The following is a 66,053-nucleotide window of genomic DNA, read 5'->3' on the forward strand; positions in this document are numbered from 1 at the left end:
GCAGGGAAGCAAACACTGATCTTACCGAGTCTAGACGACCCCCAGAGCCATAGACGACCACCGGGAAAAGAATATAAGAAAGTGAAGGGCTCAAGGAAGTCAACAGATTCAACCGGTTTCACCCGTTCGGAGCATATGAGTGGATAGGCCGAAACCGCACCCCCAATGACCAGCTCGCCTCCACCACCACCAGAGAAAGCCCTAACTCTAGCTCCGCTGCCGTCCTCAAAGCGAGAAAGACACCAAGGTGGGAAAACCGGTGGTTCAGATCCGAGTCAACCTTCAAAGCGAGATCACACCGTATCGTTGGAAAACCTCTACCACCACGCCTGAAGAACCGAAGCAGCTTAACACCGATATAGATCAACAGAGCCAAAAACGGGAAGCTTGGAGGATCACGACCTGGATCTGCCCCCACAAAGCCTAGCCACAAAGCTAAGAACCGCTATAGCCTCCGGAAACCATTGCACAACCTTTGATGTCTCATGACTCAATACTCAAACCTGAAAAGCATTGAAAATGGATTTGTAAATGAAGTTTAGAGAAAAATTAGCAAAAGTAAAATAAAAAGAGGGCTCCTCGCAGGAACCTGAGGTGAAACCGGCGCCGAAGAGGCAAGGAGAGTTGGTGTTGATGCCTTCAAGAATTGGAGTTGTTAGTTTGGACCAAAATCTTTCTAAATTAAACTGGAAAACATTGGATCGGTCCGGTATTCGGTAGTTTGGTTTTAATTTTTTTTCACCGAAACTAACCAAAAGTTTTTAGTTTTGATTATATTTCGGTTAAAAATTCGGTACGTGATACCACTCAAATTATCCTAAGGAGTGTTACTCTCATCAAAAGAGGTTCAGATGTAGTATTTAGGGATCGAATCCACAAGGAGCTAGGGAACAATTAAATCTAGTGTTTATTAATTATAAAGGTTGTAAATGTTTAAATGAAATAGCAATAGTAATAAGCGAGTAAATAATAAATGTAACTTGGTTGGAAATGATATTAGATGCAGGGCCACTATTCAGGTGTTGGAGATTATAATACCTATAGATGCCTAACTGTTGCATGCATGATATATTAGAGCTCATTCGCTTAACTCAGTGATCAGCTGTCGCATGTACCACTGGTTAACAGACTAGATCTCGTGTCTCACCGGTTAGTATGCAGACAACAAGAGAGTGTCGATCGATAGTCTATTAAGACGTCGACCGATACACCTTTGCCAACATCGATCGATTGTCAGTTGAGGACATCGATCGACGGGTTCTAGCCAGGCCTATGCGCGAGTATGAAAATGCTCTACTAAGATTCTAAATTGGCGGTTAGCCCTCTCTAGCAATCCTAATATGATAGATAGATGTCAGGATGGGATAACAAGGGTGCTTGAATATGCAATCCTATGATCAAGTTCTAGTTAGCTAGGCTAAAACAAGCAATGAATACAAATCTATCATGAATATCACAACAAGGCAGATCTATAGTTTGGGGCTAATCCCACAAACCTATCTGAACCCTAGATCTAACAGTTGAACTACTCAGACATAGCAAAGCAATTCATATCAATAGAAAAATAGAAACTCATAGAATAGATGAAAAAGAAATAGAAACAAGGAGTTCCAATCACAAGTGATCTTCTCTCCCAAATGAAACTTGTAACAAAACTAGGTCTAGAAAAAGCTCTGTTTTTTTTGCCGTCAAAAACTTAGGCAATATATATTATACTAGGTTAAAAACTCGTCAGAGCATTTTGGTAATTTGGCTTGGCCTTGGTTTTTAAGTCTGCTGAATCCAAAATGTCGCGTCTGGTGTCTCGACATCGATCGATGGTACTTGTGTACATCGATCGATATTAAGCTTCATCTGTCGAGGTATTTCCTGATATCGATCGTCAACACTGATGCGCATCGATCGATTATTCTTCCTCTCGTGACCTCTAAGTGGTCATCTCACGACCTCTAAGTGGTCATCTCGGGTGAAATGTCCTTTAAGCTCCAAAATGCTCCAAAATCATAGCTTTACTCCGAAATGCACCTGAACCTGAAAACATACCTAGAAGAATAGAAAACATAGATATATATATAGTAAAATACTTATATACCATCGATAAAAATGGGTCAAATCCAAGGTATATCAGTACGACTTGGGTAATTTCACGTAATTTTACCGAAATTAATAGATTACCGAACTGAACTAAACAGAAAACCAAAAAAATTCATAAATCTGTCGAATCGAAAGGAGCTTCTAACCAAAATTTGGGTTTGGCGGGATTGGTTCGGTTCAACATCCCATGCCTAACTTAAATGGTAATATAGTTAATACTAAATGTTTTTATCAAAATTAATACTAAATGCTTTAATAATATAAATAATTAATACTAAATGTTTTGAAGTTAGTGAATTTAAATATTGTAAAATTGTCATAAGATGCAAATTTTACTAAACTCATTAATTTTTATTACTTATAATTTTGATATGATATATAGTTACATAAAAAAATTCCAAATTAGTTAACTTTTAAAGTCGTCTAATAATCAAATACAAATCTAATAAGTACTACAAATATATAATAAGTAGCTATAAATACATGTGATAGTTAAAAACAATTAATTACATGATAAACATGTAAACTATAGCATTATGTTGTTTAAAAAAATCATATAAACATTTTGAAAGATGGTTGATGTACATATATTTTCCACTAATGATATAAAATAAAATTTCTACATATATAAATGTGAAAAAAACATCCGCGCAACCGCGCGGATCAAAATCTAGTTAAGAATTAAACTAGAAAACTTTAGTAGCAATGTAACAAACTAGGTGTTTTGCCCGTGATGCGGGCTTAAACATTTTCATAAATTTTTGAAAAGTTCTTTGTACAATATATTTATTATACTAAAATAAATCTTAAAATAACTCAATATTCTATTTTTGATTATGTAATTTATGTTTTTTTAAAACTTTTTACTAAAATACTTTTTTAGATAACAATACAATATATATATATATATAGAAATTATCTTTTTAAAATTATATTTTAAGATTTTGGATAATTCAATATTCTATTTTTAACTATATAATTAAGAATTTTATTTGATTAATATTTAGTTATATAATTATGTTTTTAACTTTTCACTAAAAGAATTTTTCAGATAACAATACAATATATATAGAAATTATCTCTTTTTAAAATTATATTTTCATATTTTGGATAATTCTTATTATTATTAATTTTAATCAATTATCTAATCAAATAAATTAAAATTTTGCTTTTATTTTTTAATTTATTTATACATTTTATTCATGAAGGATATAAACGATATTAACCACTCTAACTGTTAACGCGAGAGATGTCGATTCCAAAAATCTATTTCGCATAGATAACATAAATTTTATTTGATTATTTAAAAATAAGGTCGTAGTGGAAGAAAAGGTTTATTCGGATGCAAAAATTCAGCAGTGCGGTCAAGATTTATAAAATTGATCACTTTGTCGCATGCATCTTTAATAAAAAAAAATATGAAAAAAACTCCACCAAATCTCTACTATTACAAATTTAAAAAAAATGGAATGTTAAATGGAAGGCATGAAACATTAGGCGTAGGGCGCTCATTTATAGAGTCCGTAACTTTTAGAAAAGAACCTTTAAAATATACATCTTCGGTTTTGCGAAGAATTTTACTTTAATAAGTTAATACATATTAAAAATAATATAAATACATTTATTTTCTTATTAATTATATATCAATAATACTTTAATAAATAAAATTTATAATTAATATTAATTTTATAATAAATATAAATATAATTAAAATTATAAAATGATACTTTCTGTATAATAATAAAAAAAATATTTAAATGATGCTATAGTGAAAAAGATGGGTATTTTTTACGTTTTCAATTTAAAATAAAATAATAAAATAAATATATTTATATAAATATATTAAAAATATTAATATTATAAAACTGTTTTGATTTGCTATTGATTTTTTAAAAATAAATTATTATATCAGTATTTCATGATTATTTGGGATCTTTTAACTTAATAATTATATTAAGCTTGTTCATTGGATAGTTTTGTTTTGTTTTTTTTTTGAAAATTGGTCATTGGATAGTTTTAAAAAAAAGTTTAGTCATTGGAACTTGTGAGTGACACCCCCAATAATCTATACAAGTTGGTGAAATAAAATTATATTTAATTTTTTTAGGTTGTCAATTTCCCTAACCTAATAATATGTTAATGCCTAGTAAACGTACTGTCCACCTAACTTTGTTTGGTGTGTATCGGTAAAGAAAAAGTGACACGGGAAACCGATAAACCAAGTTTCCCAAGAGAAAAGTACAAAGGCCAAATCAGACAGAGCCGATCTAACCGGTAATAAAATTCGCCCTTTTTCCAGACCCGTTTAAAGTGACGTTTCGTTCCGTTTCGGTCAATATATAAGCAGCTTCTGCACTCAACATCCTCTTTTTTTCCCTTCTTGCCTTTTTCCAAGTCTCCTATAAATCTCCCATCTTCTCCAATTTCACGGTGAGGCTTCGTGGAGAATAATCAAACTTACTCGCCCCTCTGACGACTTTTTCAGTTTATTATTCCCCGCCGGAGGTCCGATTCCTTTGTCCCTCACAAACAAACTCACTTTGTTTTTCTTTTAATCTGCTTGTGTTCTTTGTTTTTTTTTTTTTCATTTCGATTCCGTTATGTAGATTTAGATCTTGATGTTTAATACTTTCTAGAGCAAGGACGACTGATCTTGAAAATGTGTCTGTTATTGGATCTTGATCTATATTTTTTTTTTCATTTTACGATTTGGATAGAGCAGCAAGAAGAACAGCTTCTCTCATAAGAACAAAGTCTTAAGTTGGAGATTTGAGAATATTTGTTTCATTTGACTATATTTGTTTTATTTTTGTTTGATACTTATTGAAAATATTTTGTTTGTTTACGGATTGAGATTTGAGAATGTATACTGGACAAGTTAATTTCGCGTGTCTCAACGACACTAGATGTCTTGTTTTTTTTTTCCGTTAAAACAGCGTTTACATAAGATTCGAGTCAAATAATGATATATTTACAGTATCTTTATACTAATCTCGTTATTATTTTTTGGTCTTGAATCTTGATTTAGATCTTGGTCAATTTATATTAAAGACTCATTGAATCGATTTAAACCGAGATGGAGCCACTTGGACTAAGAGCTGTTGGTTCACACTGCTCTCTATCGGAGATGGACGATCTTGATCTGACTCGAGCGTTGGACAAACCGAGGTTGAAGATCGAACGGAAGAGATCTTTTGATGAGAGGTCAATGAGTGAACTATCGGCTGGTTACGGTAGACACGACGGTTTGCACGATTCTCCAAGAGGCAGGTCGGTGCTCGACACCCCTCTCTCTTCTGCTAGAAACTGCTTTGAGCCTCATCCGATGATGGCTGAGGCCTGGGAGGCCCTAAGGAGGTCAATGGTATTCTTCCGTGGTCATCCTGTTGGTACTCTCGCAGCTGTCGACAATACGACCGACGAGGTCTTAAACTACGACCAGGTAACAATCACGCTTTGTTTGTCTGGCTCATAGCTCTATATCAGGTTCCAACTTATGTATTGTTGAATGTTATATGTTCTGTTTCTGCTAGGTGTTTGTGCGTGATTTTGTGCCGAGTGCACTGGCGTTTCTGATGAACGGAGAATCGGACATAGTGAAACACTTCTTGCTCAAGACACTTCAGCTTCAAGACTCTGAGAAGCGTGTGGACCGGTTCAAGTTAGGGAAAGGTGTTATGCCTGCAAGCTTCAAGGTGCGTCACGATCCTGTCCGAGAAATGGACCACCTCGTTGCAGATTTTGGTGAAACCGCCATCGGAAGAGTGGCCCCTGTTGACTCAGGGTTCTGGTGGATTATTCTTCTCCGTGCTTACACCAAGTCTACAGGAGATTTGACTCTCTCGGAGACACCCGAGTGTCAAAAGGGAATTAAACTGATCCTCTCTTTGTGCTTAGCTGAAGGGTTCGACACGTTCCCTACGCTTCTTTGTGCGGATGGATGTTCCATGATTGATCGAAGAATGGTAAATTAATGGACATCCTTGATTAAGCTTGTACACACATTATTATATATATAAATATACTAATGTTTTATTTTTCTTTGTAAATATAAGGGTGTTTATGGGTATCCAATTGAGATCCAAGCGTTGTTCTACATGGCTCTGAGATGTGCCTTGTCGATGCTAAAGCCTGACGGAGATGGCAGAGAGTGCATTGAGCAGATCACTAAGCGACTTCACGCTTTAAGCTTCCATATGCGCAATTACTTCTGGCTTGATTACCAGCAGCTCAATGACATTTACAGGTATGTACTGTTTTTCTTTAGATAATATATAAACTAGAAAACAAAAAAAAAAAAATACTTACATATTTTATTTTTTATTTGAAGGTACAAGACTGAGGAATACTCACACACCGCGGTGAACAAGTTCAATGTAATGCCGGACTCCATACCAGATTGGGTTTTTGACTTCATGCCTCTCCGGGGAGGCTACTTTGTGGGCAATGTAGGACCTGCCCATATGGACTTCCGGTGGTTTGCACTCGGAAACTGCGTCTCCATACTCTCGTCCTTGGCAACTCCTGATCAGTCCATGGCCATTATGGACCTTCTTGAGCACAGGTGGGCTGAGCTTGTAGGCGAGATGCCGCTCAAGATTTGTTATCCTTGCCTCGAGGGCCACGAGTGGCGCATCATCACTGGCTGTGACCCCAAGAACACTCGGTGGAGCTACCACAACGGAGGTTCTTGGCCAGGTCTGTTTTCGTTCCCTTTAAACTGATTGCATTAAAAGTTGAAAAGCTGGATGGTCTGAATAATTTAATGTTACTGACAATGCATATCAAACAATCGATTTAATTCCGACTTTTTATTTTGTCTGTTGCAACGTGCAGTTTTGCTGTGGCAGCTAACAGCAGCGTGCATCAAAACTGGAAGACCGCAGATCGCAAGACGTGCGGTTGACCTCATAGAATCGCGTCTTCACAGAGACTGTTGGCCAGAGTATTACGACGGCAAGCTCGGGAGGTACGTGGGAAAGCAGGCTAGGAAGTATCAGACCTGGTCAATAGCTGGTTACTTAGTGGCTAAAATGTTGCTAGAAGATCCTTCACACATCGGTATGATATCTCTCGAAGAAGACAAACTCATGAAACCAGTTATCAAGCGATCTGCGTCTTGGCCGCAACTTTGAATAACCGATCTCGGTTTTCGATCTCTTCTGTATTTCCTACGGTATTATTTTTGGTTCACTTTTTTGGTTGTTGTATAATAATGTCATTGAAAACTTCTGCCGGAGAAGGGTCAAAAACTTTATCGATTACTTATTTCTTGCTTTGCGAGTTAGAAGAGAAAGTTGGGAAAAGCTCATTTGCCGTTTTTTTTATCGATGTTACAATTAGGACTAATCATAATATCTCGACCCGAAATCTAAACCGGTCGAGATTCAGAAAATCATAAGTTGAACTATCAATACAATACTAAAAGGAGAATATAAGCCATGGGGAGGGTGTCCACATGAGATTAAAAAATCAGCCAATCAGAGGACTCTTTTTCGACATGTCAGCAAGGCTCTGGTAATGTTGGGCTTGCGTTTTTTTAGCCCAAATGTTGAATCTGAATGGCCACTCAGACATTAATTAATCTAAGATCAAACGAAAGGGCATGTGTTTGAATCGGAGAGAGAGAGGAGTACGGTTCGAGTTCTTGGATTTGTTGAGGATTGTGTCTGTGGTAACTTTTTTTCCGAGGAGGTTTATTATCGTCGGCATCTTGATCTTCGCCGGAGATACCTTAGATGTTATCACTTCCAGATCTGCTCTCATGATCCTCTTCACGGCTTCTTTTGTTCGTCGCTTCCCTTCGAAATTATTATCGTTATTGTTGTTCCTCATGGACGCTTCTCCACGGTTCGTTCCTCCTCCTCCTCTCTCTGGTTGCTCCTGTTTGTCTGAATGAAAATAAATAAATTAGGTTTTTTTATTGTTCTATATTTATTCTAGATCGTGAACTGCTCAATCACATGAAAACAAAGAGGATGAGGGAGAAGAAACCCAGAAAAAATAATGGAGGAGAGAGAAGGAGAACGAAAGCTGATTTTCTTTTCCTAATTTTTCTATCTTCTTGGCTCTTCGTTCTCAGTCTCTCTTCCATTTCCGTTTGCTCTTCCTCTTCTTTGTTTCCGATATGAGTTATTCAATGACCTCAACTGAGTTTTCCTTTTCTGTGTCCCTAGGTTTTCCTAGACGACCACCGTCTCTTGAAAGTCCAGCTGGTAACACCTCTGAGCGACTTCAATTGATACAGTTACCGCTGTAAATCATTGCACTGAATCGGAGCTCTCGCTACTTAGTCTTCAATTCTATATCAACGTGTGTGGTGTGGAGCCCGGCGGAGCTGCTTCAAAACGGCTGAAGCTTTGGAAGCATGCACAGATCTGGTTTCTTCCTCTTCACGATTTTGCTAGAGGACGGTGAGGACGAAGTGGTGGTTTTTAGATCTGTTTCGAGCGGAAGCGGTGGAGGTCGTGATGAGGGCGAGTCAAGATTGGCCAGTGGAGATTGCTTGCCCCGGCGAGATCCACAGCTCCAGCAAGGTCCACAGAGAAATCAGAAACAGAACTAAAGCTGATACAAAAAAACATTCGTTATGACAACAGTGATGATAATGAAGTTATGGGATCCACATTCGTCTTTTACTCGAGCATCCTCTTTGAGAAACGCCAAATGAAAGACTGTGAAAGGTATGTCTTGGCTTTGTCATCTAGGCATTTAGTGTTAGTTTATTTTGTGATAACGAGATTTTTTGTTAGGATCATCTATACAATGTACACACATGTTGGTGACTAAGTTTGCAACATCTTAGAAACAATGAAATAGCCGGTGAGGAGATTCGTTTCTGAAAATTTGATTCTCACTTGATGTATGTTCCCTATGATTATAGATAAATAAGCGACATTAATGAGCTCTCAAGTATCTTATAGATTTCCAGTGGAAAAAGGTTCAAGAACCAAAAGAGTTCACACTTGAGCTGTTCTTTGAGGCTTATTGCACTGAAGAACAATGAGATTGCCGGTTTGGAGGTTCGTTATTAGGATATGTTTTTAAAGAAAATGTTACTCTCTTTCTAGATGGATTTCCAATGATTATACTAAATATAAGCAAGATGAATGAGCTCGCAAGTATCTCAAAGATATCAAATTGAATAGGTTTAAAGAACCAAAAAGATTCACGTTTGATCTTTTCTTTGATTAGAACCCTTACTACCATAACACTGTCTTCACCAAGACATCTCACATGATTGATAAAGATAAGCTTATCCTCAAGATGGCCATTGGGTATGATCTTTTCCTCTTACGATGTATTTATTGTTTTTATTTCTTGAGGCCAAGTGTTATTGATCCATGCCTATTGTATCTTATATGATATATATAAAAAACCGATTGACTACTTATAAAACAGGTCCAGGAGTAACAAGAGAAGCTGGAGTATGATGAAAGGAAGCCAAAAGGAGAGGAGAGATTCATCACGAGTGTGTTGTATATATACCCTATGTGTCTCAGTTTTTTCACCAGACCAATAGTGTAAGAATTTATTGTCACTCGTGATGATGGCCAATAGATAAAAGAAAATAATGACCTCTCCAACAAGAGGTCGTATTTTTTTTTTCACTCGTGATATAAATATAAAGTTTTGGCCTTTTGGTGCGGTAGTTTGCTTAAGAGTAGTTTGGTTTTCGTCTAATTTTTCATTTATAACAGGTTCTCATAAATCTGTTTGGAGGACAATAGCATTTCGTAGGTTTGGCCAATTTCAACTAAACTTTTTCTCTATAATAAAATGATTCAGTTTGGAATGAAAACCTTTTAGTTATCTGCTTATCTAAATCACGTTACCCATTTTTCTACTTAATAATCTTGCAAGAGAATTATTTTTGGTCAAACTAATGAAAAAGATATTTATATCAAACCAAGATTGCATACTATATAAATTAAGTTAGACTGGTAAATTTGATTATGCAAAAAAATTAGTTACAAAACCTACATAATCAAGAATAAAAAATATTTAGATCAAAATATTGATTACTTCAAACTCATACTATCAACTCGAAATTATTTAATAAATACACAGCAAACTATGAATTCTAACATTTTAAATTTATTAGGCAGAAAACAATTAACAAAATAGTTTTAAATTTGTATACTAACTTATTTTTATAATCAATTACAATATATATATATATATATATAAACGTAATTATTCGTGTTTGTGTGTAATTAACTAAAAAATAAAAAATAATAATTACAATTATAAAATAAAGAAGATAAAAATTGGTTTCTTTAAATATTTGATTATAAGAAACGTTGATTTTAATCTAATTGGAGATCAAATTATTTTATTTTCTTCAATTTAAAATAATTTTACAAATGTTTTGTAAAATTAAAATATACTTTAATATAAAATAATTTTGTGTAAACTCTTCCGCTCGTAGGGCGGACCAATCCCTAGTGTATATAGAAGTATTTAAACGGGTAACTAATGTTTACTTGAACCCGATTGGATAATACCCAATATATGAAGTTATTAGATCATCTCCGATGTATACCTCTAATTTTCCTCTAAAATAGAGATGAAATTGCTTCAGTGTATGTCTCTATAATAGAGTTTCTCCACTTTAGAGCAAAATATAGAAGAATGTTACTTTTTGCATCTATATTTAGAGGTCAAAATATCAAATTTCTATATTTTCCTCGATAAATATAAATTTTTTATTATAGAGACATACATTGGAGCAATTTTACTTCTATAATAGAGTTTTTTTTCTATTTTAGAAGAAAATATAAAGATGAAAATAGAGGTGGATTAGAAATGGTAGAACTTATCCAAAATTAAATAAAATGTTGCTAAAAACAGTATTTCCATATCTAAGTTAACCAAGTTTCTCTCTCTAGAAATTCCTCCCTAGAGCTTCAGTTTCTCTTTCGTGGTTTGTTCGACCAGAAAGAGCTTTAGACCTTAAATCTCTCAGTTTCGTCAGCTAATCCCTTCATCAACTTCTATTTCTCTTACTCTTTTACCTCAATGTCTCTTAAGCTTTCCATTATATCTTTAGAAATGGACAGAGCAATGTTAGCATTATCTTCTCAAAGACGATGACAACGTTCATTTCAATTTTCTAGATCTCCCTCAGTATTACGCCTCTGAAAAGAGTGCATGCAGCCTCATCGGTCGACTTCTAAGCCCATAATTTCAAAGGATGTCAAATCTGATCCTCGATCAATCTACAGAGTAAATGGCAAAAGTGTAATCAAGTTCGCGGATTGGCCTTAACTAAAAAAAAATTCCAGTTTGTGTTCATACATGAACACGATCTTCAGGAAATTCTTGATAAAGGCATGCAGACTTATGACGACTGGGGTCTCGCCATTGAACAATGGATTGAGAAGCCTCCTCCTGGATACTTCCAATTCGTGTCAATCTGGGTTAGGATCAGTAACATCCCACTCAATCACTACACCAAAAGAGCTATTTCCGATATGGGGGATCTCATCGGCCATGTAGAAGAGGTGGTCTTCGATCCAGATAAACCACAAAGACAAGATTATGTCAGAGTCAAAATCTGCTTTAATGTCTCCAGACCATTAAAGAAATCGAGTCTTGAATCTACCGGGTGGTGATCAAACTATTATCTATTATTATTGCAAAAAAATCCAGAAGCGTTGCTCCCATTGTTAAAGATTAACGCATGCAAAGGAGCGATGTCCTTTGCTGGAACATGCACAAGGTTCAAATGATCGTTCATCTAGTTGCATGTCTATCTCTCAGCTTCCTCAAACACATCAGGTTCTTTTTGAGAATGATCCTCTATTCGGGATTTTGAAGGAAGATCAAGTTGGAATCAATCTGTTATCTGATCGTCCCTGTATTGCTTTTGAGGTTCTTGAAGAAATGCGTAACTATCTCCTTGCTTCAAGCGCTGAAGACATACAAGTTTGCGGACAAAGAGTAATCTCTTCAGTTAAAGAAGCAGAGAAGAATCCCATCACTCAAAGAGCAGGTACCTATCTTGGTCTACCTGAGTGTTTTAGGTACCTGCTTCTTTAGGTTTCCGTCCTTCGTATGCTTGGAGGAGCATTCTCTTTGGCAGAGAGCTATTGTTAAAAGGCCTTAGAAATATGGTAGAAGATGATAGGTCTCTATAAGTCTGGTCTTCTCCTTGGTTAGTAGAAGGAGATATGATGCGCATTCCACTTATGAAGAACATTCCGGTTGATTTGAAACTCAAAGTTAGTTCTCATATATGGAATCAAAATTTGCTAGTTGACTTCTTTTCCATGTAGGATAAAGAGATCATTCTCAAGATCAAGCCAATAATCTCTTCACCTGACCTTTACATTTGGAACCATACTAGTTATGGGGAATACTCAGTTAAATCATGCTGATATATATGTTTTGCTTTAGGGTAAAATGATAAGTTTAGGGGAGTTGATAAACCTTGGTTTTTACCGGTTAACCATGGTATAAGTCCATTTTAGAGCATATTATCTATATTTGGAGTTGTTTAGGGTCTTTTCAGGGATTAAGGGAAACTTCTAGCATTTTCCCAATTGCTTACAACTTACAACTTCATAAGAGCATATTAATATCAACTCCAAATATCCGATGAGATTTATCAGCTTAAAAAGATTGCATTTAAACATACAATTGTGTATCGCTTACAACTTCATTTACTGCCTAGCATAATCTGAATCTAAAATCTATTGTGTGAAATAGTGAGTTTTTGTGGATATGATCTTCAAGTACTACGATTATACTCTTATTTCAGAGAGTTTGTTTTCTGTAATGTGAGCATATCATATATCAATTTCTTGAAATCAGTTTCTCTTTTAGAACACACGATCTTCTCTTGTCGAAACCACCACCAAAGATCTAATAACTATCAAGGAATAGGAAAACACCAAATCACCTTAAAAACACCACTCTGGAACTACATCCTGCCGCCTCCGATACAAGATCTATCTCCAACCAGCACTAATTGCAACATTGATGTAGCTTAGAAATCAGATCTTAAAGCAGCTGGCCTCGCTTGGATCTTTATTGACACATCCACTAGAAATATCACTTGAGGATCCATATCAAGACTTCGTCTCTTTGCCTTGCATGATGGAAGCCCTTGAAATTCGGAGAGCCCTTCTACATTCTACATGCTGCATCTCTTAACTTCAAAATCATATAGGTTATTTCAGGTTCTTAAATGCTTATTGAAGCTATTATATTGAATCTCTTTGGACATTGTTTCACTCATCTATTTTACATTTGATTCATATTGTTTTTATTTCATTTCTTGAAGTTTAATAGACTTGTGCATTTATTGGCTAAAACATGCTTTACACTAAATTTTTTTTTGGAACTGATTTTTAGAGTTTATTTGCTAAATAACAAAAAATAAAAAGAAAACTAGATTTGTAGAGAGAAGATCAGAGAGATAGCATAAGAGATGAAATGTTTTTGGGTATTTAGTGAATTTGTATTTTTTCACGGTAAAAAGACCTAATTTTTTTTTCTATTTAATGCAGGCATGAGTTGGTCAAAAACAAAAAAAATATATTAGGTTATTTCAGATTCTCAGATGCTTATTAAAACTATTATATTGAATCGACTGACTATAATTATATGGAGTTTCCTTGGAGATTGTTTCATTCATCTACTTTACATTTGAGGGTGTATCCACGCGCCATGATTGCGAGTGGTCGACAATGAATATTAACCATATCCACTAAAAATTGAAAGGAGAATAAAATTAAAGAGTGACGTAAAAGCCAGGATTGTTTCAGTGTGATTCACCCCAACGTGGTATTTTACGTATCGACCGTAGATCTTAGGAAAGTCAACAAAGTATGGTTATCTAACGATGAGGTCTATGTAAAATATGGAAAGGCAGATATGTTTCGAGAACAACAACTTTTAGTGAAAGACAAACGGAGAACAATCTGGTCTGCTGCTAAAGAAATTTTACACACAAAAATTAAAATAAATAAAACAGAAATGCGAAAAAGAGGAGACCTTTGTGGCTTTGTCTAATTGCCTCCACTGACTCCTGAAAAAAAGAAAAAAAAAACGCGATAAAAGCAGAGAAATTCAGTTCACCGACTAAGGAAGTCTCCGTTGAAAATCCGATGCAATCCACTGACGGAGACGGCGGTGAAGGAGGGAGTGGAGAGGGGAACCGAGGTGGGTTATCTAGGATCCGTTCAGCTCCCGCGACTTGGATTGAAACCCTACTCGTGGATGATGAGGAAGACGATTTGAAACCTAACCTCTGTTTGACTGAGCTTCTTACCGGAAGCTCGGCTCGTGACTCATTTGAGTTCCCGAGCTCCGCTGAGCAGGGATTGTACAATCACCAAGGTGGTGGCTTTCACCGTCAAAATAGCACTCCGGCGGATTTTCTCAGTGGCTCTGGAGCTGGGACTGATGGGTATTTCTCAAATTTTGGGATTCCGGCGAATTACGACTACTTGCCGCCGAACGTTGACATTTCTCCGGCGAGTAAACGGTCGAGGGAAATTGAAGCTCAGTTCTCTTCTCAGATGGTAAGCTTGTAGAGGAATAGTTTGTTCCCTTTTTTTCGTTTTCTTATTGTTGTCAATTTTTATAAAATTTATGGTCAAAATGCTTAGTCACTCATAGATTAATGAGGTTTTTGAAATGTTGAGTCATGGAGCCACAAGAAAGTTGTAAAAAGCAGTCTTGTCTAATTTTGACAACTTGCATTTGTTTGAAACAAAACTCAGCAAGTTGCATAGTTTTTTTTATTGCCCCTTCTTTCTTTTGAGTGAATGGTTACGTAAAGCTTCTATTTAGTAGATGGCAAACAAAAAATATCAGGCCAGATTAGTCACTACAATAAGTCCAGTGCTTTCAAATCTGAAGATCATCTAATACTTGTGAGATGAGAAATGTTCATATGGATAATTATCTCTTCCCTTTTGTTCCGTGAATTAGAAAGAAGAGCAAATGAGTGGTGGTGTATCAGGAATGATGGATATCAACATGGATAAGCTACTTGAGGACTCGGTTCCTTGTAGGGTTCGTGCTAAACGCGGTTGTGCAACTCATCCTCGTAGCATTGCTGAACGGGTATTTGCTTTAAAGTTTCACGCTTTGCAGTCATCACTTGTGCTGCTGCTTATGTATCTATCTTTCTTGTTTTCTTGTTATGAATTGTCTCTAATACATTTTGCTAGGTGAGGAGAACGCGAATAAGTGATCGGATCAGGAGGCTGCAAGAACTTGTTCCTAACATGGATAAGGTAGTTTTCTATTGCAGCGCATATTAATTTCCAAAATTTGGTAATAATCACGAAATGGGGCCAAGAATGCTTAGAGCTTATGGTAAGAAGTAGCGCTCTTACTAAGCTTAGCTGTAAAGGAAAATGGATGTTAAATGTTGGATGATTTTGTGAAGGCACTAATGGAATTTCAAAATTACGGTCTAGCCCAAAACTATGGTTGTACACCCTCTTATTGGAGGATTCTTTGTATGATACTTGATTAGTTGCCTCGTAACACATTATGAAAAAAACAAACGTTTGAGAAATACTTTCTGAAACGCTGAGAACGATGAAACTCTGATATATTGCAGATATTCAGATTTTATGATCTTTTTTGCTTCTTTTTTTTTTGCAGCAAACCAACACTGCAGACATGTTAGAAGAAGCTGTGGAGTATGTGAAAGCTCTTCAAAGCAAGATCCAGGTTTATTTTCATATATATCATATATCCACATAAATTTAGCAATATGGAAATGAGGGAAATGTTTCAAGAAAAAACTACGGAGAGAGAACAATGGTTACTAACACAATTTTGTTTTTGAAAAAAAAAATTAGGACTTGTATATTTTGTTTCAATCATTTTGTTAATTTTTTTATGGATTCAGGAGTTGACAGAGCAGCAGAGGAGGTGCATATGCAAACCTAAGGAAGAACAATAAGGTTTCCTATAGGATTGATATATATATATATATATATATATATATATATATATATAAGTATTTTTTTTTTGAATCTACTTGTGCTGATGATCGGTTCGAAAATTCGAAACATGATCCTATACGGAACTAGAAAAAATAGATTATTTGATGTATGTTCTGAGCTGTAAAAGTTTTGTACAATAAGAAGAAAAGCAATATAAAGATGTACGCATGTTCTTCGTATAAGTGGGGGAGGTAAAATTAGTTTTAGTGTTTTATCATTCTATGGTTTATGGTCAAGGTAGGAGAAGCCTGTACAATTTGGTTTCTTCTGAGAACTGGCAAAAAGACCATTGAAAGAAAATGTCTGAACGAATAAAGACCACTGGCCACCATCCCTAAAATTGTCACACTAGTAGTAGACATGGGCATTAGGCAATTGGCATTTTTTTTGTAAAAATAACATATATTGTAAAGATTTTAACATCTAATAGTCAACGATCAACGATATACCAGAATTTTAAAATTTTGTGAACTACTAATTCAACAAAAAGATATAAATGTTTGCAAGTGAACAAATATGTTCTTTTATTTAATTAGTGGAGAGAAATTAAAGTTGAGGATATGAAGTTTATTCACACTTATTACTTTACTTTGCCCTTTATCTACATAATAAGTTACATAAAAGACAAGAGGCCAAGAATGTCATGGACTTTAGGATGAAGTTAATTATTTAGAGCGTAGAATGTGATAGACTATCAAGTTTTCAGCAAAAGTTGACTTTTTGTTTTAAAGTACTATAATCCCCTATATATTAATAGAGGAACATTTGAAAAGTTATAACCTGAAGTTTGTATTAATTAAAAAATAGCTCCGTTTAGGCGTCAAGCAATTAGAATGTTAATTAGGGTGACGTGTCAGCTGGAGAATCAATTGAGAAATTGGTGAGTCCATAATTAAATGCTAGAGAATGTTACTATACCTATCAATAGAAATATAATTTGGCTCATGTATAATAAATACGAGAATACACTAAAAACTATCAATGTATAATAAACAAACGATCATACACTGAATTATAAACCAAGCATTTCATCCCTAATAAAAAAAGATCATACATTCAAGTTCATACTGTCAGTGCCCCAGTCTCCTTTCGAAAGTAATCCGTATGCTTCTTAAGCTTTTTTAACTCAGAACACTTTGAAAACAAGATGCCATGAACAAAAATTAGTTAACCATAGAACTGTCGAGACATAACAATGTTGATTGTTAAGTATGAAGTTATATGTTGACTTAAGAAGCTTTCGTCTCTGTAACCAATTGAAGCTATGTCAATAATGTTCTGTAAATTATGGAGTTTTGAAAAAGTTAAAGATGGTGACCGGTTTATAATTTTAATTAGAACCGATCAGTATTGAAATAAGACATTCAGTACGTATAAAAATTAAATTGTCGCAAACCAGGATTTTGACTTGATTTATGGAAAATTATATTGAATATGCTTAAAACTTTTGTCCCAATGAAAGATTAAAAAATATATGGGAATCACTTAAGGAAAACTAAATATGTAATAATAATGGTATGATTTATCGTACAAAGTAGTTATATTTTCCTTTAATTAGTAGAGAAGATATTTTTACTCGATAGAGGGTTCGAAAAATTGTATCACGTCAAGTCCATAAGTCAAATGGAAAAACGTGCTCACCAAGGTTAAACATTCTAAAATTTTGAAGGAATTAAGGTAATGTTTAATAAGTGCACATATTAGATTTTTTGTTAATCATCAACACATCTCCTATATATTAATTGAGAAACATTTGAAAATATATAACCCCAATTTTGTAATAATTAAAAAAAACTTCTTGCTTATGTGTCAATCAATTAAGTAGTTAATTAGTTCTACGTGTCAGCCTCAAATTAAAATTGAAAAACATGTTAGTCCAATTCGATTTTTATATCTCACTAGAAACATTTAATACCAACTATATGATATTAACTAAAGCAAGGGAATAACCATTATTATATCGAAAAAAAAAGAGAAAAATATCGAAGATAGATAGGATTGACACGTAGACGTAAACTTCTAATAACCATTATTAACTTTTAAATTGCTAAATCATGATATAAAACTGAGCTGACATATTTTTATTGTAACCAAATAGTAGGCATGAGATTCTTCGGCCTAAACGTTAGGTTTTTATGCGATAAATAATTTTTTGACCTAAAATATTTTTAAAAATGAGATCAGTTCATTAGTAAACAAATTATGTAATTAACAAAAAAAGTTTTAAAAAATTGTTTAAGAGCCAAATATATTAATTCGATCAATATTATAAATTTTGTTTCCATACAATATTTCTTAAATAATTTTCATATATATTTACCTTGCGCAAGGCGCAGGTCTTATCCTAGTGATATGTATATTCGAAACATTTACAGAGTCTAAGCAAAGGTGATGGAGGTTTTGAATTTATAAACTTTATCGAGAAGAAAGAGGAACAAGTATTTCTCAGCGTTTGCTTTCTTCAATGTATAACGAGGAAACTAATTAAACTCACAAGCTTTATTTCAAACTAGTCAGTGACTCAGTGGACGACGAGAATGTTGTTAGAGATCAATCTACCTTTTACAAAAGCTGCATGTTTCTCTGAAATAATTGTTGGTAACACCTTTTTCAGCTTCCGCGCCATCTGTTTGGAGATAATTTTATAGGCCACATTGCAGAGGCTGATGTGTCTACACTTACACATCTTCTTTGTCGTCAGTGTCTTGGGAATCAAGCATATGTTGGTGTTATTCATACCTTCCTCAAGCACTCCTGTTTCGATTTTTTTTTGCATCATTTTAGTTAGGTCCTCACCGCTTGTCTCCCAAAATTGTTGGAAAAAGTGACCACTCATGCCATCCGGACCTGGACATTTATATGGATTGATGCCGAATACTGCCTTCTTGACTTTTTCCATCGTTACTGGTGCCATTAATTTTACATTCTACTCCGGTGAGAGGCTTGTGGACAACTCATTCCACATCTCGAACTCCACACCTACATTCTCCGAAGAGAATAACTTCTTGAAGTAGCTTTCTGCCACACAACCCAAATCTCGGTCTGCTAACCATTCTTTTCCATCCTCATCGAAAAGGCTCTTGATCCTACGTTGCACTATTCTATTCTTTCTATTGGCATGAAAGAATTTGGTATTCTTATCACCATACCTTAACCAAGTTAATCTACTCTTCTCCATGCAGAAATTTTCTTCATTAAGATACTCTTCATTGAGCTCTCTTTTCAGATTATCAAGTTCCTCGTGTTTGTATTGTTCATGTTTGGATGCCTCATCGGTTTGGAAGTTTAGTTCTTGGATCTTTATCATTGGTTGGCTTGTAATATATCTACTGCGCACGAGTTCTGGCCTCTCGACCTATCTGGATCCGAATGCTTACTTATTAATTTCCTTGTTTGTTTGATTCATTTTACGTCTTTTATTTACTAAGTCATATTCAAATATGAAGTTCATAAACAAACGAACAGATGGCACATCAGAATAAAAATGTGTTAACTTTGTATTACTTAGAAACATGAGATCCGATACACAACTTCTTAACCATTTCATAGACAATAACTAGTTCGTCCCTAGCATCATCTAGCCACACGTTACACAGCCTCTCACTGACCGAGCCTTCACAGCTCCTTGGCTTGACCATAACCATCCTTAGTTCCTGAAACCATAACCAGATAAGCATTAATCATAACCGAGAATATAATGGATTGATTCTACAATGCTTGGCTTGGTACCTAGAACTTAGATATCTACTTCGCACGAGTTCTTCCACATGACAGCCAACACACCATTTTTTCCATTAGCATCTACTGAGCCAAGGTCGTGGTAGCCCAACCTCTCCACAACATATTCCATATACCTTCTTCTATTTTTGGTCTCACTGAGGAATATTATCTCAGGGAAATACTGACCATGTATTCCCTGTAGATGTCGAACTGTAGGGGTATTTCCCAACCCCCTGACAGTTCCAACTCTATATCCTCATATTAATCTCGAAGGGTTGGTATTACCCATCAACCCTTATTTAAAAATTGAACCACTTGCCAATGCTATCCTACGGACATAATGAACTGGGATTGTAGTTGCTACTGTAGCAGAATGCTTCGAGACTCTTGCTGCTACTATAGCAGAATGATCATGTGTTTCTGTTCCTGTGATTGTCCCTCCTATTCTAAGGAAAACTGAGGGAGATGCATCCGACTTCTCTTGGGAGCTTAATCTTGCCTTCTTTGAACTCCGCTCATCACTTGAGCTTAATCATCTCCTCTTAGATACTAGGAACCCTACAATGCTTCCCCTTTTGGAGTTGATTGCATCTGCCCTCCTAACCTCTCAAAGACTGTGGGTGGGCTTCTGCTTCCTTTACTCGATTTAGCCTCAAGTTTTTCTTCATGCGAGCCACGACTGAGCCTTGATCTCAAATCTCCACCCAATCATCTAAGAGAGCTTCTTCCTCCACTATCCTTTGCATCCTGCATATCCTCTTGACTCCCAAGACTGTTGAAAACTGATACTGTTTCCATGATTGTCTATGATCTTCCTTTACCCGCCTTTACATTCTTCTCAAAACCACTCCCATCTCTCTCCAGAACTTCTAGGAGTCGCAGTGGATTCCTCCGTACTATGGGATAGCCTCGAGCCTCCATGTTCTCCTTTCTGCTTCCAAACCAATTGAGGGGTTGAGGCTACACGCTTTCCTTTCCTCTTGTCTTCTTTACTCAAATCCTGGGAGATGTTCCTTCCTCCTCTTTGATTTACACCTGATGGAATCTTCCTGGCTACTGCTCCTGAAACCGCTTTCTTATGCAGAGCCTCTTTCGCTTTATGTTCTTTCTCCATAAGCTTTGTTTTCAAATTTAGCTCCTTACTCATTTCTTTTTTTTCCCGCACCTCGTCATGAGAAGATTGGATCTGGAGCGGGCATTTGGATTGGTCATGAGTGAGCCTCTTACATAGAAAGCGGATTCTTATCAGCTTCTCATACTCCAACTCTGTGAGGATGGTTGCTCCTGACCTGAATCTTGATATCCTTCGAAACTGAAGGGGTTCCTCGGTACTGATATGCACGAACGCCATAATGTACTCCGATGAGTTTGAATGCTTGGCATGAAGTTCCACTAGCTCCACCTTACCCAGCGGTCCCAACAGAGACTCCACCACCTCATTCTTAAGCATGTGGATTGGTAAGCCTCTCAGCCTAATCCAAAATGGGATCCTTTGAACAAAATCCGGTGCAGGGTTTGGACTCCACTGATTCATTGATACCATCCATCCGTTCACGAACCATGGCCCTTTCGTTAAAACATGCTGAAGGTCACTTTCCGAGCTGAAACTAAACTGAACTATGTCCTCACCCACTCCTCTTCCTCGCACTCTCTCTCTTCCATACCTCATATTGGAGGCAAAGCTTTCACTAGGCCTCCAACTTTGTGAACTTGAGGGTTTAGACACCTGACGATAACATTTAGCAGATTTTCTCGATGAGATCCTCTATTTCCAGATCTGGAATGTCTACCATCTTCCCTTCCTCCAGTAGTTTCATCTCCTTTAGTTCGTCCATTAAAGTCAGCCTCCTTTCTCTTGCGAATACGACTCATTGTTCTTCCTCTTAGCTCTGTCGCTTCTACAACTCTTTACACCCAAAAAGAAGTCACAAAGACTTAATGAAAACGCTGAAAGAAACTAGAAAACTCTTTGCCTGATTTTCTGAAACGCTACTAGATCTCATCTTTTTTTTTCTCATTTGAAGCATCGGGGAATTCTTGCCTGGCTTCTTCGAATTGAAGAAAATGGATTGGGAGAAGCTAACCTCGGAGATTTAGATCTGAATCGGAACCTTTGCTTCAAAACCCTAGTCGTTGCTGTCACCATCTCTGATAAAACAATCGTTAACAATTTCGGTTGATCTTATATCTATAAAGTGAATTCCCGGTTTATATTATTTTTGGTCACTACCGACAAAAACAAACAATTTTGGTTAGTGCAAATGGAAAAAAAAAGAAAAGAAAGAAAAAAGAAAAGAAAAGGATTTGCTTTGTTTGTACGAGCTATCTCAATTCTCAATTCTCAATTCTCAAGTGCCAATCAACCACAACAGCTTATTTTTCCCCCCCCTCCCATCACAAATTATCTCTGCCAAAACGCCATTGATACGATTCGATTCGACTTCTCAGCTCATCATTTCTTTTTCTGGGAAGCGAAACTTCTGGGTATCAATCAATTAGAATTTCGTTAATGGAGAAAGGGATCCTTTTGTTGGTGTTGGTGATTCTGTTTGGGAATTTAATGTTCACTGCCGTCGACGGCGTATCCGTTAGGGCTCCGATTTGTGCTATGAGGTCTGTTAAAGATTACGCCTTAGGGTTTCGAGAGCAGTCCTGTCCATTTTATGGTGATGAATTAGCCGACCGTCCTCATTTCGTTGTCGTCACTGAGGTAATAACATCCGCATGAAATTTTCTATCTTTCTTTGTTAATGTCTGAATGTTTTGCCTTACTGGTGGTGAAGGGTGACGAGCGTTGGTTGCAAACAGCTTTGGATATGATTCATAAGAACAAGTGTGACTATGTGGCTTTGCTCTTCTATGCTTCATGGTGTCCTTTCTCAAGGTCTTTTACTCCGAGTTTTGATCTCATCTCTTCTCTCTACTCATCAATTCCTCACTTTGCAATTAAGGAATCGTCCGTTAAGCCAAGGTTGGTTAATAAAGTCACAATCTTTTAAGCTGGTTTTAGATTGTAATTGCTTTGTTTGTGGTTGGTGCAGTACTCTCTCTAAGTATGGAGTTCATGGGTTTCCTACTCTCTTACTTATGAATTCAACTATGCGGGCACGATACCGAGGGACCAGAATGCTTGATTCTCTTGTTGCTTTCTACAGAGATGTTACTGGTAAGATGTTACATGTTCCACTATCTATCAGAAGTTGCAGAATAGTCAAATGGTAAACATTGTTGCGATTGTGATCCTGCTGTTAGCTGTTTATCTAGTCTTTTCTTTTTTAATTAGCTCAGTTAGTGAACTAACAAGGAAATTGCTAGGCATTGAAACGCTGGATAAGACTTCTCTCGAGAAGAGCTTATTGGTTCCTCATCTCGGGAACGAAAACAACACTGAGCCAGAGAACTGCCCTTTCACATGGGCCAGATCGCCTGAGAATATGCTTCGACAAGAAACCTATCTAACTCTTGCTACTGTATTCGTACTGTTGAGATTGCTCTATTTCGTTTTCCCTGCACTGGTTGTGTTTGCCAAGTTTACTTGGCCACGGATTGCTCAAAACATGAGATTAGAAAGCCTGCAAGAACATACCGTCGGATTTCTGAGCCGACTGTGCATGTATCTTAAAGAGCCTTGCAAGAGGAGCAATCTGCAGGGAGGAGCCATGAACGCTAGAGCATGGGCCTCCAAGTCTTTAGCAACTGTCTCCATTGGGGAGTCCAGCTCATCAAACAGCAGAGCAAGCTCGGCTTCTCAATGACTTGAAACTTCTAAGAGATAGCAAATGTAACCAGCTAAAATGTTTGGGTGTATCACGCATATGTTACAGCTTTTCAAGATAAAGTTGTCTCTTCCATGTATAATCAGCTGCTCCTGGAGAGGGGTTAATTCATAGCAAATTATTTTGTAGCAAAAAATCAGTCATGACAATATTCTATTAGCCAGCTCGTGATTTTCTGTCAATATTGAATCCTAAATTGTGCTTTTAACTTCCTCAAGCAGTTTCACATAGAATGATCAAAGGAATATTACAAATACATAAGCCAAAGACTTGAAACAATCTATTTGGTTAGTCTCCAAGCCTTGTTTTTCCACCAATCAGTCAAGCTCTACAACAGAGACATCATTCTTCAGGATCTGCAATTTAACCAAGTTTATAATCAAATCTGCGTAACATGATCAACATCCACAAAGAAGATGTAGCAAAAGTTCTTTTTTCCATTACCTGTGAAATATAATCTTTAACTCTCTCGCTAACTTGCGCATCTAAAGCTCTCTCAGCAAGATCGTAGAACAGAGTATTACCCTCTGGGCCACTCACTTTCTCCTTGTGCAAGAACCTGTCCAAATGAAGAAGCATTTTAGGAGGAATTACCAAAGACCAAAATATCTTCATCTAATTCTCTAACAGATATCACCTTTGTTGCACTAACGTCTCAAGGGCCTGCTTGTTGCTCCCAAACACAGGATTATGCTCATCACTTTCGTGCAGTCCCATTCTCCTCAAATGGTGCCAAAGGGTTTCTATGGAACATACTACCATTTTACTTAGGAACAAATGCAAAAGACAAGGACAAATCAGACATACCTTCAGGTATTTTTCCTCCTGCAAGCTGCACAACAGCAAGAACCGCAAACGTAAAGCCAGTCATAGGACTCGTTGTTTCTTCAACCACATGTTTCCTAAACACTTCAATCGGCAATTGACTAACGAGCACATACGATTTCGAGTCAGCATTACCTGGAGGAACCAACATGTTAGCTAAATCAAAAAGTCGCTACTTTTTTATCAACCAGTGTCGTCTCACTTTGTGACTGAGGAAGCCTTGTTTGAGCATTAGAACAAGTCCTAGAGCGTTGAAGCTCTTTCAAATCATAACCGAACACACTTGAGAGCTTGGTCTTAGCTTCGTTGATCACGGAGGCGGCCAGGTTACGCTGACGATAGTTCTTGGTAACAATCTGAGTCAAATCTTCTCTTTTAATAGAGCATCCTGAGTTTTGATGGGACTTGAAGAGTAGGAATCTAATCACCTCCGAAACAAGCTTATCCGTTTCCTGATTTTTTCAAATTCCTTTCAAACAACAATCTCCGATATATAATAATAATAAATAGGAAGAAAGTGAAACAGTACCTCCTTCGATATACCAAATTGAGAAAGAGCATCTGCTTCATCAGCCATTCTGCAATTGGGTTTCACAAGATTAGGCTTAAATTGAACTTATTCAGAGAGGAATTCCTATGTTTCGAGAACAACTAGATTATTATAATTGAGAGATTTATTCACCTGAAGAAACTGGGAGATGTAGAATCGGAGACGATTATGCTTCGAAAACCCTAATTTATTGTGAATCTATTGGCGGGAGAAAAAGGTACAAGGCCAAAATGATTCAGCAAGAGGGTTTAAGAGAAGGTATGGGAAGCCCACAAATCTGACGGTGGAGATTTCATTGTTACTGCCAATCAGCCCTCCGTTTCAGATTACTCGTCGTTTTAGATTTCGACACACAGATTAAAAAAATATTTAATTTTGTATATTTACTAGATAAAAACATTATTTTCAATACACCTAACCACATTTCAACCAATTGAAAAATAAATTATAATAATAAAACAACATTTATTTTGAAACAAAAATTTTACAATACAACAACGGTAAGTAATCTGAAAGGGAGAGAGTAGTAACTTTAGTTTTCATAAAGCCTGCCTTCGATTTTAAGTTCTTTTAAAAAAAAAAATCCAATTTGAGAATTGGTTAATATCCAAGAAACTTCAATTCCAATCCAATTCTAGATTTTCAGATGATTTTTCTTAATGTGGATAAAAATTGTTGATATTTCTAGGTTTTTTGGATAACATATAAGGCAAATCAAAATAATTTGAAATGTTTCAAATACAAAAGATATTAGAATAATTCTTTTTTTTTGATAATTTAACTTTTTTTTAACTCTGAGAAATCGTATTATTTGGACCAACCAAACCACCATCACAAATGACATTATGAGGTTGATTGTTTTGAAATGGTTTTTGATTTTCTAAAAACTATTTTTTATCCAATCAAAATTTTAGAAAAGTAGATTCCCTAAATTTTAGGAAAACTGTTTTTTTCATAGTTTTACTTCCCAACACATAAAATCTAAAATCCATGTTTTAGTGGTTTTTCCCTACGGCAAGAATGATTTTTTTTATTCTTTTTATTTTCCCAAACATTATTAGCTTCTTTTTTTAAACCTATTTACAAAACGTTATTGGAATTTTTTAAGTAAATTAATTTTATAATGTTTTAAATAGTATTTTGTATTTATAAATTTAATTTAATTTGTTACTAACATATTTAAAGATTATTTTGTATTATAAATTTGTTACTAACATAATTAATAAAATATATATATAAAATTTAAAACTGAAAAATCATCATTCAAGTTTTTCTAAAAACTAAAACTATAGCAAAATCAAATATTTATAATAAATGTTTTCATGTTTTTTGTCAAAACTTGGCGATGGTAATATTTGCATCTATATAGATTTACGATAGTTTTATTTTGTATTTACAGTTTTTGTTTTGAAAAAAAAATTATAAAATAAGTTTATGTGTATTTTGATGATAATATTTTATATTTTATATTTATTGTTTTTAGATTAAAGTGAAAATAATAGTTTTATTTTTTCATTTTAAAATTAAAAACTAAAAACCAAAATCTAAAACAATCATTCATGATTTTCAAAAAACAAAAACTATTGCAAAACCAAAAACTAAAAACCAAAATCTAAAATCTAAATAAAATTTAAAAACCAAAAACCTTAGTTTTTTGGTTTTTGTTTCTCCAAAATCTATTTTTTATCCAATCAAGATTTTCAAAAAATGGATTCCCTAAAATATAGGGAAACTAGTTTTTTTTCAAATAACTGTTTTATTAACACAAAAACCAAAAACAATTTTTCAAGGATTTTTTACTATTCACGGTGGTTTTCAGGCTTTTTCCTTTTTCTGTATTTACCCATTAATATAGGAAAAATAAATAAAAATGCTAATTACTTAAAAAAGATTCAAATCTGTGTTTTATTGTGACAGTGTGTCTAGTATATTCATAGGCTGTCGAGAATTTTTTTTTCTGAAATAATTAGTATATACGCTTTTTGGTGAAAATAGTATAAACATAAGCATCAATTTTATATCTATTCTAATTGAATTTACTACAGTGTGAATGATATTCTACCTAATGAAATCAATCTTTTTATAAAAAATTGATCTTCATAAATGTTTTTTTTTGCTTTACTATAGTGAACTAGTGAACAATAAATCATATACAATTTAAAAATTATCAATAAAAAATTCAATAATTCAAAGTTAACTTTTAAAATAATATGTAAATATAAATAAGAAACTTCTCTCTCCTCTCTGTTCTCACACTTCTATCTTTCACATAGAGGAATGAGATTAGCTTCCTTTTATCTTTTTGCTTTGTGAAATAGGTTCGATCTATAGATCGAATTATCTTTTCCGTTTATCGGATTTTTGTTTTCGCGTTGGCGATATGTTTTCGCTCGGCGATTTTTGGTGTGCTTTTCAATCTGAATCGGTGTTGTTCTTCATTCTCTATGAAATCTCCGATTCAATTGAAGTTAATAATCTCCGATCTCGGAGTTTTCCTCTCTTTGCGTGATCTTCATCTTCAAACCGGAGGCTATAAATTTTACAACTTGCTTGATTATGCTGGATTGTACTCTTTAAAGAGGATAAATCTTCACTTGCCGATGAATAAAATCGGGGAAAAGTGTAAGTTCCTATTTTAGAGTGAATCGAGATGTTGGAGATTGAAGGGGGTTCTAGATCAGAAAAGAAGAATTGGAGTCTTCTTCGAAGACGTCTCAAAATATTTCTGCTCTCTCGTGCCTCCATCAGATCTTGGGTTCATCAGTCTTGCAAAGTTTGGAATCCTATGGCACTTCGGTGACATTAGCAAACGAGAGAAGAAGGGATTCAAGTGCAAGGTCTATTTTGTGTTGGATTGGAAAGAGTCTCTGGAGATGATGTTCGGAGGAGGTGGCCGGAATTCTCTCGGCGGTGGAGGTTCCACGAAGCGGTTCACCTTTTCCAGAAGATGCCACGTAGCTTTAGACTTTTCTAATCCTTACACATGTGTTTAAATCAGTCCATTGTATCTTACGTGTATGGACTGAATGATTTTGTACTTATCCCTTATACTAACCCAATGGGCTTTAATGAAAATCAGTTGACAAAAAAATAAAAATAATAATATGTAAATATTACTATTAATAAATTTTGTATTATTTATAAAATTAGTTTGCATCATTTTACTATATGAATTATAATACTTTATAACCAATATAATACTTAGTATATAAGAACATTTTAAAAAAACTTGTCAATAAAATAAAAGTAATTATTAAAACTAGTTTTATGTAAAGTTAAGTCAAGTACTTAAAAATAATAGAAAACTTATAAAATTAAATAAATTACAAATCAATTAGAGAAAAAAATATACGGAAAAATTAAAATTAAAAAAAAAAACATATATCAAAATCCAAAAATCAGAATCTAAAACCACCATTCATGTTTTTGAAAAAGCTAAAAGCTACTACAAAATCTAAAACCAAAAGCTATAAACTAAAATCCAAAAACTAGAAATTAAAAGCCAAAAACCAAAAACCAAAATGTAAAATCTAAGTAAACAATCATCACCCAAAAACTAAAATCCGAAAACCATTGAAACAATCATCACCATATGTCTAAATTTTAAACACCAAAAAACAAAAACAGACCAAACACCAAAACAAAACAAATGTAAAAATAAAGCATAGAACTCTTCATTGCCGCGAGAGTAAGACCCCAATCCATAAGTGGTCTAAGAACTCATCGCATATGTTTATTTGCTTCAACCAGTCCAACGAAGAGTTCTATGCTTTATTTTTACATTTTGGAACCAAACCCGTGGTCCTAAAAATTAATCCGATTTTATCCTGCTATTTTGTAGTCCATTTTGGACTGTCATTTTTGGACTGGTTGAAGCAAACAAACATATGCGATGAGTTCTCAGGTCTTGACCGCAGGTTTGAAGAAATGGACCGCGAGTTTGGCCCAAAAAAAACTTACTTCGGGACGGGTTTGGACTGTCATTTTTGGGACCCATAAAATAGCAAGGCTTGATGGTAGATACTAACTGGATTTTCCAAATGCGGATTGGGCTTTGGCACTAGTGCGGGACACGCGTAAGACCGCGACAGTAATGTAAGCTTTCATCTCTTTGACTTGCTCAGAGAGAAAGAGAAATGGGAAATGGCGATTCGGGAGGCGATCCATTACTGGAGCCACTACCAGAGCTTCTCTGCTTCTGCGATCCACCACCAAAGCTTTTCTTCTTCTTCGAGCCACTACCGGAGCTTCTCTTCTTCTTTGATCCACCGCCAGAGCTTCTCTTTGTTAGAGTAAACCAAGAAAGAGCCCAGCCCAAGACAGTAATAAAGGCCCAAGACCAGATGAAGCCTCAACCTCACCAACCGTCTTCAATTCTGTCTGTTTTGTCGCCTTGTGGAGCAGAGGAGATCATTACGGTTTCGCCTGAGCTGAGTCACAACAACAATAGCTTTGCTCCACTCTTATTGTCTTGTGTTGGCTAGTTGGAGCCTTACCTTTACAGCTGTTAGTCGTTGTATCTAGATCTTTATATGAGCTCTTTATATGAGCTCTGCTTCATCTTTTGTAAATTAATTAAGTGAAGTATTATTCAGTGAAACCTCTTGAGTTCATCTTCCTTCACATGGTATCAGAGACATCTAAACCTTAACAGGTATTGATGGCGGATCCGGTGAATCCTTATCCTTTTCCGAAGAACATTCATGTCTTGAACTCGGTCACTCTAAAGCTCAATGACAGTAACTACTTGCTTTGGAAAACCCAGTTTGAGTCCCTACTTTCGAGTCAGAAGCTGTTAGGGTTTGTGAATGGTGCAGCGGCGCCTCCGGCAGCAACGCGTGTGGTGGTTCATGGTACTGAAAATGTCGAGGAGAACAATCCCTTGTTCGACTCATGGTTCTGTACTGATCAACTGGTCAGGTCGTGGTTGTTTGGTACTCTCTCTGAAGAAGTGCTTGGATCTGTTCATACTCTTCCCACATCCAGAGAAGTCTGGATCTCGCTGGCTGATAACTTCAACAAGAGCTCCGTTTCTTGTGAGTTCTCTCTAAGGCATAGTCTTCAGCTCCTTGCGAAGAAAGACAAGACTTTGGTGGTCTATCGTAGAGAGTTCAAGACGATTTGTGATGCACTCAGTGCCATTGGCAAGCCCATTGAGTTCAATGAAGATCTTTTGATTTCTCAATGGACTTGGTCGTGAGTTTGATCCCATGGACTCGTGTGGCGCCTAAAGCGGATGACAAAAATGCTGCCCTTTAACCATAATTAAAAGTTTTACTATACTCCAAACATGTAACCACAATCATACCAAATATTATTAAAACATGTTTTTAAAATAAAAACATCAAAACATTATATGCAACTCATCTTGTAAGTTTGTTCTCTTTATGTTTACAGTTTCACTTTGTTAATTTTATTTCTCGATAACATTCTTACAAATTCTGAAAACAAAAGAAATATATATAATTTTTAAAATAGAGCAAAACATATTATAAATCACCTTAACATCAATTTCACTTTATAAATTTTAATTGAGATTTCATAGAGTTTCATTGAATATTAGAACCCTATGATAATTTTAGGTGTTTGAATTTCAAAAGTTTTCAAAAAACTTACAAAAAGAAGAAAATAAGAAATAATAAAAGATGCAGCTATTCCTACTATAACCAATCACAAATTTATTGTGGAATATGAACAATCTATAATTCAAGTTAATTATTGTAATATTTCTTGTTCATACATTTATTCTAGCAAATATTAGCCGACAAAGATATAAAAGAAAAACTCGGAAAAATGTCTTGATAAAGTAAAAATATTAATTAGATTTTTTTTACATAAATTTCTTATCTAGTAATATACCATTTACTGTAACACATAAGAAAAGAAACTAGAGATGTTCAGTCAAAAAAAAGAAACTAGAGATGTTAAAAAAGTAACAAAATCCTCCTATCTTTGATATATATCGGAAAAAAGAAGTTTTTATCAATAAAAAGGAAGAGAGGGACGCTGGTGTCGAACCCGACAACTGTTGGAAGAAAGACAAGCCTCCCAAGTCACTAGACTAAGGCGAAGCATCTGATAAATGGTGCCCCTAAATATATTATATTGTTTGGCGCCCAAAGCCCTTGCTTTATGGGATTTAGCCCAGGGCCGGTCCTGATCCCATTACAACGGTGATTCAAAGCTCACTCACGAAGTTCCCAGCGCCTACGTTCAACGATGTGGTCTCAGATGTCCAAGGCTTTGATTTGATGTTACAGCCTTATGAGGATACAACAACTGTTAACCCTCATATGGCGTTCGCATTACAGAATGCACATCCGGGCTACAATCCAAACTATAGAGGCAGAGATAAGTCAGGTTCCTACAGAGGCTGTGGTGGCTTCTCTAGTCGTGTCCGTGGGTTCTCTCAACATCAGTCAAACGCCAACAACAACACACAAAGTGGAGGCCTACGTGTCAGATCTGTGGAAGAGTAGGTCACACGGCACTCAAATGCTACAAAAGGTTTGATAAGAATTATCAACCTCCTCTAGCATTCAACTCCCTCCGTGTCTCAGATGATAGAGATTGGTATCCAGATTCTGGTGCGACAGCCCACATAACCTCGTCTACTGCCAATCTTCAAGGAGTTCAACCATATGAAGGAACTGATGCCGTTATGGTTGGTGATGGAGCCTACTTACCCATCACGCATGTTGGCTCTGCCACTATCTCCTCTTCCTCAGGTACTATCTCCCTAAACGAGGTCTTGATGTGTCCTAATTTTCAGAAATCTTTGTTATCAGTATCTAAGTTATGTGAGGACTTTCCGTGTGGGATATTCTTTGATACTAATTGTGTATATCTCATTGATCTCCTTAAGGAGAAAGTGGTAGCAAAGGGCAGGCGAAATAAAGGGCTATACATGTTGAAGAATGATGAGTTTGCAGCTTATTTCTCTGATCGTCAAGTCACTGCTTCAGAAGATCTATGGCATCTCAGACTTGGTCATGCAAATTTAAAAGTTCTTCAACAGCTCAAGATCAGCAAGGAAATTAGCATCAATAAGAGCAGAACAAGCCACATTTGTCAGCCTTGCCAGATGGGGAAAAGTACTAAGTTACATTTTTTTCAGTCTCAGTCTCATGTTTCTCAACCATTGGAAAGGATCCATGGTGATTTATGGGGTCCTTCTTCTGTTGTGTCTAACCAAGGATTTTGATACTATGCTGTCTTAGTTGATGATTGTACTCGTTTTTCTTGGCTGTACGCTTCGCAATAAATCAGATTTGTTTCAAGTAATTACTGTGTTTAAGACACTTGTGGAAACTCAATTTGAGGGTAAAATAAAGGTATTTCAATCTGATGGAGGAGGAGAGTTTGTTAATAATCAGATGAAGCACTTTCTACAAGAACATGAAATTGTACATCGTCTGTCTTGCCACACCAGAACAAAATGGCCTGGCTGAAAGAAGACAAAGACACTTCATAGAGTTGGGTCTCTCCATGATGTTTCACAGCCATCTTCCTCTGAATCTGTTGGTAGAAGCATTTGCCACGGCAAGCTATATAAGTAACCTCCTCCCATCATCAGCTCTGGAAAATAAAACCCATTTGAGATGTTGTTCAACAAGAAGCCAAGCTATAGATCTTTAAGGGCCTTTGGTTCTGAATGTTATCCTTGTCTGCGACCTCTTCAAGATCACAAGTTTGATCCCAAGTCTCTTCAGTGTGTGTTCGTTGGATACAGCAGTCTACACAAAGGGTACATGTGTTTGTACCCTCCTACAGGAAAGGTGTATATTACTCGGCATGCTCTGTTTGATGAGGAGCTATATCCCTTTAAGGATCAATACAAGCACCTTCTTCCACGATATGATACTTCGTTGTTAAAGGCATGGCAACAAGCTACTAGACCTGAGCCAGTAGTGAGAGAGGAACAACATATCACTCGTTTTCTATCAACACCTCAAGCTCATGAAGATCAAGTGATACTAGAGAATCCTCAAGGAGATCACAACAATGACAATGTTGAGATACAATAAGAACAAGAAGTTGTACCTGTTGCTCCTAAAGAACCAGTTTCCAACATTCATCCGATGCAGACAAGAGCTAAAGTTGGCATACACAAGCCAAATGCTAGGTATGCTCTACTGGCGCCAAAGTATTCAGCTGCTATTCCTAAGAATATTAAAGAAGCTATGAAGCACCAGGGCTGGAATGATGCAGCCTCTCAAGAAATGAGGATCATTCACATGCTGAATACTTGGACCTTGGTACCTGCTTCGGAGGACATGAATATCTTAAGCAGTCGTTGGGTTCATACAGTAAAGATACATCCAGATGGCACAGTGAAGAAGATGAGTTCTAGGTTGGTGGCTAGAGGTTATGAACAAGAAGAAGGATTGGACTACTTGGAAACATTAATCATTGTAGTAAGGACAGCAACAATTCGTCTGATGTTGAATATTGCTACTACTAAAGGATGGACAATCAAGCAGTTGGATGTCTCAAGTGCATTTCTCCATGGAGAGTTGCAGGAGCCAGTTTACATGTATCAGCCTGATGGGTTTGTGGATCCAGAGAAACCGCAGCATGTCTGTAAGCTAACCAAAGCGTTTTATGGTCTCAAACAAGCTACAAGAGCCTGGTTTAATACCTTCAGTAACTACGTGATTGACTTTGGTTTTGTGTGCAGTACATCTGATCCATCCTTGTTCACTTAAAACAAAGATAACAAGTTCATGGTCCTAATTCTCTATGTCGATGATATACTTCTCACAGGCAGTGAGTCAACTCTGCTCCAAGACCTCATCTCCACCTTGTCGACTCGCTTCTCCATGAAAGATATGGGAAGACCGTCATATTTTCTGGGCATTGAGATGGAGACGCATCACGAGAATCTCTTTCTTCATCAGCAAGCTTACATAAAAGAGATTCTACATGTGGCTTCTATGTCTGATTGCAATCCTATGCCCACTCCTATACCTCAACGCACTGAAGCCCCTGACACAAGTCTTTTCCAAGAGCCTACTTACTTCAGAAGTCTTGCTGGGAAGTTGCAGTATCTCACAATTACTCGCCCAAACATTCAATATGCAGTCAACCTGGTTTGTCAAAGAATGCATGCTCCCACAGTCACAGATTTTTCCTTACTGAAGCGCATACTCAGATATCTTAAAGGAACGCTGCAGTATGGACTTCACATCAAAAAGAATGAAGATTTTTCTCTAATGGCGTATTGTGATAGTGACTGGGGAGGATGTCAAGAGACTAAACGCTCTACTACTGGGTTCTGCACTATACTTGGATCAAACCTAGTTTCATGGTCGGCTAAAAGACAAGACACCGTGTCTCGGTCTTCTACTGAAGCGGAGTATAGAGCCTTACCGGAAACGGCTCAGGAGATAACCTGAATTTCTCAGCTGCTACATGATTTAAACATCCCTCAAGATCACTCTACACTGTTGCTTTGTGACAATCTCTCGGCAGTCTAGTTGAGCACAAATCCGGCTCTCCACAAGAAATCCAAACACTTTGATAGAGACTGTCACTACATAAGAGAACAGGTTGCTTTAGGACTGATCGAGACACGACACATACCAGCTGATCTACAGGTGGCTGATATCTTCACAAAAGAGTTGCCAAGGAAAGCCTTTGTGCATCTCAGAGGCAAACTTGGCGTAGAAGAAACTCCCACGCAAAGTTTGAAGGGGATGTTAGAGTAAACCAAGAAAGAACCCAGCCCAAGACAGTAGTAAAGGCCCAAGACCAGATGAAGCCTCATCCTCACCAACGGTCTTCAACTCTGTCTGTTTTGTCGCCTTGTGGAGCATAGGAGATCAGTACGGTTTCGCCTGAGATGAGTCACAACAACAATTGCTTTGCTCCACTCTTATCGTCTTGTGCTAGCTAGTTGGAGCCTTACCTTTATAGCTGTTAGTCGTTGTATCTAGATCTTTCTATGAGCTCTTCTTCATCTTTTGTAAATTAATTAAGTAAAATATTATTCAGTAAAACCTCTTGAGTTCATCTTCCTTCACACTCTTCTTCTTCAAGCTGCATGCATGTTCGTCTTCTTCTCCTCTTCACCGAACAGGTACAAAACTCATCTTCTTTCTTCCCTTTTGAATCAAAAGTTAGGATTAATTCTTCCTCGGCTTTAATTATATATTGTTGATTATAAGCTCTGTACCTTGAGGAACATACACTGGTACCTCATCTCCATAGCGACACTCTTTGCAATTTTTAAGGACACTTATTTGCCAAAGCTGAAATTCCTTCCAAACTCCATTAATTGGATTCCTTAACTCTGATCCCTGGTATCTAAAAGATGGACATGCCTTAAGACACATGCAACTTCAATCAGATAAACAATTCCATTAGTTGAACAATCTTTGCAAATTTTTTTTGTTCAAAGTTACACACACAATACATTGTAAAAAGAAGTCTTAGTTTTTGAATAAATGTAACATTCATTCTTTTTTTTTTCAAAGTTACACAACACAATATAAAAAGAAGCCTTTTGTTTTTTGAATATACCTAACATTCATTCAAAAAAAAAAGGTAAAATTCTTACATGTGAGGGGGTGTAGTTTACTAAAGGTTTCAATTAGAGAATACCTATATAAAATCAGAAGATTAAACACAACAATAGAACGTTTCTGGTGGGAATAGACATATACGATCCTAATTTGATCCAACAAGTTTTAAAATGCTGTATCTTTTAATCATAAGTATGATATATATAATTATAAATATATATATCTAGGATCCATGAAAGCTGCAAACTATTGCATCAATCTTTTTTATCCAAGATTTTCATTTTCATGTTGAAGTTGATTTAGTGAACCGCTGCCAAAACCAATGCTTCTCCCAAACTTGGTACATAGAATCCACATGTATCCCTTTAGTCTCCGGCAAGAACATCACGACAAACACCGTCATTGTTAAGATCCAACCACCGTAAAACAAGAATGCACCAAACTTGAAATGGCAAAGGGTTGCAAGGAAAGTCTGAGCGATAAGGAAAGTAACGGCAAAATTCACGGCGACGCTTAAGCTCTGACCAGCTGGGCGTAACTTGAGCGGGAATATCTCACTGGGGACCAGCCAGCTTAGTGGGCCCCACGACCAACCAAATCCAGCTGCGTATATGCACAGCAACACCACAACTGTGACGGCGTAGCCCTTCGTCATCTCTCCGTCTCCGGCGTCTCCTACTGTCGCTGCTAGTAATGCAGCCACTGCCACCTGTACATTAGAGAGAGTTAGCGAAGCAGGCTTGTTTTAAACGGACCAAAAACATGCGTCTTATTTTGTCAACCTTTTAGCAACTTATCTCCATGTATGATGTATATCTGGTTCCATTTTAGCTAATTTAAGAAACGGCAACCAAAACAAAACAATATTCTCTCTGTTTCGTTATATAAGATGTTTAATGTGAATGTGAGGTGACTGTAAAATTATATAGTGAAACATCACCTAATTTGAAACACATTTTCTGGAGTAACTTAATAGTTTAAACATAATGAGTAAATTGGTTTTGCATTAATGTCTTAAATCATTTGACCAATACGATTGAATATACTAGAGATAGTTGACCAAAATAAACTAAAATATACATAGAAAACTGAAAAGAAGCAGAAATAAATAGCTAAATCGTTTTAGAAATACGGGACGAGTGTAGTATTGGGATTTGGAAATGCCTCCAATTTTAAAACACTTGTGATCAGGGTCATGTGCTCAATTACCATTGGCACACTGTAAAACCAGATTTAGTAAAGAGCTATACGATAAATCATTTGCATTTAAATTATTAACATAAAGTTTATGAGAAAATATTGATTTCATCTTATCAAAATACCTATCAGTTATAAACATTAAAAATTGCGTTTAAATTGTATTGGCATATACTTATGAAATTCATAGCTTAGTTAGAAGTTAGAAAATACCTGACAGACAAACATCTGAATACCACCCACAATGAACAAGAACCGTCTACCAAACCGGTCAATAACCATCGTTGAAATAAGAATCGAACCGAGATTAACCAACCCAAGTATTAGCGTCGCAACAAGAGCGGGCGCAGAACCAAATCCGACAGATCTAAACAGAACTGGCGCGTAGAACGCATTAATCGTGATACCAGTTAACTGCTGAAAACAAGGTATCGCCATAGCAACCACAAGCTGAGGTCTGTACTGTCTCTCCAATATCGTCTTAAATGGCTCGGCTCTAGCTTCTATAGCTAACTGACTCGACTTAACTAGCTCTGCTAGTTCGGCTTCCACGTCAGCACTATTTTTGGCACCACGTATTTTAAACAGCGACACGCGAGCATGATCGTGATTACCACGCGCCAAGAGGCTTGAAGGCGTATCGGAGATGAATAGACATCCAAAGGTCATGATAACAGCTGGTAAAGCGGCGAGGCCGAGTGAGATACGCCAGCCGCTGTGGTGGTCGGCCGTGAGGTAGTTTAAAAAATTGGCTGATACAACTCCTACGCCAATGAAGAACTGAAAGCCAGTATTGAAGGCTCCACGCCATTGCGGCGGTGCTACCTCTGATAGATATACAGGTGCAGCCTAACATATCGCATAGACATTTAAAAATTAGTAATTTCTGCATCGTAAACCGTAAAAGTAAACAAAACATAACAAATGATTAAAGCGATCAAAACCGAACCTATTTAAGTTTTAATATTTAAGGTTTGAATAATAGCAAAACCCATGAAACCGGAACCGCCATATTTTGCTATAATCAAAATACGAATCAAATGAAGATGACATTTTTTTTTCTTTTGACATCAGATGAAATTCATAAAATCATATTCAAATGCATAGATATAATATGATTTAAAAATTATTTATTTATAATTTAAATTTTTACCAACCAAAATTCAAAATTATCTTATAAGAAGCCCAACCATAACAAACCGAAATTTATAAATCGATTGGATTTAGACTTTTAATTCTGTAAAGCCTAAAAAGAAGGAAAATTAACCTGAAATCAAATTATAGACCGGATATTTCCATATTTATCCACATAAAATAAAATAGATTATGGGATTTAATGAGATCGAAATATTACTTGGTTGGTGAAACCAACACCAAATCCAAGCAAAATCCGTCCGGAGAGGAGCATGGCGATGTTGGCAGCCAAGCCACTGATGACGGCACCAAATAGGAAAGTCAAACCACCGAGAATCATGGTGGTGCGGCGACCGTAAGCTGCCGTGAGACGGCTAGCCACTAAGGAAGCGACTAAGCCAGCAACATAAAGGCTTGACGTGAAGGCCGTTAGAAGTTGGCTGTCATAGACGCAGTACACATCTGGCTTAGCTTCAGTAGCGTTTTTAAGAACGGTTGGAAAAAAATTCTCCAGAAACGGCTTCATCGTCGTCACACCCCCTTTGTTAAAATTAAATTGAAAAATGAATTAGAACGTTTCCTGTTTTCTCGAAACTTATTATTTTTCATTCTTTAAATTGTAACCTGAGATTCCAATGTCGTAGCCAAAGATGAGACCGCCCGAAGCGGCCACAACACATGTCATGACAACCGCGGCTGTGATCTTGGCTTCTATATTGCCGCTGCCGCCGGCAACATCAAGAGCTAATCCTCCGATAGCCATTTTGTTTAAGGCTTACGCTTGCATTTCTATTTTTCTTGCACAACAAATGAACAAAAATAATATATTAAAGACTAAAGAGGGCTTTTAGATGAGTGTCTTTGGTTAGCTGGCGTTATGACTTGATGGTCCGACTGTGCTGTGTGCAACTACTTTTTTTTTACAGCCCAAAGTGTTCAACCACTTTTTTTCTCTTGGTTAATTGGATAACCGATAAATGTAATAACTAATATACTTTCTTAAAAGAACACTGTATATGTCTATGTGAAAGGTAATAGAGTACAAAATTTGTCAACCACCAGTCTAAACCCTAACTTCCCACACGACAAACCACAATTATTTTGTCGAACCACCGTTCTTGTCTTATAAGATAGTTGACAAAATATGAAAATAAATTCTCACACAAGACAAAGAAGAGAAACACTATGTTACTTAATATTTCTTAAACATTTTATCACTCATGAGGAATGAGTTTTCCTTTTCGTTCCTCTTTATTCCTTTATTTGTAAAAAATTATAGAACAAATCAATTCCTCATCAATTTTGATAAGGAACCATCATTTTTCATCATTCCTAAAAATTTATTCCTATTCATTTTTTTCATATTCGTTCCTATTGTTTCTATGACGGTTACCAGTCATACCCGTAGTTGTAGCCAGGGCCTCCTTGTTTTTTTTTTGAATAAACTGTTAAATTAGCCAGGGCCTCCTTGTAGCCTGCAGTGCTTTTAATTCTATAATTTATTTTGATATAGTGTAATGGCCCTGACGAATATTTAGCACGTCAAGAAACGGATTAGGTGGCCTTGCGTCATAAAGTAAAGAAAAACTCTGGTATAAGTATATTTCTAAATCGGTAACATCTGCTTTTGCATCATTTGTCGCATATATGATGACTAAATCATATTTTGACTCCATTGGAAAGCAAGTTGAAAATATTAACTTACACTTCTATTTTTTCAAAAAAATTCTTTAACATATTAAGAATGAAATCCACTAATTGAGGAAGTGTTTTTACTCAACTGGTATCATGGGCACCTCTACAGGCTTCTTTATTGGAGTTCGACTCCACTAAATAGCGTTTCTTCACGTGTCGTAAATATTAGATAGATCGGATTTTATCTATCCAACTGATAACAAAAAAGAGAAAAAACAATTCTATTAAACATAAAAATATAATAGAAGTAATCATTGTTTAACGTGATATTTAAAATTTATGCTACTATTTGATTTTTTTTAAGATTTTTTTCGGCTTTTAGATTTTTATTTACAAATCCTTTCTAACCAATTTATTCATTGTATTTTATTCCATTTTTTTTATTTTAAATGAAAATATATATTAAGTTCTAATAAAACTAATAAATTTTAAAACTAATTAATTAAATTTATAGTTATTTTAAAGAACAAGGTTTTTATTAACTAAATGGGCTCACATAAATAAACATAAACTAAAAAAATTAAATTATAAAAAATAATCTTGTATTTTAAAGACACGGATGAGTATATGGACCACGGGATCTATTCAGAAATTAGGGTTAGTGTTTGATCTAACATGTTAATTAAGAACTATTTTAGTATGAATTGGAGACAAAGATGTGTTTTTGTTGAGTATAGATGGTGATACTATTAGAGTATTAGTTTAGATTGGTTCAATGTATTAGATGGTTAACTCATTCTGGTTAACTAACGTCTATATAAAGACGGTTTCATTGTAACAGAAAGTTTGAGCTGAAAGAATGTAACAAACATTTCTCATCTTCTCTATTTTGTAATATGGTATCAGAGCGTTGAATCAAAGTTCAACAATGATGATCCTGAGCTCTCGATCTTCATTCTTCACGATCTCGATCATCTCATTCTTCTCCGACGTTGACCTTGACGCCGACGATGGTTACATTACGAAGATCGACGAGACGAACAAATCGCACTTCCTCATCATCTGTTCCGACGCTGTCCCCAGCGAATGAGCCTATTCCGGCTGCGATTCCGACTAACTCACAGTCAAATCAGTCTATTCCGACAACGATTTCATCTATACCGATCTTGAATCAGTCTATTCCGACGACGATTCCATCTATTTCGATCTCGAATCAGTCTATTCGGACGACGATTCCATCTATTCCGATCTCGAATCAGTCTATTCCGACGCCGAGTTCTTTTCTTATTCCGGAGATTCACAATCAAGCTTTCGATTTCGGAGGAATTCAATATTCACCATACTTCTTGACGAATGGTGACAATCCGGGAACATCACTCATATCTGAGGTACTTGATGGATCCAACTATAATACTTGGAGTATTGCGATGACTATAGCTTTGGATGAAAAGAACAAGATAGCTTTTGTTGATGGTTCTTTCCCTAGGCCAGCTGAATCGCATCCACATTATAGAATCTGGTCAAGATGTAACAGTATGGTGAAATCATGGATCTTGAACTATGTCATGAAGCCAATCTATGGAAGAATTCTGAGATTCAATGATGCCTCTGAGATGGAAAGACTTAGTGACTCGATTTCATCTTACAAACTTACCGCGATCATATCAGTTAACTCAACAAATCTTGTCTCTGCAGCAAGGTGCGTCAGATCTTTTTTCGTATTATACGTAACTCAAGACTCTTTGGGATGATCTTGATGGAGCAGATCGCGTGAAAACTTGTCAAACATGTACTTGTTGTAAGGCAACATCAACGAAGTCAGAACATACGAAGGTCATCAAGTTCTTGGCTGGTCTCAATGAGTCTTACTCAAATAGGAGGATCCAAATCATTATGAAGAAGCATGTTCCGGATCTTTCTGAAGTTTATAACCTCTTGGATCAAGACTTCAACCAAAGGACATTGCTCCTCTTCAGAATGCCAGTGCGTTACATGTTGCAAGCACTGAGACCTTACATGCTTCAGTTAATGCTACTTACACTCAGAAGCTTTCAAGACCTATATGTTCACATTGTGGTTACAATGGACACACGGTTGATAAGTGTTACAAAATTCATGGATATCCTTCGGGCTTCAAGCAAAAGAAACTCACTCAGAGTGATAAATCAGGCAACACAGTGAAACCCGTGGTGGCACATTTGGCGATATCTGACACTAAACAAATTGATAGCAGCTCATCTCTTCTGAATACTCTTTCACAGGATCAGATTCAAGGGGTTATTGAGTATTTCAATGCACAACTCCAGCCTAGTCAGACATCTATTGCTTCTACATCTACTGGTACCATCACAACTCTGCCTGGTATGACTCTATCTTCCTTTACTTTTGGTTTTATTGGGATTTTAAGAGCTACAACAAATGTTCTTACCTGTACATCATGGATTGTAGACAGTGGTGCGACTCACCATGTTTCACATGATAGGAATTTGTTTGAAAACCTGACTCTATAAACAAGTCGGTAACTCTTCCTACAGGTCAGAACATAAACATTGAAGGCATTGGTCAGATAAGAAGATTAAATGAGTATATGTTGTTGACTAATGTGCTATATATCCCTGACTTTCGACTAAACCTATTGAGCATTAGTCAGCTAACGAAAGACTTGGGTTGTAGAGTAATGTTTGATGAGGGAACCTGTCTGATACATGATCCTATTCGGGGATTGATGATTGGTCAGGGTGAGGAGATTGCCAATCTCTACGTTCTGGATGGATCAACAATATTTGCAAACGCAAGCATGAGAATAAAGCCTTATATTAATGTCATTGTAGAAACAACTCTGTGGCATAATAGGTTAGGCCATCCCTCTGTTGAAAAGATCGATATGATCACTGATGTACTTGGAATCAAACAAAGAAATAAAAGGATCTTTTCATTGTTCAGTTTGTCCCTTAGCCAAACAAAAGCACTTAGCGTATGTATCTAACAACAACCTCTGCGCTAATGCTTTTGATTTGTTACATATTGACGTATGAGGACCTTTCTCAGTATCAACACCAGAAGGATATAAATATTTTCTGACAATCGTTGATGACCACACAAGAGTAACTTGGATATATCTCTTGAGAAAAATATCAGAGGTTCTTCAGGTGTTTTCAGACTTCATCTCGATGATTGAAACTCAGTAAAAGGCTAAAGTGAAAGGTGTACGATCTGATAATGCTCCAGAACTGCGGTTTACTTCTCTGTATAGCAAGAAAGGAATCGTGGTTTATCACTCATGTCCTGAAACACCTCAGCAGAACTCAGTAGTTGAGAGGAAACATCAACACATTCTCAATGTGGCTCGGTCCTTAATATTCCAATCTCATTTACCTCTACACTATTGGGGAGATTGTGTTCTAACAGCGGTTTTCTTGATTAATCGACTACTGTCACCTCTTCTTCACAACAAGTCTCCATATTATCTCTTAACAAACCATCAGCCTCCATATACGGACTTACACGTCTTTGGATGTTTGGTTTATAGCTCAACATCTTCTAGAAACAGACATAAGTTTCAGCCACGAGCTCGACCAGGTGTCTTTGTTGGATATCCAACTGGATACAAGGGCTATAAACTACTGGACTTGGAGACTCAAAACATATTCATCTCACGCAATGTTGTGTTCCATGAAGATATTTTCCCTTTTCACAACAATGGCGATGAGAAGTATGATTTCTTTTCAATTCTTAACCCTGCTTCTACAGAACCTTCTTCTGTTCATGACGAGTCTTCTGCTACAGAGGAGAGAGAATCTCCAGTGGTCAGAAAAGACTCATGATATTGTAGATATCAGCCCTGTAGTAGAGAGGGAATCTCCTACAGTTGTGCTTGATAATCATCCACACAGTTCTGAAGTTGGAGCTGGTAAGAATAATGAAACAACACCAATAATATTGCTTAAATCTCCAGCATGTCTACATGACTATTACTGTAATATGACTGAGACAGACATCCTGTATCCCATGGCTTCTTATCTTTCCTATGAGAAGCTCTCTGAAGGTTATAGATCCTATATATGTGCTATCACCCTACATCCAGAGCCTTCTTCCTTCACACAAGCTAAGAAATTTGATGCATGGCTTCAAGCGATGAATGAAGAATTACTGGCTTTGGACTCTACACATACATGGGACATTGTCTCTCTTCCTTCTGATAAACATGACATCGGTTGCAAATGGGTTTATAAAGTTAAACTCAATGCAGATGGCACATTGGAACGTTATAAAGCACGTTTAGTAGCAAAAGGCTACACACATCAGGAAATAATAGATTTTGTGGATACGTTGTCTCCAGTTGCTAAAATGAACACTGTCAAAACTCTCCTTGCTGTGGCTTCTGCAAAGAAATGGACATTGACTCAACTGGATATATCAAATGTCTTCTTGAATGGAGATATGTCAGAAGAAATATACATGACACTACCTCCGGGATACACACCTAAAGATGGGGTTACTCTGCCTCCTAATGCTGTATGTAAACTCAACAAATATATTTATGGTCAGAAACAAGCTTCACCTCAACGGTTTCTAAAATTCAGTTCCACACTGGTTTCTCTTGGTTTTCAAACGTCACGTTCTGATCACACTTTGTTCATCCAACGGACTAGTGGGAGATACTTGGCAATATTGGTTTATGTTGACGATATCATCATTGCTTCAAGCAATGATGAAGATGTGGATTCTTTTAAGAAATTTTTGGCTGATCATTTCAAACTTCGAGATCTTGGTCCTCTTCGTTACTTCTTGGGATTAGAGATTGCACGATCTTCCTCTAGTATCTTAGTATCTCAAAGAAAGTACACATTGGAACTTCTTGAAGATGCAAGTCTTCTTGCGTGTAAACCTTCGAGTGTTCCAATGGATCCTCACAATAGATTGTGTCAAGACAGCAAAGAACCTCTTCTGGATGAGACTCTTTTTTACAGACGTCTAGTTGGGAAGTTGATGTATTTAACCATCACTAGACCTGATATACCTTGGATTTGACCCGTTTTCATCCATGGTATATAAGTGTTTTACTATATATATATATATATATCTATGTTTTCTACTCTTCTAGGTATGTTTTCAGGTTCATGTGCATTTCAGAGTAAAGCTATGACTTTGGAGCATTTTGGAGCTTAAAAGACATTTCACCCGAGCAAGAGAGGACGTGATGATTATTCCATAGGTAGTTAGGCAGACAGTGGCTTCCATGAAAGTTTTGCAGTTGACACTGTATTTACTTCACCTAACGAGGAACATACAGAGGAATACGATCAGGATTATTGGAAATAACGTGCAATAGAAACGTCTTTGCAGGATGAAAGATTTGAAACACATACGTTCACCAACACGTTTCCAACATCGCTCGACGAAGTGCACCCCACATCGGTCGATACCCACCCTCGTCCAGCAAAACAACCGCTCACATCGATCGACACCCATACAGGAACATCGATCAATATTCGTGCCGCAGCGAAAATTCAGGAGCAGGAGAATATTTCCTCTCCAACTAGGTTTATAGATACTTATATAAAACGTTTTGCACCCCCGAAACCACCTCCACACACCAGAGCAGACACACAAGCAGAAAAGATGAACACTCTTCCATCTATATCAACAGGAAAATCCATGAAGAGCAATCATCTCAAGAACACAAGTTCTGCAGAAATTACTCTACCATCGATCGATGCATCTGTATCAACATAGATCGATACTACTCTAAACCCTAATCTTTCTATTTCTAAATTGAATGATAATGCAAACATTGATTATGGTTTTCTAACACCTGATAAATTTGGTATTTTCAGGGACCCAGATGGCAACGCACGTGCAATAGATGGAAGGATCTTACAAGTGTCCAGAGAGGACATAGCAGATATCCTTCAAGTGGCCAATGGACCTGACAGCCTATTCTCCCAGCAACGTGGCACTCCAGATGTCATTCAAACCGATCCAAACAACCACGTAGGAGTCGCCATAACAGAAATCAATCCAGATCTTTCATACCAACCAAATGGTCAAGCATCGATAGACGGGAGAACCCCGACATCGATCGACAGGGTAACACCAACGTCGATCGATAAGGATAACCCGACGTCGATCGCAGACGTTATGAATTTGGAAACCGCGCTTTTGACATGTACGGAGCCAGAAAGTTCACTTGGGAACGAAGGGACGAGTATGGAGTCTACAGAGATGAGTGTGGACACACACGAGGTGTAGCTGGTGAGATGATACCTGTCACAAAGGACGACATCAGGAAATTACAGGAAAGAGCAGCCACATCTGTCTTCCAGAACATGCCACATCCTTCACACTCACAAGACTGGCACCAAAACTCTATACCAAAGATGAAATCAACGAGATGGTGACTGGTATTTGTGGAGCTCAGGAAAAACTGGGAGAGGAGCTCAAATCATTGGTAGAAGATACACATCAACCTTTGGATAGAGGCTACAATGAGCTTTTCAGAAGTATGGTAGAAATGAGGACAGAAATTGAGAGTTTACATTAGCAACTTGAGAAGGAAGCCACGACCTCAGCATCGATCGACGCACCACATGCACCATCGATGGACGTCAATCATCCTACAGCCCAGATCCCTGCAGAACCGCAATGTTCAGCAGAACACAAGGATGCATGGGAAATCTTATACATCGACACGAGGATAAACGACGTGTACTACCCTCTCAACAACAATGTGGACTGACTGAGCACTAAAATCGAGCTAGTACAGCAAGATCTGGACACCATTCGCAAGAAGGACCAACAACCAGCCACATCGATCGACGTGTGTAACATCAATTCGCTCGACGCTAAGGTCTCAGCCATGAATGAGAGGCTGAGGACTTACGAGGACATGCATGACCACTTCATATCACCAGTCATGATAGATTTAAACAAATTGTCTAGTCAAATACTTCATGCCCAAAGGGACATTGATAACATTACTAATCAAAATTTTTTGCAGGCAAAATCAGCATCGATCGACAGGCTACGAGGGCCTTGGATCGTTGGCAAGAATCCTGAGGAGTTACTTCCCTACACAGCAGCAGAGGTTGGCAAGATCACATCCAAGATCTACACTGCTATAGACACCATGGAGGAACGACTTGACAAATGCTGCGATGACATCTACTTTCCATTTGACAACAGAATCAGTGGACTAGACAGCCACGCAGAATGGCTACAGAGAGAAGTCAAAGCCATTCAGAGGCAACTCGCAGCTCAACACCAGATATCAGCATCGATCGACAGGAAGCGAGCGAAATCGCTCGATGGTAAGTCGCCGAGATCGACCGACGAACACATAATCGCATCGATCGACGCCGAGTCTACACCAGCCGGTGAGCAGCTGATACACAATACGATAGAGTCAATTCACAAGGAACTGACAGAACTTTCAGCATACGCCTATGACAACATAGGCTGGCACCAGGTCAGCATTGACAACATTCAAGATAGGCTACAGAACATCTCCAATGTACTTGAGAAGATGGATGACAAATGGACAAGAAATGATGAGGCCACAAGAAGTTTCATTGCATCTTAGTCCAAAATGTGCAAAGATGACGTGGATGCTTGTTTTCCAACAAGCAGCTGCTTCTCCACCAAATAGCCAATCACTATCACAATCAAGCTAAATGACTATAACCAAGCGCTGAGTGGGATGCAACCCACTATTAGGTATTTTATTTTGGTTTTATTAGCTAGCATTTATTTACTTTTGTTTTATTTCTTTCAGATTTAGGAGACCCAAGTAGGATGACCTTAATATCGAACGCCGACGAGACGTCGACATCGCTCGACATAGACAACCACACGACGATCGATGCAACACTTTCCCATCGATCGATATCTAATCCGGTCGGATGTATCTTCCCTACTTGTTATATTTCGTACATCATGAACTATTCCATCATAACTCCGGCTGAGTTACACTGGGACAGTGTAATTTAAGTCTGGGGGGGGGGAGATTTACTGATATAATTTATTTTATTCTTATATAAAAGGAATTTTAATAAATTATGCTTAGCTATTGAAAATGGGACTATAATCTTATATTGATTTAAACTTGAATATCTAACTAATCTTTAGCACCATTTTAGATTTACTGATTGCAGGTAGCACTATAGATGCTAAAGCAGATCAACCTATCAACTACACACTTTCCTTGACCATATGAAGTAACCAAAGCTGATTTCCAACACTAAACCTGACATAACCGCTTGTCTTGGGGCTTGGTATATATGGGATCGGATTCTTCAGACAGGTCTGGAAGGTAACGCCTTGTCTAGATTATTTATCACATTTTCTCTCTCTAAATTTCGACTCTAGAATAGCTAGTGAGTTACATATTGTTAAATATATATATATATATATAAAATAAAAATAAGATTTATTGTTTACTTAGAATGAGTCTGAACAGGACTTGGTGGCTAAAACCGTTAAGGCTTGATTCATAAAGACTCCAATAAAAGAGTTCGAAACGAGACTTGGAAGCGGCAATCTTCAAGGCTCGCTTTCGCAAAGAACTCTTGGATATAGGTCAAAAAGAAGTGAACAGAGCTTGGTGACAACCACCATTAAGTTTTGATTCATGGAAGCCTGTCCAATCTTGGTCACTGATCCTGCAATGGAAGCAGACTTTGACTCAAGAGAGAAAATTAGAGAGAGATAAACTAGGAACTAACTTTTACCTGCAGCTCCAGATACCTGTCTGAAATACTTGCATCCTATGATCGATACTCCCAAGGTAAAGCATTCACTTTATATTTATGCTAAGAAATGAAGTCAGTAGAGGAGATGTCAGACGTGAATTGATGAGTTGTGTTATGTTAGAAATGGTTGCTAAGCTAGGATATTGCATAGTGTGCTTCTGTGATTAAGACTCTTTAAATGTGGTTGCAAAATTGTTGAGGAAAAGATTTCTATGGTTTAAAATCTTAAGTCCTTAATATTTTCAAACCTCTTTCAGAGAGACTGCATATATGTTTTGCTTGAGGACAAACAAAAGGGTAAGTCTGGAGGAGTTGATATACCTTGTATTTGACCCGTTTTCATCCATGGTATATAAGTGTTTTACTATATATATATCTATGTTTTCTACTCTTCTAAGTATGTTTTCAGGTTCAGGTGCATTTCGGAGTAAAGCTATGACTTTGGAGCATTTTGGAGCTTAAATGACATTTCATCCGAGCTGACCATGTAGAGGTAGACGAGAGGAAGAACAATCGATCGATGCGCATCCAGTGCTGACGATCGACACCAAGAGATGCCTCGACAGATGAAGATTAATATCGATCGATATACACAAGTACCATCGATCGATATCGAGACATTGGCCACACGACATTTTGGATCCAGCAGACTTAAAACCCAAGGCCAAGCCAAATTACGAAAATGCCCTGACGAGTTTTTAACCTAGTAGATTATATACTGCCTAAGTGTTTTGACGGCAGAGAGAGCTTTTTGTTATAGTTTTACTTTGAGAGAGAAGAGAGAGTTTTGGAGAAAAGATCACTTGTGATTGGAACTCCTTGTATTCATTTCTTTTCATCTATTCTATGAATTCCCATTTCTTCATTGTTATGAATTGCTTTGCTATGTCTGAGTAGTTCAATTATTAGATCCAGGGTTCAGATAGGTTTGTGGGATTAGCTCCAAACTATAGATCTGCCTTGTTGTGATATTCATGATAGATTTGTATTCATTGCTTGTTTTAGCATTGCTAACTAGAACTTGATCATAGGATTGCATACTCAAGCACCCTTGTTATCCCATCATGACATCTATCTATCATAATAGGAGTGCTAGAGAGGGCTAACTGCCAATTTAGTATCTTAATAGGGCATATCATACTCGCGCATAGGCCTGGCTAGAACCTGTCGATCGATGACCTCAACTGACTATCGGTCGACGTAGGCAAAGGTGTATCGGTCGACGTCCCAATAGGACCATCGATCGACACTCTTTCGTTGTCAACATACTAACCGTTGAGACACGAGATCTAGCCTGTTAACCAGTGAAACATACGACAGCTGATCACTGAGTTAAGCGATTGAACTCTAACATATCATGCATGCAACAATTAGGCATCTATAGATACTATAATCTCCAACACCTGAATAGTGGCCCTGCATCTAATATCATTTCCAACCAAGTTACATTTACTATTTACTTCGCTTGTTACTATTGCTATTTCATTTAAACATTTACAACTCTTAGAATTAATAAACACTAGATTTAATTGTTCCCTATCTCCTTGTGGATTCGATCCCTAAGTACTACATCTGAACCTCTTTTGATGAGAGTAACACTCCTTAGGGTAATTTGAGTGGTATCAAGACCTGACATTACTTTCGCAGTAAACAAGCTCTGTCAGTATTGCTCTGCTCCAAAACAATCTCACGTCCGTGCGGCCTACAAAGTCTTACATTACTTGAAAGGCTCAAATGGAATGGGATTGTTCTATGCAGCTAATATTGACTTGACACTCAAGGCTTTCACAGATGCAGATTGGGGTGCTTGTAAAGACATTAGACGTTCCACAACTGGTTATTGTATGTTTCTTGGATCATCATTGATCACTTGGAAATCCAAGAAGCAAGACACTGTCTCTCATTCTTCGGCAGAGTCTGAATATATAGCAATGGGTCATGGTGATCGAGAGATCGAGTGGCTAGTAAAACTACTCAGAGAGTTTGATGCGCCTCAAGACAATCATGTTGCTTTCTTCTGTGACTCAACTGCAGCTATTCACATAGCCAACAATGCAGTTTTTCATGAGCGAACTAAGCACTTGGAATCGGATTGTCATAAAGTTTATGATCATGTCAAAGAGGGGCTCATCAAGACTCTTCATGTCACTTCAGCTAATCAAGTAGCTGACATATTCACTAAACCATTACAGCCGGGACTCTTTCATTCTATTGTTGGCAAGATGGGACTTACTTCAATCTCGTCGCCATCTTGAGAGGGACTATTAGAGTATTGGTTTAGATTGGTTCAATGTATTAGATGGTTAACTCATTCCGGTTAACTAACTTCTATATAAAGACAGTTTCATTGTAACAGAAATTTTGAGCTGAATGAACGTAACAAACTTTTCTCATCTTAATAGATACAATATAAAATCGAAGGACAAAATAAGACTGTATGAGAATTCGAGTATACTGTGATTTAAGATTATGTGGGGTACAAAGGGGCCAATATCCTCTTCTCCTAATTCTTCTATAGTCGTCTGTATGAGAATCATAACGTAGGCTTTATCTTCAACTTATATATGGCACCATAAATGTTTCGTTAAATGTTTTGATCTTCTTTAACGTTTTCAGTTATCTGGTCAGAGCGGCGTTGACTCCCTTGGACTCGAGATGAGCATTCATCCTTCTTTGGTTTGTTATCTTCTTAATAAGCCTTTTGACTAATTGGGTCGAATCTTTAAATCAGATGTGGAGTTGGGTGAAACCCACCTCCAATAGTAATTTACTAGAGGTCGGTGTGTTTCAGATCGTTAGCTAGGTCGAGTGTTGGCTCCAGTAGGATAGCGTATTTGTGACTGGCAATTTATGATTTTCAAAACCTGATTCAAGATTTTAATTCTCTAAATTAATTGTTGATTTGGCATGGCGCTTGATTGACATAAATCAAGAAATTTGATTTTCCTTCATTGGAAAGTGAATCAATTTGATGTGGGAAATCAATTTTCTTTTTTTTTTGGTTTTGGTGTGAAGATATAAGCCCTTTGTCATTCTTCTTTTTCTCTTTACTTTTACCACTACGTAGTAATCCGTGCCTTGCGCGAGATGAGGTTGTTAATTATGTTATTTTTAAGATGTTAAGACATTAGGTCTATTTATTTTGGATATCAGTTTGGTTTTGGTTTATTTTTTCGGATTTTAATATCCTATTATATAACTAAACTAGCTTTTGACCCGCGTGGGTGTTTTTCTTTCATGATTGTTTGTTTTTCACTTTGCACATATTCATGTTAATAATTGGTTATTGTGTTTTTTGACATTGGTGTTTCTTCTTCAGATTGTTTAGTTTTTATTTATAAACCATGAACTTATATTCTCTTTTATTGAAATTTTATGCATTTAACTTTATTTTGAGAAATTTTTTATTCATTTAACTTGGTAAGAAAAGAATTAAAGTGTACAATATTAGACTATTAAGTATAATTGTATGTGTTATATTAAATTATAATAGAAATATTTTTATTTAAAGTAAATTTTAAATATGATAAAATAAAGATTTTTTAAACAAATACATTATATAACCAGTAACATGAGAAAATAATGAAATAAAGTAAACAAAACTACATGCACTTATATATTACTAGATTTTGGCAATTTTATTAGAAGCCCATTCAACAATAATCGAAGCCCATGCCAAACAAAAAATCTGAAGCCCGTCTAATTTTTTGTCCCGGGAAAGAAACAGAAACATGCCTTGTACGACTTTTAACATTCCCGTAGAAAATGATACTTCTCTATCACTTATTTCTTTGCCGTTGTTTTTTTGCTTAAAAAAACAAATGTTGAAGTTAGATTTAGTGATTAACACCACAGATCTTGATTATGGTTCACGCAAAAACTACACATACCTTGATTTAGGCATGCAGGTTTGAGTTTGTAGATTTAGGTTCAAGTTTATTTCCAAGTAAATCGATTATTTTTTTTAATTCAACATTCTGTGTTATGATTTTCAAGATTAAAATATTCACGATTGACACTCTTTTCAAAGCTGAGCAGTGGTTTACTGAAAGAAATGTATGATCTTCCTGGAACCGAGACCCTTCAATCGAATATAGACAGAGCCCGGACACGGTATATTCATCAATCAAAAACCTCTTTCACTTTACAGATCTTTTAAGAATCAATACAAGCTCTGCTTTGCTTTCGGTTGTCCTGGAATGATTAGGTTATTTCAGTTTGTGTAACCGTGGTCGGAATGAAAGAGATATCAGTTTGAGTACGGTACATGTGTATTTTTTTTGCAAGTTTCATGGATTTTGTTTCCCTAGCAAACAAAATATAACAGAGGTAGTATTAGATTATCGTTAAAGCAGTAAACTGTTATAGATATAATGCTAGAAACGTTTAGTAAGATAGTTTTACCCATTGGTCTGCTAAAACCATCTCAAAGTATCTCCAAAAGATGTGTTCTGCCTCCTAGAATGAAAGCACGTAACTTGGACTCGGCAGTTATTCTTATACGGCCTGAGTTTTGTGAGAGGAACAAAAGTAGTCATCTTACACATTTTTGGAGGTTTTACTTTGAACAATATTGTTTTGACGTTATAGGGGAAGATGTATATATAGCTAGTTAGGAAAAAAATAGGGTTAACGCCACAAAAATTTGTAAAGATCTTGTTAGTCGTGAATCATGATATCCAGCATTAAAACCGAATATACTATTAGAATATATTCCTAAAATGATTTGTTATTTAAAAATTAACATATTTTAAGGAATGTGGGTTTTTAATAGTTAATATTATACGTGATTTGCAAGATTAGAATGTAATTTGTGGTAATTAATTGATAATATCCTAATTGTTTTGTTGATTGCGCAAATATAGGAAAATATTTTGAAAGATAATTTTGTTAAGGAAAATAATAATTGATTAGTTTTGATTTTAAATTCGCAAATATATAGTGATAAGATCGTATTGCTTTAGTTAGTTTTGATTTTGAATATATACTATGATAAAAATATCGATATATATATATATATATATATGAATAATGAATTTTATATCCATTTAATAGACTGGTTTTGATTATGCAGACTAATATTATCCGAGGAATATCACAATGGAACTCTATGGTTTAGTAAAATTATGGAAAGGTATGTATGAATCTAAATTATTGAATCCTATGATTTTTGTAGACCAAGAGGAAGAAGGTAGGTTAAAAATTTCATTACATATTGTGCTATGGTTATGCAATGATATGTTGGAAAATAGCTATTAATTGTATTCAGATGGTTTAGTATTGTTAAGATTTTCTTATGGTTTGGTAATTATATGGTTTAGTTGATAAAAGAAACGGCTCTGTTTAAAGTTTAGTGGCAGGCGTTTAATATAAATGGTTTCGTATAGGTTATGGTTTAGTAATTTATCGGTTTAGTCATAAAAAGAAACGGCAGTGCTAAATATAGTGGCATTGGATGGTAAATTTTTAGGAAACCTTAGGACTATTTCTTTTTTGTACTCCAGTTTTAATAGATTAAGACTAGCTTTTGACCCGCGCGTCCGCGCGGATGTATGTTCGATGTAATTATATGTTTTGTTTATTGTAAAAATATTCATGTTATTGTTTCATATGTTATTAGTTGTGACATTGGTGTATCTTGTTTATGTTGTTTAGTGTACATTTTTAAGCTTTGAGGTTGTATTGTTCTTATATTGTAATTTTTTTTTACTTGGTAAACTAAACATAAAGTGTATAATATTAGAACATTTATTTGAGATTTAATAGTTTTATTAAATAAGAAAATCTAAAATTTGTGATTTATAGCTTGTTTTAAATTTTTGCTTATATAGCTTTACAAACAATAAAATCGCTAGCAAATATACAAACAATTGGAAAAGTAACCCAAAAACATATAAAAATATGTATATCTCTATTAAATATTTACAAAGCCTAATTAGATGAATTGATTTGCGCCATTTTGTTATGGTTTTAAAATATTTATCATTTGTAACCGAATAAATAGTGGACCTGAATCACAAATCAAAATCTATGTAATTTTTTTTTTTTTGGGAAATAAACAGAAACACGTCTGCCCTGCTACCAGCTGCATTGATTTGAACATTTTTAATTACTCCCCATTTTTCAACTGGTATAGCATGCTGAACATGGTACATGTGTGTTCTTTTGCAACAGGCTTGGATTTTGTTTCCCTACAAAACAAAACAGAGGAAATATTAGTTTAGCTTGTTAAAGCAGTCACCTGTTATAACACAACAAATGTTTAGAAATATTGGTTTACCCATTAGTCTGTTAATACCATCTCAAAGGTATCTCTAGAAGCGGTGTTCATCTTGTAAGCACTTACCCATTAGTCTGTTAATACCATCTCAAAGGTATCTCTAGAAGCGGTGTTCATCTTGTAAGCACTTAACTTAAACTCGCTGATTATTTTTATAAGGCCTGAGTTTTGTGAGAGCATGAAAAGTAGTCATAGTAGATATTTTCGGAGGATTTGCGTTGAATGATATGGTGTTTAGATTATTAGGAAAGAGGTATATATAGCTAGTTAGGAAAGGTTAGAGTAAGTCAATATTAATATCTAAGATTTTGTTAGTTGTGAATTTTTAGTATTATATAGCGAATATCCTATACGATTTTATTCCAAGTTTGATTCTTTGCTTAACGTAATAAACGAATATAAGTTGAGAAAATTAAGATATTTTACGTGAACGGCAAGATTAAGCACACAAAAAGATTTTGTGGTAGTTGATTGATATGATATTTGTTATGAATGTTTAAATATATGAATAGATTAGTGGTGGGCTTTCGGGTACCCATTCAGGTTTGGTTCGGGTCTATTCGGGTTTCAGATTTTCGGGGTCAAAGATTTCAGCTCCATTCGGGTATTTCTAAGTTTTGGTTCGGGTTCGGTTTGGATCTTTGCGGGTTTGGTTCGGATTAAGATAACCCATTAAAATTATTTTTAAAATTTTAAAATTCATTTTATAATTTAAATTTCTCAAAATATACAAACAAAATAATATATCACATATAAATTTGAATAACATATATCAAAATACCTAAACTTAACATATAATTTGATTTGGTTTGAATATTTGGATAAATAATCAATAGATATTTCAAGTATTTTTGATGTTTTGGGTATATTTAAGCTATTTTATTCATTTACCTTTGACTATTTGTATATATTTTTAAGTATTTGAACAATTTAAAAATATCTTATATATTTTGGATGTTTTTAATAGAAATTAAATCTAAAATATATTTATATACGGGGTATACAAATCTATTTTGGATACATTCGGTACCCGAAATACTTCGGTTCGGGTCGGATTCGGTTTTGGTTTTGGTTCTTTAGATACCAAAATTTTGAATCCGTTCAGATATTTAATCAATTTCGGTTATGATTCGATTCGGTTCTTCGGATTCAGATTTTTTTTCCCACCTCTAGAATAGATAGTAGAGTAAAAATTGTTTTCATAAACATTTTTAGTTGTTCTGTGAGTAAGAATTTGATTCCACGCTATAGGAATGTTGTATATATACTGTTTGGTCGAGTCTATAGGTTAAAAAAATCTTGACTAAATATTAGTCAAACATGATTTACACATTTTAAAAAGAATATATACATATCTTAAAATATTTAATAACAATTCTTTTTATTTTAATAGTTAATCAGTTAGGGTTGGTTAAGATAAGAGATTTAGATCTTGTACTATAAAATATCATACAATTAAGATGTTTTTTAAAAAAGAATTATTATATTTAGTCATACGTGATTTCACGTTTTGGAAATAGAATATACAAATTTTGAAGTAACACTAATAAATGTATTTTTACATTTCCATATTTTATTAGTTAATATTACCTTTTGAATAGAATGCATTTGAAGTTTGAAAGGAATATATATGCAGATTTTGTTTGTAAGATTGATATAGATTTGGTTATTGTGATAGCTTAAAAATAGGAGTCCTCTTTGGAATTTTTTTTTATATTAAGGTTCTACAAAATTAATGATATAGATTGTGTGTGCATCGAAAAATCTGCTGAATATAACATTCCAAATTTAGTATTTCATAAATGGTTCGGCTAAATAATATTAAAAACGTGGTTACACAAACCATATGTAAGTATGCAGTTTGGTATGAAAATCTTTTACAGACCACCAAATACAGATTATATACATATAATATTAATTTTCTTGATCAGAGTATATAATTGAAGTACACGTTTGGTTAAGTATTAGATGAAATATAGTAGACTTAATATATTATAATTTTATGTTATAGATTTGACAAACATGGTTCTTTATATTAGCAGTTTACGACTCTACAGCATTGGATAGATTGAATTTATGACGGCATTCAAATTTCTAACCGAGTTAAGGTTGGTTAAGGGAACACGTGATATTTGGTTAATTCAATTAATTGAATTAAGGTTGATTTGTAATGTTGTTAAATGAGTCAGTGGCATGCAATGGTAATTATTGTGGAAAATTAAGGGTTAAGTACATTTTGTACTTCAGTTTTAATAGTTTAGATTGTAAATTCATATTTATTTTTGTATATTAGGTTAAAATGGTTGAGGTTTTTTGTAATAAATCAAAGCTAATTAGTATTTGTTTGGTTTTATGTTATCAAAATTTTAGACAATCCTCATGTCCACAAATCATTTCATATTATAATTTCTAAACACATTTATTATAAAATCAAATCTAGATACTTGTTGAAGAAAAACAAAAGAAAATTATAAAGAAAAATTATTTTTATTACAACTAGGTTAATGATGAAATGAAGAATTAAAAATAATAATATTCTATATTACTTCTGAATTAGACTCCTCACTTGCGGTTAATATTTAATTATATAGGTACTCACTTAATGTGCATATGTATATGTATGTAAACATTTTAAAAACTGTTTCATAAATATATAAAGATACCGTTAGTTAACGTTGAAAGAAATTTTGCTCAATATAACAAATGAAATATAAAATTCTTAAATAAAATCTATTAAAAATAAAATAGACTTAGTCATTACCAAATAATTTTTTTTATCTATTGAAAATCAAATTGTATACATAAACAATAAATTTAATACATATACAAATTGAGTCTGCTGAATTTTATTCTTACATAGTGTTACACCTTGGTCCAATCAGATTTTAACATTCATACATTATGGTTCAACATATATTTTACAATTGGGTCTGCGTAAAATCAAAGCAAACATAAGATTCTAAAATATGTTTGGACATTAGGGCCCATAACAAAATAGTGATGTACTGCTTAAATCTCAAAAACGACGACTGAAAGTGTATAGGGTTTCGTCTTCACCGCGATAGACCACAAAACTTTGCAATATTCGATCTGTTCAGTCGATTCTTTCAAATCAATCACCACAAGTTATTTCTATTTCTATATGTTACTTCACTCCTTTGGAGAAGAAGGTTACAAAATTCGATCTCATCAGTCGATCCAGTCCCATGCATCACCGATTGTTCTTCACTCGATCCTTTCGACATCATCACCAAAATTTCTCCCAAAAACCTTGATTGAAGTAATTAGTCAAGAGAAGTTTCTGAAATCCGAGATTGAGATAAATTTCTAAGGTTTCGGGTTTAGGGAATGACTAAAATGAATGGAAGAGGCGAGTCTTATATTGCTTTACTATAACAAACGTCAGATACACAAGCACATCTTCATCATCCAAAATATATGATTGCCTCTTAGGTTCCACTAGCAATGGAATATAACTCAAATTCAGCCTCTTTGTACACGGATCTATGGTCTTCTTCTTGCATATCCTCTCCTTCAAAAACGAATAAGTGATCTCATCCAATGATGATGTCTTAAAAAATATAGCATACAAACGACCATCGCTTGGAATCCATTCACAATCATCTCCAGATTTCTCATAATGTCCATTATAGTCAAAGTGTATGTTTGTAGAAGAATAACCCATTATCTGTTGTACAAAAAAATTAAACTCTTAAAGTTATTCATAGTTATCTAGTTTTTCTATTGAAGTTATACTAAGTTATATCTTATTACACATTTTTGTCAGGGAGTAAAGTTTCGCCTACTTACAATTTTCTAGTCTACCAGGTTCACACTATTCAACCCATTCATTTGGGAAATTCAGCTTTGATCCCCGACTTTTCTTGTTGATTATCCAATTCCACACACCACTCAACTCCCACACTTTCCCATTCTCCCCTAATTGACAACTCAAATATGAAATCTACTGTCTCACTAACCGAACGAGCTTTTCATTCCACTTTGATGAGGTTATAAGATACAGACTGGAACCAAGATAATGTTTTACCTGAAGTTGGGGATCCATTGCTCAATGATTCAGCATCCAAGCGAGCAGCCGCAGTCTCCTTTAGAATCGAAGAATCGCTGATTTCGATTTTAGGGTAGGAGAGCTCCTCTCGCGCCACACCCAATAATAACCGTATTGGAGGAGAGAGAAACAAACAATAAATCCTAATAGAGAGAGAGAAACAATAAGAAAACAATAAACCCATAAATCCATCTCGACAGGAGAGAAAGAGAAATCGCGCTTTGATTGGTCATATAGAGAGGGGCACTTTAGACTTTGCCCATCGATTTGAAGAGTATCAGAATAGACAAGAGTACACCAGAATTCGTAAGAGTAAGCCACAATACTTTTTACCTCATTAAGAGCATCTGAGATTATTACCCTAATCGGTGAGTCATTATTATTTTGTCAAAGTTAATCAAAAGATTATAAATGTCATTTACCTTTCATTAAAGATGAGGGTAAAAGTGGTTAGTGTAAACATTAAAAGTGGTACTTTGAAAAGGGAAACTGCCAAAAATATCATTTTCAAAGTAGCACTTTTCATGTTTACACTAACTACTTTTACACTCATCCTTAATGAAAGATAAAAGACATTTATAACCTTTTGATTAACTTTGACAAAAAAACATATGGTTAACTAATCTAAATTTAAAACATCAACTCTAAATCCTAAATCATCAACTCTAAACCTTAAACCCCGAAACATCAACTTTAAACCTTCAACCCTGAAACATCAACTCTAAACCCTAAACGTAAACCCTAAAACATCAACTCTAAACCCTAAAAGTAAACCCTAAACCCTAAATTTAAACTTAAAACATCAACTTTAAATCCTAAATCATCAACTCTAAACCCTAAACCATGAACCATAAATTCTAAACCCTAAACCCCGAAACATCAACTCTAAACCCTAACCCTTCAAATCTAAACACTAAAACATCAACTATAAACCCTAAACGTAAACCCTAACCCTAAACCCTATATTTTTCTGAAATTCGAACCCTAAACCCTAAAACACTAAACCTTCAAATCTAAACCCTAAAACATCAACTCTAAACCCTAAATGTAAACCCTAAGACCTTAAACCCTCAAATCTAAACCCTGAAACATCAACTCTAGGGTTTTAGGGTTTAGGGCTTAGAGTTTAAGGTTTAGGATTTAGGGTTTAGGGTTTAAAGTTGAAGGTTTAGGGTTTAAAATTTACTTATTACGGTTTAGGGTTTAGTGTTGATAGTTTAGGGTTTAGTGTTGGAGTTTAGGGTTTAGGATTTTGAGTTGATATTTTAGGGTTTAGAGTTGAAGGTTTAGGGTTTAGGATTGATGGTTTAGGGTTTAGGGTTCGTATTTAAAAAAAAGGTTTGTGATTGATTGTTTAGGGTTTAGGGTTTGAATTTGGAAATAGTATAATTCGAAAAAAAATTACAAATCTATTTTTTATTTTTTTAGATTTTTATTTATTTAAATATTTATTTATTATCCTACTATATAAAAGAAGCTATTTTGGAGACTTCTAAGATGTGCCACATAGGCAGAAAATTCCTGGCCAATCAATCTACCAGTTCATCTCAGACTAGACTGATATCCATGTCAATTATGAAGCCCAAACAATTTATTTGAATCTCAGTTAATACTGAAGTCAGCCCAATATCCATTTACGGTATATGATACCAAGAAACTAAAAAACTCATTCTATTTTATGAAATTACATGCTTTTGTTTAGTCTTTCGTCACAGTGACCAGAGACGTGTTGAATCACAAAGCTTCTCACGCATCTCACTATTATGCTATTTCAATTGAGGTTCTTAGTGTTGTTCTAACTTATATTTAAAAATAATTTTTATTAAATGTTATAGATTTTATTATTATCTTAATAAAATTTAATATAGATTTGATATATATTATATCAAATTGTATAAAACTAATAAAAATGATATAAAATTGTATAATTATCAAACATTTGGCCTAAACAATATTTTTAAAATTTTGTAGATATATAAGAAACTAAATATCATATGATTAGATATTTAGATGTTTAAAAATTGCATATTTTAAAAAGCTTTAGTAATACAAATTGTATAATTATATAAAAATAATAATATTACTAAATCTGGAATGTTATATATGAATATATATTTATTTTATAGATGATGCATAAGATATTACCAACATTAAATAAAATTATCCGTCTCATGTTTATTTTTTTAATTGTAGAGATGACATGTAGAAAAATGCCCAAAATGACCCTAATACCCTAGATATATAGAAAATATAAAAATTTGAAATATAATACAATAATTATTTGTAGATCCAAACTGGTACGTTTAACTTTATGGGACAAGGAGACGTCTAATTTCAGGGAGTTAAATCCCATATCTACCAGAAAAAACCAAATCGTAATCATCACAAGTATCATTCTACGGTTACATGAAGGTAATAAACTAAACATAAAGTTTATGTCAAACTAAATGCTTACAAATATTTCACTTTTTCAGGGAAACTATCACTCATAACCACACCTGGATCGCGCTTCTACTTTGACAACGATATTGATATCATACAACGCTTCCAAAAGAGGAATAAATTGCTATCCTAAACCTCATAGCAAACGACACCAGTCAACTTTTTTAAAATTTACGTTACAGCTTTTTACGTCAATTAAATAGGCACACTCAAATATTATTTTCTCTTACGAATATTAAATTCATCAACATAATTTATTATTCAAACTTACTTTAGTTTATAAAAAAAATGATCACCGCTTCCAACGTCTTCGCATTATAAAAGAAACAAAACTTAACTTACACTTTCAGAAACATCAAAACTCCCAATTTAATTAAACTGTTCTTTAATTAAATATGTAATCCGCGCGAAGCGCGGACACGGGCTCTAGTATATATAAAGAACAATGACATAAGAGTCTTTTGCCATTTAATGAACAATGTATTTTTTAAAAAGTTTTTTTAGTGGTAGTAAAAATAAAAAGTGATAGTATAAAAGTGGTAAAGATGTAATTTCTCCTAATAAAATATAATTTTTTTTTTCAACAAATAAGCAAAACTAAACTAAGTAGATTCCTGAGCCGAGAACCATCTCGGAGGAACGGAGTCAACATAAACCATAGCAGAAGGCTGAGTCCTAGCACCTCGTGCTAGCTTATCCGCCATCATGTTTTGTGCCTTTGGAATATGCTGAATAGTGAAAGTAGAGAAGTATTCCTTACATCGTAGAAACTCTTCCATGTGAGTAGTGAACGCCGGCCATTCTGTTGGAGTAGACACCATCTTCACCAACTGTGAGCAGTCTGTTGCAAACACCACCTCTGAGATATGTAGGGTCTTCATGCACTCCATCGCCCATATCAAAGCTTCACATTCTGCGTGTAAAAGTGATAGACTCCTGCGAATAGACATTGCACCCATCATAGTATCAGTGGATCTTTCGTCTCTGTAGAACCATCCTTGCCCTGTAAAAGGATCTTGTTCCTTCCATGCACCATCAACATAACATCGGTTTTCCCCTTGTAAATTAGGACTCCCACCAAAAGAAGACCCCCTGTTTATATCCTCTTTAATCTGTGCCTCAGCCCATAAAGTGCCTTCTATCTCCGCAGTCCGAAGAAATTGAGGAGGACTTCCAATTTTATTATTAAAAATCTTAGCATTACGGTTTTTCCAAATATACCACAATATCCATGGGAAATATGTTAAATCTGGTTCCTTTGGTAACCGCCAGAATAAATAATCCATATTGGTAAAAAGGGATTGGGTAGGGAAAACTCCCGGACGTGAAGGAATATTAGATAAAGCCCATGTTTGGCGCGCAATGGGACATTCAAAAAGCACATGATTAATTGATTCTTCTTCTGCACCACATATATGACATTGTAAATCACATTTGATCCCTCGGGAACGAAGGTTCTTTGTAACCGGTAGACTACCAGAAATTATTTACCACACAAAATGTTGTAATTTTGGCGAACATTGAAGTTTCCACGCATGAGCTAACAAAGGTTTAACATTGGGGCCCATGTCATTGTGTCGAGATCCTAAATCAGGATATAATATTTCCGTACGGTATCCCGATTTAACAATATATCTGCCATGATCCGTAAACAACCATCCATATGAGTCCGGTTTTGGATTTCGGCTAATAGCTAAACTCCGTATAATACTTACATCATCCTTGTGAACATATGCATTGAGTAAATCTAGATTCCAAGAGAGATCTACTGGATTAATTAAATCCTCCACTTTAAGTAATGGATTCAAATATTGATTCTGAAGTTTTTGAATTGCTGACCTCGGGCGTTGAGCGGGGATCCAGGGATCATTCCATACTGAGATGCTTGAACCTGTTCCCACTCTTTTGACTAGCCCTTTTTTAACCAGAGATCTAGCTGAAGTAATACTTCTCCACCCATAAGAGGGAGAATATGAACGTATAGGATCCATTGGATCTGATTTCCTATAATAACGTCCTTTAAAAACCTTTGCAAAGAGAGATTCAGGTTTGTCAATTAGCCTCCATAACTGTTTAGCTAATAAAGCTGTATTAAAGTTTTGAATATCTCTAAAGCCAATGCCACCCTCCTTCTTATCTATGCACATTTTGTCCCACGAAAACCAGTGCAGCCCTTTCTTATTTCCACTGCCACTCCACCAAAAATGAGAAACCACACTCGTTAGTTTCTTGGTAACCGTTTTGGGTAAACGAAAACAAGACATCACATGAGTTGGCATAGGTGATGCCACTGATTTAATTAAAACTTCCTTTCCCCCCTTTGTAATAAACCGAATTGTCCAATTATTAACTTTATTATTTACTCTTTCATGCAGAAAACCAAAAATTTGAGTCTTTGATCCACCCAAACTTTCTGGGATTCCTAGGTAAGTTCCCATTCCTCCTATTGTGGTGATACCCAAAACCTGTTGGACCTCCGTTCGTGTCAGATCAGGAACCTTATGTCCGAACTGAAGTGACGATTTCGCAAAATTTATTTGCTGCCCCGATGCTCTCTCGTAATCTTTCAAAATCTGTAATATAACCCCACATTCTTGCCTATTAGCTTTGCAGAAAAAAAGACTATCGTCTGCAAACAGTAAGTGTGAAATTGCCGGACTACCACGCGCAATTTTCAGGCCTGTTAATAGTTTCGCTTCTTCCTTTTTCCTAATATTTGAAATTAGTGCCTCAGTACACAAGATGAATAAATAAGGTGATAATGGATCCCCTTGCCTTAATCCTCTGTTTGGGACAATGTGTCCTTTTGGCTGGCCATTAATCAGAACCTTATATTGGACTGAAGAAATGCAAGCCATAATTCTAGATACCCAACGCTGGGCAAAGCCCAATTTTAGTAACATCGCCTCAATAAAAGGCCATTCAACCCTATCATAGGCCTTACTCATGTCCGTCTTTATAGCTACGAACTTCTCCTTGCATGATTTGTTCGTTCTCAACCCATGAAACATCTCCTGAGCAATCAGGATATTATCTGAGATCAGCCGTCCAGACACAAAAGCTGATTGTGTTTCAGAGATTAAGTTTGGCAATAACCCTTTCAGCCGCTGACAAATCACCTTTGCAATAATTTTGTAACCCACATTACATAAACTAATAGGTCTAAGCTCCGTCATTCTATTCGGCCTTGCCGTTTTTGGAATAAGACAGATGTTGGTCATGTTTAACCGCTCATCCAATGATCCCGTTCTAAAAAATTCATTAACCATATCGGTAATATCTGTTTTAATAATTGACCATGATTGTTGAAAAAATAAGGCCGTCATTCCGTCCGGACCTGGAGCTTTCTCCGGATGCATTAAAAATAAAGCCGCTCGTACTTCCTCTTCCGATGCCCAGGAAGTTAAGAATCGGTTCTGATCATCAGTAATCAGCGTTGGTACCTCTTGTAAAAATTCTTCACAACCTGATGGCAAAGAGGTTGAGAAAAGATCATTAAAATAATCTAGCGCAACCCCTTCCACCTCTGCTTCCGATGTAACCCAATTGCCAGCACTATCATGTAATCCCACAATCTTATTTTGGATCCGTCTTTGCTTCGTTAGAGCATGATAGAACTTTGTATTACGATCCCCTTTGGCATTCCAGTTCGTCATACATTTTTGTTCCCAGAATAATTCCTCATCTCTATATGCTTCTTTTAGCTTCCTAGAGACCTCTAGTACCTCTTCATAAGTTTTTGTATTATCACACTGAATATCCTCCAAAGCCTTCTGGAGAGTATTTATTTTTTCCTTTCCATAAGGGGGATTATTTTTCCTCCAAACCGAAATCTCATGCCTGCAGTTACTAATCTTATCAACTACCCTCGTAGTATTCCTTTGGTTCCTTAATGCCCATCCTGTTGAGATAGATTCCATAAGTCCCTCCATCCCAATCCATCTCTTATCAAACCGAAATTGTCTGCGTGTCTTAATTTGTTTCTCATCTAAATTTGCAACTATGGGACGATGATCCGAACCAATCATCCCCAAATATTCCACATATGAAGTTGGAAACAAATTATGCCACTCCGTATTACCTAAAGCTCGATCTAATCTACATCGAACCGTATGATCTTGCCTTTTCCCACTCCAAGACATAGTATTTCCCAAGGATGGAAACTCCAGAAGACCACAATTTTCAATCATATTATTAAATTGTACAAAAGTGGATGCATGCCTTAACGCTCCTCTTCCTTTTTCATGATTACCAGTGATCTCATTCAAGTCCCCAATCACAAACCATGGTTCTGCTCTAGTAATACCAATCCGTGTAAGACGTTCCCAAACTTGATCCCTCAGACCTTGTACAGGATCTCCATATACAAAAGAAATATATATCCTTTTCCCTTTGTAACTCGTTTCGATGTCTATAATTCTATTGCTCTAATATATTATATCTACCGGGGAATCATAACTATGATAAAGAGCTAAACCACCACTCCTCCCAACCGGATCGACCGTGTGTAAATATTTATATCCAAAATGGAATTGAAACTTCTGGACAAAATCAAACTGTTGCTTTGTCTCTGAAAGAAAGAGAAACGCCGGTTTGTGTTTGTGCCAAATTTCTCTTAAATAATTAATGGTATAATTACTGCCCATACCTCTACAATTCCAGCTTAATATCTTCATTCTTTTAAAACTATATTTAGACACTGCCATACCCATCTCCTGACGATTTTTGTACCTTTTACAAAAATCGTATAACTCCAAAAATTGAGGAAGGGGGCCACTAATAAGCAAATTTTAAAATACATGAGGACGCCTATCATATCCATATCGTAGAGTAACCTTAATAGATTCCTGTGTACCAACATTAAACAAATCTTAACTTGTACTTTGTTACTCAGCAAAACACGTAAGAGAGAATTACAACAGCCTCTGCTTAAGACCCATTTTATTAGCACATCGATTCCAACACAAAAAGTAGCAACCAGCATATCACTACCCCTTCCTTGATTCTCCTGAAATAGAACAAAATCAAGAACTAACCCTTTGATTAACACATAACACGTCCTTTTATAATTCAATATTC

General features: G+C 35.7%; 5 protein-coding genes and 1 long non-coding RNA gene across 8 annotated transcripts; 4 read left to right on the forward strand and 2 right to left on the reverse strand.

The window, feature by feature from the left end:
• The first annotated feature begins 3,261 nt into the window (after positions 1-3,261).
• Positions 3,262-7,405, forward strand: LOC103833584 (alkaline/neutral invertase CINV1). The gene is made up of 6 exons (XM_009109666.3): positions 3,262-4,599; positions 5,123-5,536; positions 5,628-6,059; positions 6,150-6,340; positions 6,425-6,792; positions 6,931-7,405. Exons 2-6 carry the CDS (start codon positions 5,171-5,173, stop codon positions 7,227-7,229), a joined length of 1,656 nt encoding a protein of 551 aa, XP_009107914.2. The 5' UTR covers positions 3,262-4,599; positions 5,123-5,170; the 3' UTR covers positions 7,230-7,405.
• A 6,159-nt stretch (positions 7,406-13,564) lies between these two features.
• On the forward strand, positions 13,565-16,249 carry LOC103833586 (transcription factor bHLH80). 2 transcript variants are annotated; one of them, XM_033276474.1, is made up of 5 exons: positions 13,716-14,627; positions 15,040-15,174; positions 15,282-15,347; positions 15,724-15,792; positions 15,974-16,249. In XM_033276474.1, the coding sequence occupies exons 1-5, from the start codon at positions 14,211-14,213 to the stop codon at positions 16,025-16,027; spliced, it is 741 nt and encodes a 246-aa protein (XP_033132365.1). In that variant the 5' UTR covers positions 13,716-14,210; the 3' UTR covers positions 16,028-16,249. The 2 variants fall into 2 exon arrangements, 1 of the variants encoding a protein (XP_033132365.1); XR_004449920.1 differs by lacking the exon at positions 15,974-16,249 and having other exon boundaries at positions 13,565-14,627; positions 15,282-15,502; positions 15,568-15,757.
• Positions 16,250-22,052: 5,803 nt separating this feature from the next.
• LOC103833590 (5'-adenylylsulfate reductase-like 4) lies at positions 22,053-23,748 on the forward strand. Its single transcript, XM_009109672.3, has 4 exons — positions 22,053-22,500; positions 22,574-22,761; positions 22,832-22,956; positions 23,106-23,748. Exons 1-4 carry the CDS (start codon positions 22,300-22,302, stop codon positions 23,543-23,545), a joined length of 954 nt encoding a protein of 317 aa, XP_009107920.1. The 5' UTR covers positions 22,053-22,299; the 3' UTR covers positions 23,546-23,748.
• LOC103833588 (non-structural maintenance of chromosomes element 3 homolog) lies at positions 23,703-25,211 on the reverse strand. Of its 2 annotated transcripts, none has more exons than XM_033276476.1 (7): positions 25,074-25,211; positions 24,921-24,969; positions 24,594-24,843; positions 24,374-24,526; positions 24,204-24,321; positions 24,011-24,125; positions 23,703-23,922 (listed from the first exon to the last, which is right to left on the reverse strand). In XM_033276476.1, the coding sequence occupies exons 2-7, from the start codon at positions 24,966-24,968 to the stop codon at positions 23,884-23,886; spliced, it is 723 nt and encodes a 240-aa protein (XP_033132367.1). In that variant the 5' UTR covers position 24,969; positions 25,074-25,211; the 3' UTR covers positions 23,703-23,883. The 2 variants fall into 2 exon arrangements, with proteins under 2 accessions (XP_033132367.1, XP_009107918.1); XM_009109670.3 differs by having other exon boundaries at positions 24,204-24,309; positions 25,074-25,206.
• A 10,316-nt stretch (positions 25,212-35,527) lies between these two features.
• LOC103833591 (sugar transport protein 5) lies at positions 35,528-38,807 on the reverse strand. The gene is made up of 4 exons (XM_009109673.3): positions 38,423-38,807; positions 38,019-38,338; positions 36,878-37,513; positions 35,528-36,176 (listed from the first exon to the last, which is right to left on the reverse strand). The coding sequence occupies exons 1-4, from the start codon at positions 38,559-38,561 to the stop codon at positions 35,751-35,753; spliced, it is 1,521 nt and encodes a 506-aa protein (XP_009107921.1). The 5' UTR covers positions 38,562-38,807; the 3' UTR covers positions 35,528-35,750.
• A 10,808-nt stretch (positions 38,808-49,615) lies between these two features.
• Positions 49,616-58,873, forward strand: LOC117127127. The gene is made up of 2 exons (XR_004449921.1): positions 49,616-54,491; positions 54,558-58,873. It is a non-coding gene; the product is annotated as an uncharacterized LOC117127127 (long non-coding RNA).
• The last annotated feature ends 7,180 nt before the right edge of the window (positions 58,874-66,053 follow it).

Source organism: Brassica rapa, chromosome A08 (assembly GCF_000309985.2).
Source record: "Brassica rapa cultivar Chiifu-401-42 chromosome A08, CAAS_Brap_v3.01, whole genome shotgun sequence".
In the NCBI taxonomy this organism is placed as follows: Eukaryota; Viridiplantae; Streptophyta; class Magnoliopsida; order Brassicales; family Brassicaceae; genus Brassica; species Brassica rapa.

Excerpts from the sequence above, each read along its gene's own strand:
- LOC103833584 (XM_009109666.3), top strand. The coding sequence starts at position 5,171 with ATGGAGCCACTTGGACTAAGAGCTGTTGGTTCACACTGCTCTCTATCG. Across the intron at positions 5,537-5,627 it reads AGGTCTTAAACTACGACCAG|GTGTTTGTGCGTGATTTTGT; the intron begins GTAACAATCACG and ends TGTTTCTGCTAG. Across the intron at positions 6,341-6,424 it reads CAGCTCAATGACATTTACAG|GTACAAGACTGAGGAATACT; the intron begins GTATGTACTGTT and ends TTTTATTTGAAG.
- LOC103833586 (XM_033276474.1), top strand. The coding sequence starts at position 14,211 with ATGCAATCCACTGACGGAGACGGCGGTGAAGGAGGGAGTGGAGAGGGG. Across the intron at positions 15,175-15,281 it reads CTCGTAGCATTGCTGAACGG|GTGAGGAGAACGCGAATAAG; the intron begins GTATTTGCTTTA and ends ACATTTTGCTAG. Across the intron at positions 15,348-15,723 it reads TTGTTCCTAACATGGATAAG|CAAACCAACACTGCAGACAT; the intron begins GTAGTTTTCTAT and ends TTTTTTTTGCAG.
- LOC103833590 (XM_009109672.3), top strand. The coding sequence starts at position 22,300 with ATGGAGAAAGGGATCCTTTTGTTGGTGTTGGTGATTCTGTTTGGGAAT. Across the intron at positions 22,762-22,831 it reads GAATCGTCCGTTAAGCCAAG|TACTCTCTCTAAGTATGGAG; the intron begins GTTGGTTAATAA and ends TGGTTGGTGCAG. Across the intron at positions 22,957-23,105 it reads TTTCTACAGAGATGTTACTG|GCATTGAAACGCTGGATAAG; the intron begins GTAAGATGTTAC and ends GGAAATTGCTAG.
- LOC103833588 (XM_033276476.1), bottom strand. The coding sequence starts at position 24,968 with ATGGCTGATGAAGCAGATGCTCTTTCTCAATTTGGTATATCGAAGGAG. Across the intron at positions 24,322-24,373 it reads AGGAGGAAAAATACCTGAAG|TATGTTCCATAGAAACCCTT; the intron begins GTATGTCTGATT and ends GTAAAATGGTAG. Across the intron at positions 24,126-24,203 it reads GAGACGTTAGTGCAACAAAG|GTTCTTGCACAAGGAGAAAG; the intron begins GTGATATCTGTT and ends TCATTTGGACAG.
- LOC103833591 (XM_009109673.3), bottom strand. The coding sequence starts at position 38,561 with ATGGCTATCGGAGGATTAGCTCTTGATGTTGCCGGCGGCAGCGGCAAT. Across the intron at positions 38,339-38,422 it reads CTACGACATTGGAATCTCAG|GGGGTGTGACGACGATGAAG; the intron begins GTTACAATTTAA and ends ATTTTAACAAAG. Across the intron at positions 36,177-36,877 it reads TTCAGATGTTTGTCTGTCAG|GTGGCAGTGGCTGCATTACT; the intron begins GTATTTTCTAAC and ends TCTAATGTACAG.